The following is a 72,089-nucleotide window of genomic DNA, read 5'->3' on the forward strand; positions in this document are numbered from 1 at the left end:
AAAATCAAAGAATACTCTGAGTGGTCTGAGAATTGGACATTTTTATTGCTCGTAAAATAGAGGGAAAAATTGTCGATGCCAGTCTTAAATATGGAGAGACTAAGTTTCTTTTCTCTTCAAACCAGTAAATATTGTACATGTAACGATGTAGGAAGTGCATAAAATGTCAACAGCCATATGAATAAGAAAGAAAAATTGGATACGTTACCTGGAAATATATTTATTGTATATTTTTAGGAAAAACACATGAAATTTGCACGTATTAAGTGCGATATTAAGAATATAGATGATTGCAACACTTAAATTTTTATCACTGTTTTAATACCTGTTTACTAATATTCTAACACTTCGAGTCACTTCAATATACTAATATTTACTTTACAAGTGGGAGTGAGTATAATTTAAGAGGTCACTGGCGCAGGGGGAAATAGGTAATTAGCGAAGACTGTGATTAATTTCATTTCTTGCCATGATGATTCTACTAGGCCTCCAAGCGGCTTGAATATGGTTGGTTGGACTACCACAATTGTCTTAACAGCGATCTCACAGCCAGTGAACAACGCAGGAAACGTTCAACTTCCTCCCACAACGAAAAAGCAGTAACTCCCGCTTTAGGACGTTTTCACTATATTATCTGTATTGTGTTACAATACCTATTTGAAGAACGACTCAACGAGACATATACTGGAGTACACTGATGCACTCTTCTTGAGAAATATATGAATCCATGTATGAATGTGTATGACAATTGCCATTAGCTAGATATCCTTAGTTCGAGCAACACTGAAAGTCATTACGCGCTTTTACCTTCTTGATAGTGTCCAACAGATATTTCTTACGGTTCATAGTCTTCTATACTTGTTTCCAACTAATTTATGGAATTCATTAAGTGTTTAAAATTAACGCTACACACGCTACACCCCCATATATATATCTATATCTATATCTATCTATCTATCTATCTATCTATCTATCTATCTATCTATATATATATATATATATATATATATATATATATATATATATATATATATATATATATATATATATACAAAGGTTGAAAAATAATAATAAATTGGCAAAGCTAGTTACACTTTGGTATTTACAAAATATTTGTGTTCTTATGAGTTTTTGTTCTTATCAAAAGCTGTTAGCACTAAACATCTCAAACAACTTTAGAGGTTTCTTGAATAAAAGGCACATTGTTCGCTGCGAAAAGGAAAAAAAGAAAATTAATTATTTCAGAATATTTTATCTTTTCCATTTCTCACAGAAAACGAGAAATGTTACGAAGAAATAAATGCTGGTTAAACTCGACCTAGTAGTGTGCAGAGGTAGAAGAAACATGTCGGCCCAATATGTGGTACTGCCTCTGTAGGGTGAATTTTCTTAACTCCGTTTGCTGATTGAGAAGGTACATTAGTAGTAGAACAACGGCCATTTGAGGAGCAAGTTCTACACCAAACGGAAGTCATAGGAGGTCGGGTACTGACAGATGTAACTTAATTTTTTCAACTTTCTCGCTTTGAAGGTTTTTAATCAGGTATCTAGCAGGGGTACAAAGAATGTGAAATTGTTGATGATCCTCAGCAGTTGAATATCGATTTTTTTTTTAAGAAAAGAAAAGATCACAAGTGCGAGACAAGATACCATGACGGATTACTTAAGATTACCATGGAATTCATAGTCGTGGATCATCACCTCTGCATATTCTGCTATTGAAGTATCGTCAGCATCGATGACAATCTGCTCAAATGTCTACAACAGCACTCTTCATGTGAAAAGAAACACTACTCAGGGAGAGGTCAATGCACGAATAGGTACCGGGTTCAGTGGGGCAGTGAGAGGTACTGCTATCATTAAGGACGAGCATCCTACTCACATCAAGAAGTTTCGTTATCTGGAAGCCACGATCGTTACTTGTGATAGGTACCCATAGACTATACTGCGAATTTAGATCTTCAACAATTCAACAATGGTGGCTCCAATTGTTTGTAAAGCTGTCAGATCGACTGCCAAAAAAGTTTCAGTACAAAGAATGTATATACAACAAATAGATAGTTATCGAGGGAAGGAAACTCATACCGCAACTGCTTGTATATACATGGGAGTTTATTTTAATACACTGAATGAAACTTGCTGTTACATTTGTAATGGCGAAACTCAGTTGCGTATTTAGGGGGGTGGCTATCGGGCTCAAGCCCGTCCCGAAATAATTTTGGTATATGCACAACTTCATTACAATTTGTCGCCACCCAAAAGGAAGAATTTATGTGCTTATTCACGTTTTGTGCATAGCCACTCCCGAAACAAAATCCTAAATACGCTACTGGCGAGCCTTGTAATTTTTTGCCCTTTGGTTGAAAAGATATACGTATATAGATTATATTGAACTAGCAAACTCGCACGTCGTGCGCAAGCGTAGAACACTATTGTTGTCTGAATGATTGAATATGATACAAAATTTAAAATATTTATGGCTAGCAAAGTAGTTTTAATAACACGTTAATAATATCTTTGATTAAGAATTTCTTGATAATTACTCGAATTTAAGACGTCCTCGAATCTAAGACGCACCCCGACTTTGCTGGGTTAAGGAAAAATAGTAAAATGTTCCGTTTTTACTATTAGTAAAGTGCTCTTTGATATTGGTCATTTTCGGTGATATATATGCTCCCTTGTTGCGGGGCACGGCATGATAAAAATCCCAGGCTCGAATGTCATGTATGTTGAAAATTTAATAGAGATCGGTTGGGTGGTTCAAGAGTTAAGTTCTATTTATTTTTATATATTAATCTCCCCTTTCCCTCCCCAACCCCTAGGTTCTACCGTCAAAGTGAAAATATTAAAAAAAAAACTTTCCAGGCTCGAACGTAATCTATGTTGAAAATTTGATCGATATCGGTCAGGTGGTTCAAGAGTTATTGTTTTATTTATTTTTATATATCTCTCTCCGCCCCTCCTCCTACCTTAAGCTCTACCATCAAAAAGGATATGATAAAAACCACCCCAGGTCCGAACCTCATCTATGTTGATAATTTCATTAAGATCGGTTCGGTGGTTTAAGCGTGATGAAGTCACAAAGATAATCACTTTCATTTTTGTTTTTTTATTTTTACATAAATGCCGTCCTTTCCCTCCCTATATTGTACCGTCAAAGTAAAATGACGAAAACATCCCAGGTCCGAACCTTATCTATGTTGAAAGTTTGATCGAGATCGGTCGGTTGGTTCAAGAGTTAAGTTTTATTCATTTTCATATATTTATCCTCCTGCCCTCTCCACCCCTAAATTCTACCATCAAAATGAAATATTAAAAAAAAAAAACTTCCCAGGTTCGAACTTCATCTAGGTTGAAAATTATATTGAGATCGATTGGGTTCAAGAGTTACTAACTCACGAACATGGTCACTTTTATTTTAATATTTATTGATTTTTGTACATCTCCCCCTCCTCCCCAACCCCTACGTTGTTCCGTCAAAGTGAAATGGTAAAATCCATCCCAGGCACGAACGTCATCTATGTTGAAAATTTGATCGAAATTGGTCGTTTGGTTCAAGAGCTATTAAGTTTTATTTTTTATAATTCCCCCTCCTCCTCATCCCCTAAGTACTACCGTCAAAGTGAATAGCTAAAAACACTCCCATGCCAGAACTGCATCCCGTGAAAAATTTGATCGTGATTGGTCGGATGGTTTAAGAGATTAAGAGTCACAAACATAGTCACTTTCCATTTGGCTCTGAAATTTTTTGTTCACAGACACCGCTATTAATTAATATATAGATTATTTCTTTCTATTTAGTCCTGGATTTATATGGTAAGCTTGTGTTTATTATTATTATTGAAGTTAGCGTCTGTTTTCAGAAGCGAGGCTATGAAATTTGGACTTACAGTTTCAAGTGAAACCGAATCACTTCAAATTTTTCAAAGCTCTCCCACCCGGAATCTCATGCCTTATGGGGACAGGCTGGAAATAGCGAGATGAGCATGATGAACTTGAATATTTAAATGAATTGTATCTAAGAGATAATGGTTTTATAGATTACCGTTAGTAAAGGTTTGTGATAGCTGATAATTATGTTGTGTTAGAGAACCGGATTTGAGGAATATGTAAAATGAACCTCGTTAGTTCGAACATAATATTGAACTTCTTGCCATAATAATTATGTGAAAATAAATTTCGTACGTTCTTGTTAATAAAGCCGTAACTATATGGTCTAGCTGATCGATTATTAATGAAGAAAAATTTTAATTTTTAAGTAAAACTCGTATAAAAGCGCTCTCAAGAATTTTTCTCTCAACAAACAGACGAATATGCATATGTATGTGTGCGTCGCGTCTGCGACGGAGATCTCGGTATCCTCTCGTCTTCCCAAATAAGGTGCTAAAATTCAGCTCAGGAAGCAAACGTCGTCTCTAAAAATTCCTGCCTATGTGTTGTCATAGCTATTTTTAACTTTCACATCACCAAACTGCATCGCGAGCCGATCCGTTGCGTAGCAACGCGAGGAGACGGAGAGAAAAGTTAAGTTAGTCTGATTGGTGCAACGAATATGACAACAGCTAATAATTACGATGGAGGCTGTTCCAGACAAGTAAAGACACAATACTGCATATAGTACTACACATCTTGTACATTGTAAGTGCAATACCACAGTACATTTTAAAGGTGCGTCGAAAATATTAAAAATGTTGTTGTAAGAAGAAAACTCAAAGTCTCACATCACCTATGCATGATTGTTAAATTCAAAATCGTCCTAACGACGAGGATCGGCAAAGCAGTGAAAAGCAACCTGTTCATCGCAAAGAAGATGAAAGGAAAGCAACCCGCAACCTTCAGGATATCCCCCCTGGAATCACCAAAAATGATCTTTCTTCAGCATCAAATTGAGTGAACAGTGACAGTACGAGATAGTGGAAAATAACGATGTAACAAAACACAACCGGTAACTCGCGACAACCGCGTCTTCCGTGCTTACAACAATAATTAATGGGCTGAGCATTAAATCTAATTACTGTATTCAGTTATCCAAATCAAAGTGCCAAAATGTAAAGTAATATGTATTTGTGAAGTTTTAGTGTTGTTAATTAAAGTGAAAAGTGAAATCTTGAGTATCTTTTACCAAAATAACTATCATGGTATAAATTTGCATTTTTTAGTTTTAAGAAATAATCTAATTTACTTTTCATTTCAGCACACGTAATAATTTTCATATTATTAAATCGTTTCGGCATTGAGAATACAATTAGAGTCAACTTTTGTGTCGATTTCCAAGAACGTTCTGACCCGAACTCTAAACCGTGTTGTCCAGCGGCTATATGGTCAATTTTGATGGACGATCCAATCTGTTATCAAAGTCTAAAGGAGACACTCAAAGGATAAAGGATCGAATCCCGGACCATAGTAAATGCACAAACCCTCCTTAGGGAACCGTAGGACACGAACCTCTTACTGTAATAAATTGCTTTCCCGAACAGGGACGAGCAAGATTCGAACCCAATACTGTAATAAATGGCTTTCCCGAACAGGGACGAGCAAGGTTCGAACCCAATACTGTTATAAAGCAAACTGTAACTGTAATTGCATGTAGCTATGTGTAAGTGCTTTGGTAAAACTTGGCTAAGATTAATTTGAAAATTGAAGACTATAACATTGAACTCGAATATTGTAAGATAATTTATCCATGAATAAAAATAAGCTTCCATTTCATTTCAACTGGATATGTAAACGATACCTTTATTTATTATTGAAGTGTCTATGTATAATTATTAATGAATAATTTGTTATATGTATAATGTAATATAAGAAATAAATTAATGATTTTAAATTCTCTAAAGTGTTAGGGAAGTCTGCAAATAACTTTATTTAAACCTACTGTTACTAATTAACTATATTTCATTCTAATTATACAAATTATATTTTAACATTGTGATTTGTTTTATTGTTGAGAGAGCTGTCAGTCTTTAAGATGGATATGGATAATCATAAGAGTGTTACATGTTTTTAAAAGTCATTCTTTCCAACCCTATTCACCTTTTTGAAACTGTGCATTAGACTTCGGAGCTAGAAACCAGTTCCCTTTAAGTTGCGAATGAATTCAAGAATATTGTTCAGAACAGAGGGAGGGGAAATGACGTGAAAACGTAATATTATCCACCATGTGATTAATGTACACAAGTTTAAACCACGTGATTAATGTAGACAAGTTCAAAGAGAACTTATAGTATGAGTTTATTGTCACCTGCAGGGGACGAAATATATGTCTAAAACCCGTCCAAAATTGAATCATCCTATAAAATTCCATTTTACTCAATTCTGCTTGAGTAAGTCAATATTGTTTACACCTACTTGAAGGAATTAATTGGTGATTCCATTTTATGAGTATTTCAGATTACAGAATAGAGAATAAAATTAAACAGTTTAAAAATCTGTGTGATAGTATGTTATTTCTTAATTTTTTTAAGGAATGAACATTTGCTTTGGAAAACACTACAAACTTCTGCTTATAACTTTCGTGTTTTCCTTACGTTCAATAATACGCAACGAGGAATGTTCTACGACGGAAAATAAAGTATATTCCCTACAAAGGAAAGGAGCTAGAAATACTAGGAACATTACCGCAGTCTACAGTGTTTATTCTCTTGTGCAATGTGGGATGAGTGCTGCTGTTGCTTCAGGATTTGCCTTCAACTTTCAAGTGAACAATTACTCGAAAATACATTCATGTGAAGTAGTGGCCTGTCCGGTAGATCCAAATTTTGAAGACAACAATAGTTTTAACTACTACTCAAAATACAACGTCACAGGTAAGCAATAAAGAATTAAACTTACATATTTCCTCTTAATTGTTGTGTTCATAGAGAAACATTTTCTTAGAAGTTTCTTACCAGAAATGAATGTATGTGAGAAGGGGGCTTATGCAGGAAACAAACTGCATCTATCCTTATTGTAGATTGAACGAGGAAATACGCACACAGGGAAAAGGCATGACAGCTTCTAGAATATTTTTAAAATACTTAATTCACATTTCAAATTTATAATATTCCATGAAAATTCACATTTTAAATTTATATTTATAATATTCCATGAACCATGAGGAGTATTTGTATATTTAGGGAATATAAAAGCAACGTGTTGTACCGTGGTAAGTTGCATAAATACAATCATTTATCACATTTCATGCCTTTTCAATTGCAATTTATCTTTTACATTTATTTATTGTGCATGCACCAAAGAAAAACCATCAGTTATAGACAAGAATTACAAAATCAGATTCGAATCCAATGTTAATAAAATATATAATCATAAAGGACAACATGAAAACATTTTATGTTTCTGGTATATTCGTACAATTATTAAGTCTATGCAAAAGATATAGACAGAAAATTTATAACTAATTAACTCAGTAGTTTAAGATCCAAAGATTCATCACTGCAGAAATAAAAGCCCACAGATGGATGCTGTCCTGTGCTAATCAGATCAAATAAGAATTGTTAGGTACACATCTTCCTAAAATCCCGTTTTAAATTAACCAAATCCTTTCTTCTTGACCTAAACTAAATTTCCTTTACATTCTACTCGAATTTCCTATGCTGATGATATGTTCCGTCCATGTTTTCACTCCTTCATTTAATTGTTCAGCTTATGTTTTCGTGACGAGAAATTGTGAATTTCCATATTACCTGACTTTTTGCACTAATATGTGAATGTGTGTAGCTTATCCCATGGCTAATCCCATGAATGTGTGTAACTGACCCAGTGTGGCTGATCCCATATATTTTTTAAAGAGAAATGTAATAGTAAACAGTTATATCTTCAGCAAATAATATTATTCTGCTTAGATCTCTTTACCGATATAAACTTCGTAGTGTCTAGTGTGTAATTGTCATTTATAAACTTATCTGAATTTGGACCAAAATTTATTTATACCGTTGTATTTTTCACTCATTCATATTTACAATTTTTGGTTCATATTTGCTCCTAATAAGTTCCTTAAATTTTTCTTTTCCACACATACAAATGTTTAGTTGTATTTATGTTGTTGACACAATAGAAGAAAGGAGGTGCTTCGCTTCACGCAAATTGTAAAAAGTAAATTTTTATAGTACAAGCGTCAAACATATTATGAGCTGAGACGGAGATCTGCAAAAATAAGAATAGAAGAAACAGGGTCCCTCAGGAAAGCAGGAGATAAAAAAAAAGTTTTTAGAAATATACTCAAAGGGAGTTAATTTCACGTTCGAACTCTCAGACATATAGGCCTATATCGTATTCAGATTTATGTGAATTTTATGATTTAAATATACGTAGATCCGAAATGAGATCTACATGAGAAGTATCTAAATGTATGGCTTCTAATATGTTAAGTGCTTGTTTTCAGTGCTCACACTGTGATTTATTCAACTATCATGAAAGATGTGCTTTTGATGTTATGAGTGGAATGTGGGACTTACACTGTGGTCAGTATTTGCTTTCACTTCCTTCTTTCTTCTCTGTTGTCAGTGAAATTGCACTCGACGAATTATGAATATACGATTTTGGCATATTTACAAAGGTTTTTATTTATGAGAAGTGACATAGCACAAATGCCAAGAAGAAATGTACCCGGAACTCTGATTAGGACCCAGTTACTAGATCTGGATCCAGGTTCCAAGTCCGGATCCAAAACCTAGGTCTGCTTTATACCTTGGAAGCTGTTTTATAATGTAGTATTTCTTAGTTTAAATCGAGTATATTGGCTTGTATAAATAAGATTTCCTACAAAAATATAGAAACAAACAGAAGGAATCCTTCTCTTAGAGATCAATGCGACGCGCTATGGCTTGAAAACGTAAATGCATATTAAAAGTAAAAAGTTAATTCAGCGGAGGTAGTGTAGTGTAACTGATAACTGGTAGTGTTAATAGTCAAATTACAAATTAGGTCTTTATCTTAGATCAAGTCCCATTCCGTTTTCTATCTTTTCTTTTCTTTTTTGTAGAATACGTTTAACACTTTAAAATTAATAAGAGTTGAAACAAAGTGACACGAGAGGTAATGTTATTTTATTTTCTTCTTTAATGTGACAAGTTTGCTACTGTAAGACACTGTAATCATGGATTCCCCATCAATGTCCAATCCTATTTCATCTTTAGAATCGAGATTTACGACATGAACTATTATGGTCTGTGAACTGGAAATCGAGAATGAACCGCCGCTTTAAAAAAAAAATGAGATTCTATTAACATTTTATTAAACTAGCATTTTATTGAAATTTGACATTTATATCGCTTTTGGTTTATTAGTTGCAATTCAAACGAGTAGTAATTTTAACTCTAAGAAAAGACACTTATAGCTTGTGAAAAGAGGTGCAATAGCGTAGTCAGTAAGACGTCTGCCTAGCAAGTGGATGAGGCGGGTTCGATTTCTGGTGTAGATAGAAACCTTTTGTCCTTCCATCTTTGTCCCAATGGTACTCTGAGGCTCATCCAACTGCTTAAAAATGAATGGAGTAAAGTGACAATTATCCGAACTAATGTAGACCAGACTAACCTCGGATAATCAGGGCTCTTATAATACAGACTTTTTGCAAAATGGGAGATAGTAATCATCATCTCCCTTAGCCCAAAGGATACAAACGTAGGACGTTAACCTGAAAGATTTCATTTCATTTTCATTAGAGTTTAACGTTCCTTTCAATAGTGAACCTATATGAGACGTGAATCCACAGCTCTAACTGGAATCCGAACCAGATGAATTTCTAACGAGAATAGAATCCTTGTCTCTTACGCTCGAGGGGATAATAATAGAATAGTGAAGATTCTTAATACTCTGTTTTCAGCTATGGTTTTACATTTATAATTCGTATAATATTGTTTCTTAAAATCGCATTTGAAAAGAAAAGAATTGATAGAGAGTTATTCACAGAAAAGAACTTAGTCTCCAGATAAATTAGGATAGCTTACCCAGAGAAACCTGACCTACTCCAGCATTTGAACACCCGATTTATAAACTATTCACACGAACCATTCGACTATTTCGTACACTACCTTAAACCTATTTTGTGTAAAATGGTTTTTTGTTCCATACTAGATTTGGTTTACAGTCAGATACAACTTAGTTTGGGGTAACTAGTTGGAAACTGTATCTCTTGCAATATGTAAACTTATTTTTCGCACATGTCACATTTTCTTTTACATCACAATAAGTGATGTAAAAACAGATTGAATCTGTGAAATGATGGGGGGTGGGATTAATAATAATAAAGCAATAATAGAATTGCAATAAAAATTTCCTAAACAATAACATTTGATGAAGAAAGTTAATCAATTCAATTAATGATCGTCTGCTAATAAGGTCTTACATGGTTAGTGAAGTGTTAAGACTTACGTAGAAGCATTTAGACTAACAGTTTTTGTGCAAACTGAAGGAACTGATTAGCGTAGTTAAGTCGTTTAGCTCTTTGGATTTTCACATAACGACTCGGGTTCGATTCCCCCAGCAGGTCCAAAAATTTTTATATATGCTTCAATTCAATTTCAATCCATACTCAGAGTGATGAGCAAGATCCTCTCCTGTGGACAAGGAAATCGATATTGGAATGACAAGAATGACGTAAAGTTAGAGTAGGAACAAGAATGAAGACAAAGTTTTACACACTTATTTCTTTCAAATCTTCCAGATTTGGTATTTTCAGTTTATTTCAACCATTTTCTAACTTATATATGATCAGTGTTTTTCCTTTCTTCTCATAGGCAGTATGTAGTGAAATAATATATTGTATATACATACAACGAGATATTATGTCTTTGATATATGGCACTCATTTCACAAATCGCTGAAAATAATAGATATTAATTTCAAATGGAGAAATTTCTTTGTGCGTCAACTGCTCAGCAAAAACCTGATTTAATATTATGCTCTACAGGTTTACCAACTGTCGTCGCTTGATTGAAATGTTATTTTATAAGTTGGGTTGCATCTGTTAAGGCATTTGTGATACCACCAAAAGCACTGTATCGCCCTAATGAAGCTATAAGTCAGGGATCCAAATACTTATGTGACTGACTGTACAATTGTTAAGAACGTAATGTAAATAATAATAGTGTAAGACTTCGCAATAGTGTAAGACTTCGCAAAGAAAGAGAAAATTTTTCTGAAGTCGTTGATGTCTAGTTTAATGTGATAAAAAATACTCCGAAAACAAAAAGTTTCAAGTTTGCTTCCGAAAACAGAAAATGTCTAAGTCAATGTATAATGACAAAAAAGGACTATTTTTAAGGCAACAGTAACCAATAATATCAATGACAGCTCTTGAGGAAATTCACATAATTAAAAACTTAAATCTTACACTATCCATAAACATTTAAGTTTAAAGATTAAATTAAACATAGATCCATAAAGATTAAATTCACATAAAAACTTAAATCTTACACTATCCACTAATAATAATACAAGATAAGGAAAGAAATATTACCTAATGTACTAATTATTTTATATACTCGTAGGTTCCTAAACCTGAAGCTTGTATAATTGAAGCGGTTAGAGAATAAAGACATTATGTAACAAATTGCACATTTCGGTAAAATTGACTTTCACACACTATGTCTGTTATCATACATCCTTAATCGTTTCCAGATACCTTCAATGGGACGAGAACTCACTAGACAATGTGTTATGTAGCATGACTAACATATAATACATGCATGAGCCGCCAGAATTCAACGTTTCAAAAAATGTAACATAACACCTTTATCCTCTAAGAACTTCAATTCTTTCTTCCCTTAGCTTGAGCGGTACTGATGTCGCTTACTTTACTAATGTGACTTGCCTCAAGACCATTCACTGAATAATATATAATATATAATGTATGCTTAGTATATAGAGGTGCGTTTCAAAATTTGAAAATTTTTGAAGATCTTGTATTATTATTGTCATTATTATTTAATTTGGTTATTAATGATCAACCGCAGCTCGTTAAAAGACTCATTATACTTACACAACTTTTACATATTATCTTCCAGGTGTTCCATCAGACTATAATTGCTTCCCAGAGGTGGGGATCTTCAAACTATCCCCGAAAGCATTGTCTTTTAATGAAGCAGTAAAAACATGTAGAAATGATGGGGCAGACCTAGCGTTTCCAGATTCCCCCAAAGAATTACAGATATTGTTAAACATGTTAGCTCAAGCTATGAGAGCTCCCATAAAAGATGATAGAAAACGAAATATGATTTTGATAGGATTTAATGATACTGAGGAAGATGGAGCATTCAATACACTTGATGGTAAGTTAAAAATATTCCCCTCCCCCCAAAAAAAGAAGTCAAAGAAAAATTAAAAAGAAAGAAAGAGATAGGGTAGAAGGGGTGGATTAAGTAGAGGGGTGGTTGGGCAGAAAACTTTTTAAAAATGTATATTTTGCGTTTCAGTATATTTTTATGGAATTTAATTACACCTAAATTTCGGGTGTGTTGATGTTGATCAGAAAAAAAGCTTTGATGAATTTTGAGAGGGTGTAATAATGACAAAATAAAAAAAAGAACTGATTTGATTGAGAAATAATAAATTTGAAACAGAGTTTCTGGTGTGTTTTGATTTGAGTCGCAATAAATCGCGCATCTGTTAATGTTTCGATCCTGATTTTTTACTGCTGCTTTAAAACATAATAAGGATGGTGCCGTGAAGAGCAGCAATCTTGCATCCTCACTGTGAGACAGTTAAAATTTTATTTTTCAGGGGTAATTGGATGTGGGAGTTAATGGATGGAATGCCTTAAGTGAACATTTTTGGGTAGAATTCATTTAAATGCTGTGCTATCTTTGTCTTTTGTGGTGTACACTTTTGTTTTATAGTGCCTTGTGCTTATTAAGCTACTTTATTCAACTTAGGCCTCCAGTGGCCGTTGCGTATGCCAATAGTGCTGAGGGTGTAAATATGACCTGTTTATCAATCCAGCGTTCCAACATATGTTCTGTTGTAATCAGTGTTCGAAGTGGGAAAAAAAAGCAGAGAGGGGTATGTTTTATGACGATTTTGACTCGATATACCGGCTATCTAAATGTTGAAATACAGTGTGGGTATGTTGCCAAAAAAAAAATGCATTTCTATTTACATAGAGACTGAAAACCTTTGGAGAGGTCTTTAGTTACGAGGGAAAGGCTTGGAGAGACTTTGATTCTTCGCCAACAGCTTTCTGATTTTTTAAAAAATATATCCTCTTATGTTGTTATAGAGAATTTACACGAAAATGCTCAAAAACCGAGTTTTTATATTAACGCCTTTTTGCGGGAAAATTCCGAGACCCCCCACCTGACTGAGGTGTACTCCAAACCCCTGGAAGATCCATCCCCCACATCAGACAACTCCAAACTCCGCCCATGCTCAAAACATGACATTTATATTGCAATGATTTTATAGGTAGAGTCTAAATGATGGTCCGCGCGACTTTTCCCTTCACCAAATTTTATTACAAAATATAATGAATACAAATGTTTCTAATTCAATGTCTCTTCCTCAATGATCAGATGTTTTGCCGAGTGTCCCATCCACTCATGGCAGTTTCCAGAACACTTAGCAAGTTGTAGGTTAGATTAGGATTATAAGTTGAGGATGGAATCCCTAGTCTAGTGCGACATAGGGTAAGGAAGAGATGCTCCTAGTCCACAGCGACATAGGACGGTAATGGTAAGCGATCAGCTGGTCGACTGATACTAGGTCCCTCGGTGATTGAGCTTTTATATGTCCTCTTCGGGTCCTCTCATGAGGTCCGTCTTCTTTCGGCGTTCCTCGGTGTCTTCCGTGTCGGTTTCTCGTCTGCTAGGCTTGTTTACAAGCAATTACACCTGTTGTGTTGACACGTGATTTTGTCATGATGTGGGGATCCTTACAATATGCATTAAGACAAGAAGACACACATACACATAAAAAAGAAACAATTCAATATGGCACATCAAAATATAAACTAGATGACTTCTTTGAAGACACCTCATTTAAAAACAAAAGGTAGGAAAAGATAACAAAAAAGTCAGTGTTGTTAATAGAAATAACTTCTACATAAGAAATAAAATATTTTCATATGCACAGCTATTCGTCAATTATTGTGTATAAAATTGGATTTATTAAAGGAATTTAGTATCTATTCTCCAGTGATGGTATGCCTTCATCACAGTGTTCGGCAAATTTCAATTGAATTAACAATTAATCTGTAAATTTAATTGTTAATTCCAATTAACAATTAAAGTAAGTAATGGTTAATTGTTAATTACAGTTGGTCAGGAGTTTAATTTCGTTCTGTTCATTTCTAATTTTGTGTAAAGATTCTTAAGCACGAATTTCTCCAATATGCTCCACGTCCCTAGGTCTTCGTACCAGGTTATCATAAAATAAGTATCGCTGTTCAGAGCACTCTGGAGACGTAACCACTCGACAGAGTGGAACCAAACTTGGTAGGAAAATATTTGGGAATAAGCAGAAGCGATTGCTGTAGAAAAAATAGTTCCAATTTTCGCCACCAGAGGCAATTCTGGCGCTGTACATCGCCATGTAAGTGCAGCGTGGAAGAAAAACGACACAGTAGTGATGTTAAATAGTAAGAAAGACTGTAATTACCTCTCCAAGTGCTTAGTCACGCTTGCATGTGTTTCAATGATACGGGTTTGAGCGCTACTATGTACTAAAAGTGAATTGATGGTGATCCGATGATTGCTTCTTTTTTCTTCCCACACTCTTTGCCTTGCATTCAAGGGGTCCCGGATTCGATTTCCGATAAAGACACATGATTCCATGTTAACCTCTAGGTCATGAATGTCATCATCATCTCATAGGGTACTAGTAACAACGCGTTTTCCTTCCCCAGGGCCTTCACGTCAAAGAGCTGCCTATGGGCAGAACCCCACTTCATCATCGTCGTCCATAACACATCACTACACCACGGGGTTATTAATAGGAGTACAAATCAATGCCACGCGTCGCACGGAGAGCATAATTATGGCCTTTCTTCCGTTGAATATCAATTTGTCTTCCACACGACATTCACTGTACTTAACACTGAACAGAAACACAACAATTCTCTGGAGGCGAGATTTGACACTAATCTTTCCCCGGAATTTTAGAGGGAGCTTGCATTTTATGGGCACAGAAAAGACTAACATTTAACTTCCTTTTAGTAAGATATCCAAGAATTTTAAAGGAACGCTTTAGCTCAAAAGCCCCCTTCTCCGTAAATCCACCACTGACCACGGGGTATTAATAGAATTGGTAATCAATGTCACGAGACCCACAGGAGAGGTAATTACAGCCATTTACCATCACTAGTGTCGTTCTAGTTCCACGTTGCACTTACTTGGTGTTGTACAGCGCCACAATTACTTCTGGTGGCGAAAATTGGAACTAATTTTATTTTCTTCACCAATCACTTCTGCATGTTCCCAAATGTACTTCTACCAGGTTTGGTTGCATTATGTTAAGTGGTTATGTCTTGAGAATTCCCTGAACAGCGATACTTATTTTATGATAACCTGGTATAAGATTTAGTAATATAAGCCGATGAAAACTTTTTAACTGTTCTGCAATTTCAAGCACAGTCAATCCATGATCAGATCTGAAGAACGCACTGATTTGGGCAATTTTGTCATCATTTCGGCTCACAGACGGACGACCAGGATGAAGGTCATTCTCTACGGACATTCTTCCAGCTTGAAAGTGTGCAAACCACTAAAAGGTTGTTGCGCAAGTTATTGGTGTATTACCGAATGCTACTTGCAACATTTTATACATCTCTGTTAGCCAATTTTACAAGTTTAAAACAAAATTTAACTCAGATTCGTTCTTTCTTTGGATTACCCATTTCACAATCCGATATTGATCAGACAACACATTGCGTGTAATCACATCTTACTCAACTCTGGCTGAATTCAGGTGAATAATAATGTTATAACGTCTTCAAGAATGTTGTCACACGCATCTGTGGTGATGATTACAAGCTAAAATTAATACTTGAAAGATTTGGGAATTAAATAAACATCCCTTGTATAACGTATACGATTACTACATATATCTTTGTATAGAAATTTGTTTATTACGTGCAGTCATACAACGGGTTCGATGACAAATATCACACGAGGTTTTTTCTACCATAGTTCTACGACCCCAAAATCTCTTCAGTTATTTAGTTATGCATGAATTGAAGTGGTTAAAGAATAAAGGTGTTATGTAACAAATTGTACATTTCAGGAAAATTGACTTTCAAAACGATGTCTGTAAACATACACCCTTTATCATTTCTAAATTTCATAACTGGGACAAGGACTCACTGAACGATGTGTTATGTAGCATGACTAACATATAACACGTGCATGAACCACCAGAATCCAACGTTTCGAAAAATGTAACATAATACCTTTATCCAATAAGCGCTTCAATTGTATTTTACACCACACTCGCTTTGAGTTCTTTGGGCATAATTTGTTGTATGTTAAAAAAGAAGAAAAAACTAAGTTTAAGCTGAAAACTCAAGTCTGTTTTTCTTTCTCACAGAAGCAGTGAATCCTAACAAGTACACATTTTAAAAAAAAATCTTAACCGAGTTCTTAAAATATAATAGAGTATATAATGTACTATGCAAGTGTTCCGAAACTTTGAAACATAACCTTACGATATTATGCAACCACAATCACGCAAAAGAATGTATTGTTTCCTATAAGCATACTACTATCTCGTAATTATCCCAGCATCCATTGAAGTGTTTCACTGTCCAGCTTCAAAAATTATCACCAGATCTTACACAAAGTTATATGGGACCACCGAGAAGGTATATTTTTTAAAGAAAAATAATCAAAGTCGTGCACGCAATCATACCAAAAATACATATTTATATAAACGGGTTGAATTTAGAACTTTCTCCTTTTTTTTAAAGTTGGTTAAAAATATGACGCAAAATGCAAGTTACGCGTGATTTGCAATTGACTGTTGCAAGAGTTTGGGTCTTACGATTGAAACTTGCTGATCGGATATTCTAAAGTTGTCAATTAATAAAGATTAATTTGCAAGTACATAGCTTTAAAAAAAGCTATATTAAGCCATCACTTAGTAAATGGACAAATTACTTTAGAAAGTTCATTACCTTACATAAACTTCAAACTACTAATATTTTCCAATGAAATTCTCGTTTATTTTTAGGAAAGCCACTGGAATGTTTTTCGTTTCTTCGTTGGCTCCAAGGGCAGCCAGATAACATGTTTGGAAATGAAAGATGTGGTACCCTTAGTTACGGTGCTCTCAATGACGCATGCTGCGATTGCAAAAATTTTACTTTCGTTTGTGAAGTACCTTCCATCAACTAAAGTATTATTGTTTTTCTATCATACTATCTATAATTGTATGAAGATCTACCACAGTATTAAGATCTCTTAATTTTTGAAATCTACCACTATAATGAGATCTATAAACAGATCTATTTACCATTGTAATAAGATCATTTATGGAATAAAGTACATAATTTGTATTCAACATTTTTTGAGTATTTTATTAATCTTTATTACAATCCTTCCTCTTATAATTTTTAAACATGATTTAAATACACAATTACAAATTGTTTCTTAATGTCCAAACTATCTGAAAGGAACTCTTTTAACTTAATGTTCCTCTCAATTTACTACTAATTCATTTACTATATAATAGAAAACGTTCAATGTTGATGTTGAAAGTTCGAACGTTGATCTTAAATGTTGGATGTTCATACGTTGAGAGTTGAACGTTGACTTTGAATGTTGGATGTTCGTACGTTAAGAGTCTTCATCCCGGCGAAATTAAAATACCGCTAATTTTACAGTAATTATGTGATATCTTCAAATAGATAAAAGATAATTGAAATATGGAACAAGAGCGCCCTAGACAATATTATTTTGCGTGAAGTACCGTTATCACAAGTCACCTAGTGGCTTTCCGTTTCCAGCTGTTTAGAAACGCGAAAATAAATGCCGATTTTCAAAATGGTTCGAAATCGAAAGCAGATGTCTTGATAATATTGTCTAGGGCGCTCTTGTTCCACATTTCGATTATCTTTTATCTATTTGAAGATATCACATAATTACTGTAAAATTAGCGATATTTTAATTTCGCCGGGATGAAGACTTAAATGTTTGTAAAGTTCATAATCTTGTTCCTGTACTTTCATTCTTCATTTTCCTTGTCATATTAATTGCTATAAAGTCATAATTATCTTTCCAAACACGTAGACTATTTCTCTTCAAATTATCATAAGACATATCTCCACCAACAATCTGATTATACACATGCTTAAGGTTCGTATCATCTTGGCGAAATATATATAAGAAATTGATGTTATCCCTTACTAATTACTTTGGCAATTTTTGAGTATGTTTGTGGAATATAAAAACAATCTAAATGTTTGTCTTCCTCTTGTGAAATAATTTCTAATCTTGTTTTGATTTTCTAATATAAAAATTATTAAACACAACAATTGAGTAATTTTCACACTCGTCAATAGGAAATTGAATCACTACTGGTTAAGAATGTTGCTATTTGTTTACTCAACCTCAATTCCGCTCCTTCAAATCCTTTATTGTTGTAGTTTTTGATAGTTTGGTTGATTCATGGTTTTGAAATTTATAAAAGAAGTAATTGTGTGTAAACCAGCCTGGTTGAATAGAAAATTAAGTAAACAATAAATTCTACGACATCCACAAGGGTATGTAATAAGACAACAAGTTCTATAAGCTATTAATACTCCTTTTCTATTTTTGGTTGATTTTTTCCTTTATTATGTCCTCCACATCCCAGTTAAGAGTCTTTTAAAGTTTATTCCTTGATCATAGACAAAATGTTTAATTGTATTCACAGTATTTTTACTTTACTTTTCATACATATTTTCATTTCATTTAGGATTTAGGATTTAGATTTCTGGGCTTTCTGCATCTATGGTCATTTAGCCCGTCATTTTTGAGGGAAGATGTCCCTCGGCGAGAGTACACTATCCGGAGAAAGGGAAGGAAGGAAGCAGCCTGGGACCTACCACCCCGGCATTTGCCATGCTGTGAATGAAAAAAATCCAGGAAAACCTCATTCAGGATGGCTGGTCTTTTACACTTTTTCGACCGAGTGCCCGCATTGGGAATCGAACCGGGGCCGCTCGGACCGAAGGCGAGAGCGTTAGCGAGTACGCTACGCGGGGCTGCTTCTTCATTTCATGTTATTAATGTTTTCAATTTTCTTTCAAGGAGTTAACACAATTAACAATGGTTTTACATACATCCTTGGGGTCCCTGGTTCGATCCCAGCTCGCGCCGTGTGAACTTTATGGTGGACAAACACCGTGCTCGTGAGTTTTCTCGGAGTTCTCCCGTTTCCTCCCACTTTCTTCATTCCACTGTTTCATTCATTTCTCATCTTCACCGTCTCCTTTAGCCTCACCGGCATAACCGTGGGACGTAAAACTCAAAGATTTCATTTTGTTTTCTTCTTGCTAATGTTAAATTGAGATGATCAACCAATTATTATCCAATTTTCAGTGGCCAAAGACGTTGTTACAATTGAATAAACAATGACATGAATAAATATAATAATTAAACCAGTTATTGCACATAATAATACTGATAAACTTATTAAACTATAATACGCGTATTTAACAGGTCTTAATTTCTTCTTAAAGTTATAATTATTCTAATTTTAGAATTATGTCTTCTATTAACTAAATTACTTTCTCTCCGAATTAAACCAAAGACTTCACTTTGAATTAGGCAATAGGAATAAAGATTTAAGTGTAGGTTTGGTTGTTTTTCTAGTACATACTTAACTCTAAACATCTTTCTTCTTAGAGAAAGAAGAAATCGATTTAAATATGTTGATAAATAAGTTATTGTTTCAGAAGAGCAATATACCGTAACGTAAAGAGTGTTAGTGAATATTTATAATCTCAAGTGATTTATATAACACTGTCAGAAGATCGTTTGAGAAACAGAATAGAAATACACAAATGGCAATAATGAAGATATAACGATAGGAAAAATATGTAATTACTGTTTTAAGTTTTGAACAAAGTCAAGTATTAAGAATGGAACATATATCTCTATTCGGAGTAAGTTACCAAAATTTCACCCTTTTGACACAATTAATACTCACTTTAATGTGGGTAATCATATATATTTGAAGGGTGTGAGGCAAGAAGATGGTAACCCACAATGTTGCTATTTTAAGAAATCAGAGGTTTTCTGCTGCACCATTCATTTTCGAAGTCAGAAAGCTGATTTTTCACATAAAACTATACATGAAGGATTAAACAGACAAGATTAAACGAAGTGGTATGTTTTGCTCTCTGTCGGGTGCTGCATAACCCATCAATTGAAAATTTGTTGGTTACCATGTTCTTGCCTCACACCCTTCATTTATTACAAGAAATAAATACGATCGTTAAGGAACAAAAATTATTGATTCTTTATAACCATCAATATTTGTTATAAATATATAAGAGGAATATATAAATAAGAATATATAAGAGGAAATTATGATAGTTGCAGTGATTTTCTGATCCGGTGGAGGAGGACAGGGATTACCTCTTTTCCCGCATAGTGACGGAGGATGAAACCTGGATATCGCAAGCCACTGGGGATTCGAAGCAGCAGTCAATGGAATAGCGGCACTATGGTTCTCTTAAAGCAAGGAAATTCAAACAAGCACCATCAGTTCATAAAATCATAAGAACCGTGTTTTGAGAACAAAAGGATATGATTTTTGTGGAATTTTTGAAACCAGAATTTTTTCTCTTGTAGTTTTCTTGTTTTTTTTTTTTTAATATATCCTTTTTCGATATATGTACCTCATAAATGCAGAAGGTCATTTCAGATTTATGGTAAAGAGTTGGATCGCTAGGCAGGATCACGCGAGATCACGCCCGAGTAGTTATTATAGGTAGTTTAAAAAGACATTTTCCACATTCTTGCCGTTCCTGGACTCTTCAATATTAGGCATCGAAAATTACGAAGGCCCGAGTATATCCCAGATGTTATAGAAAATATGCATTTCTTTGTACGAATTGTTTCAAATAATAATAGCAATGGCACACAATGAGTTCCACTATGACCATAAATTGGATAACACTGTAAGCTTTTTATCTGGAAAAGAATCATAGGGTTCGAGTTCATATGCTACGTTCCTCATATATCATGGAGAAGAAGATAAACAATCGAAAACTGTACGAACATCATCTATCAAGGGACAGAAATTTGTAGTGACTCGAGGACACTCTTCTAAAGTCTCCATGGTCCCAGAAGTCGTTCTGACTAAGTGCGTGAAGTGCGGAAAATGTTGTATGCCGTTTTATGGTTAGTAGTGGTTACTGTTGTAACAGCAAACTTACGCTGCACTCCACTGCTTTCAATAATTAACTTTATCAAAGAAAATCAATACAGCTTTTTGCCAGACGAACCTTCTCAAATCATTGTACTACCATAATAGTATTAAATCCTTATATGGCGGCACATCTCGCTTTGTCTTTAACACAAGAGAGGAAGAAAATACACTGATTTTTAATCCAGAAACAGCGAGGCGAAATTTAGAAAGATCACAGACAAGACTTTCTGTACAAAGCTACGAACAGGTTTGTTTAGCCAGGAGCAATCTGTACAACAGCAAATAGACGGAAATCATGTTTGCCCTCCATCTGCATGTGCAGGATACAGAAAATCACATTTATTTTGTAAAACGTTATCTGGTTGTGTACGAACACTACACTATAACATTATTGTGTACGATCTAATGTTCCTTTTGGTTGGAAATAAACATACGGGTAAAAGAAAAGAGTATGTAGCAGCAACTAGAAAATCTGCACGGAACATACGTTAAAAAGATAAGGAGTACGTAAGAATCATCTAGGCTGATCTGACTCCAACGCAGTGCAGAAAATCTGCAGCATAACACATTGCAGTTCTCTTGATTTGTCAGGAATAGCAGTAGGAAAGTCGACTGTAGCTGGAATCTACTGATTTTCTTTCCAAATGCCATCTATTTTTCTCTCCGTGCACCAGGACACGGGATTTTGTCATACGGCTAAGTTAACGGTGATGTGTATGGAGAGGAAATTCATGAAAATACTTTTACAGACATTCCTGTGAAATCTTATTCACTCCCATGGATTTGCGGTTTCTATTCCCGCGCGCACTCGATAGTCTATGAAAATTTATCAAGAACGGAACAGATTTGATTATACTGTGATTCAACTAGGCCCGCAGCTAGTGGATAGCCCGGAATTTGAGCCGCCTGTAAACCACATTCAGTTCCGCTGAAACCTTTAGTGATTTGTTGCTATGTATGTGTGTATGTATGTATGTAGTTATAAAGTAAACTCAAGTCAGCTCCCATCTCGGTCCCCGCATCTCATAATGTTCCATCCCCGGGTATGGATTCAACGCAGTATCATTCAGTAGAACTGTGATGGAGGGAGATAGCTAAAAGACAGCGCTTGCACATCGAGCAGAACCGCTAGTGGCGTTGTTGTATTTCTAAAGTTGGTAAGGATATCAAATTCGTTACTATAAACCTACACCGACCTTCTGTATGTCAATGAAAAGGGAAATAAATTTGTTGAGAATTATATGTTGCACAAAAATCAACCTAGAGAGTATTGTTTGAAACGTTTCCAATGACTATTAGCAGGTTTATCAACGCTGTTACACACTTCACATGAAAAGCAGTTAATATTTCATTATTGTTTTCCAATTACCCATCAGGCTAACAAGTTTCACATTTGCAACTGCCATACAAATGAGAATACTTTTAATTCTACATATATTGTGTATGCCAGCTCTATAATTAAATGTCAAGTAATAATAACATTTACGATTTTACGCTATTTAAAATGGAACCAATCACGAATGAAAGAAGTCACATTTGTAATTATTGGTTCAATTATAAGGTAATAAGTATTTTTGAAATCATCAACAATGATTGTTAAAATGGAATGGTTGATTGACAGAATTCTAAGCAAGCTCATTAATTACATTAAAAAAAATAAGTTCATAGTAATTCACATTGGATTGAATATCATTCTTGGAAACTTTAAGTTCCTAGTTACATGAAAAGTTGAAAACAAAATTGTAGTCAAACATTGAAAGTAATAGTAAGTTACTGTAGAAGAGTTTGAGCATTAGTCAAATTCAGAAACTGTAATTCGAATATTTTGGGAAAAGGTAGGAAATATAACAATAGTGTAATACTTGTAACTTATTGAGACATTTATTATGGATTATAAATTGTAATACTAAACATTGTTGAAGCGAGCAATCCTCCGTCTTAGTAATTTCAACCTCAAACCAGGGGTAAAAGTGAGGGAGAACGAAAGAGGACGCCATTCCCCTACTTCCAGAAAATATATATGGCATCCTTCCACTTTCTAAAAAATTACAATGGGAAAAGATATTCACGGGGATGGCGTGACGTCATGACTCTTCCTGTGACGTCATGCATTCCCCTACATTTTCATATCCACTTTTATCCCTGCCTCAAACTATAGGCGCAAGCCTCTAATCTTCGACAAAATATACACAATATTCTATAAAAATCTTAGTTTTTTTTAAAAAATATATACTCAGGAGAATATGTTATATGATATAATAAAACAATCTTTGCAGCTATTAATGTATTACCAGATTACAAACCATATATTCTGAGATCTTTGTTTATTTTTCCACATAATAATTTCATGTGTTGAGGCAGTTGCTTCACCGTGCCCGAAATTTCTCGATGCCTGCTGCAAGGAAGGCGACCAGATGATCACGGAATCATAACAAACAACGTTCTGCGCTTCGTCAATATCCGGAATATCCTGAACACTCATTTTCAAACTCCTGGCACCATCACTGAGGACTTCACACTGCTAAAGACTTTTACCCACACACCAGCTCCCTTTCCCTATGGACATCTGTGGCTGTGTCCCTTGTACTATTGTAAAAGAATAACATTTCATTCAGGGCCGACCCTAAGCCGATTGGACCGATTGCTCCCAATCGGGCTCCGCGCCTAAGGGCACCCCGCGCTAGTGCTGTCTACTCTCTAGTGCCGTTTTAACAACATAGTAGGCCCCAGAGCAAACAAGTGTGTTGTGGTCCCTATGACTAAATTTTGCTTCTAATACATGTAATTAATACATGCCATTCTGATCGCGGGGTCCCCAGCCAAGTGGCTATGCTACCGTTAAGATGGTTCTGCTACTCTCGGTTGTCAAGTATACACAACAACAAGGTACATCGATGAACTCCATCCAGAAGGGAGGGTATGGCCTCTTTCTAACAAGTAAATGAATAGTTTGTATTGTTTCCGAGCATAAGCAAATATTTTCTGAATTTAACGCTGCAGTAATTTCTTTGAGCCTTATGTAGAGTCGTTGTGACGAATGATTAGCGTCGTACTAAAGGCCTGACTACTGCAGGAAACATATGTTAATCGAACTCTTTAGTATGGCACTAATTACGCGTCAGAATTACTCTGCATAAGGCCCTTTATTTGTTTTACGTTTACAACTTCTGTTGTAAAAATAAATATTATGTCCAGGGTATATTCTGCAGACCCCAACACTCCTAACACTAGCGCAAGTTTCCTTACACACACCCCTGGACGTAAAAACATTGTTTTCTTTGAGTTTGGTAAAAATGTATATCATTATTCTGGGTGCACACCCTCCTTTTATTTTGAACACTCAAAGTTCATGGCGTTCTTACTGATTATGTCATGTGATACTAACGTGAATACAGAGATGGTATCAAATAAATCAACCTTAGTGCGACTTCTTTCCATATCCTTTATCTTATTATAGCTATATTAAAAATACAAAACCAGAGGAATCCTACGAAAAATCCCGTGGATATATTTTATTTATTTATTTATTTTAAAGTCGTCAGGAAAACCGAATATATACTAGTGCGTACTGAATATGTGGCTGCTTATGAAGGTTTGTCTTCTACCTCGCATAATCCGATGGAAAATATGACATACATCTTCCATCAGTTCCTTAAGGTTTGTGCTCATCACCATTTTATTTTGTCTGCAGTCTGCAGTGATTATACCTTTCATAAGTAACTACCACGATGTTCTCACTAGGGTACATTAGGTTTCCCTGATTTGAATTATTTTCAAAACGATACAGCTATTAAGAAATCTTTGAACTAACGAATTCATATCAATGTAAATTTCATTATGTCGTACAAATATAAACTTATGGTGTAGCGCCCCAGAGGGCCCAATCCCTGGCCGGCTACAGCTAAGCTTGATTGCCCAGTGCCGGAGCACTATGATAAATATATGGTAAGGGTCGCCACCTGTGAGCATGCTATGACACAGGAGAAGAATAGCAACAGATGCTAACACTGAATAAGATTGCGCTAAATCAATGCGTTAATAAAAGAAAAACAAGAAAGAAGAAAAAAAAAACTTTTAGTACAACGGCAAAACGAATCCAACATGTGCGAGACTGCCCCCTGTACACTCTACGAGTGCACAGAACACAGCCCTTCCCTTGTGCTGTGACTTCCTTAACTATTTGAATCTTATGAGAATGCCAAAGCTGAAATACAAGGCTGTAGAGTTAATTTCGCAAAACATAACACTTATGGTAGGGTGTTGCAACATTTTATTTGACTTCTTCTTGCAACAGTTTATTCTGAGATAACCCCGCAATGTTATACTTAGCGACTTGCTTAGTTACTTAATTGAATAAACTCACACCCATCATATTGCTATACTGTAATTGACAATAATGATATGGGATTCAACACTCACATGAAACAAAATATTGGAACATGTACCTATATATATATATAGTTTTATAAAATTGCATAAAGAGTAATATGACACTAACAAATAATAGGATAAATGGCTCGAGCAAACGTAGTTTTACTTACCACGACTAGTCGGGTTTACACTAATTATGTAATACTCAGAAGTATAATATGATGCACTTACTAGTAACCATCATAGCAGTAAGGAACCCCAAAGAAACATCATGCTAGATAGGTTCTCGCTACATAGTATGTAAACATAAGACAAGTGACTCGTCCCAAATGAATGAGGACATGAATGTAAATAAAAGGTGGACAAATTAGACAAGTGTAAATATTAGACATTAGGAGTAAAGCAGACAATGTATTACTGAACGCCAGTGCTGATCAGGATGTTAGGTACAAGTGAGCATCATGATTATACAGACGTAATGCTCTGACTAACAAAACCCCTGTAATCGTCAAGTAGTGGCGTATTTGGACAGAACTTAAAAGGAAACGACGGTAACGTGACCCATATAGACTGACAACAGTAAAAGTCACACCAGCTTTAAGTGTAGAAACAAAAGGACAACATATTGAATCAACTTGTGCTAGACGGCCAGGTGTCTCCTAAATACTGAAAGCACACTCCTGCTTCTGACAGTGATAAACTCGATACACAGCAGTTAACTAGACAATCATATGGGTAGTGGTGTTCCTATGGCTTACTTCAGCATTGATAAGTGCAAACAGACAATCGTCGAGATTACATTCTTAAGATTGGCATCAGCGAATCCACTTACGGGCGCTATGCAATATGATTCCAATTGATCAACAGCAGAAAAGATAATTCTGTACAAAGCAGAATTATGGTCGGCCTGCTACGAAGGCAGGCACACACAACACAGGGTACTTACCCTTCTGACAGGTGTAAACAAGCAGAGACTGCTATACCTTTCATAAATGCACTTGCACTATTAACGGAACACATTTCCAACTGGACACCAAGAAATACACACTAACTGCTATTCAAAACGCATACGATGCACAGAAACTGAGACAGAATAACTGATCACTGTAGTGGAGAACTTCCCTTAAGCTACGACGTCTAGAGGATAGGACATGAGGAGAATTCTTCATCTTGCACACAACTCGATCTGGGCAGGTGAAAGCTGGGGGCACCGTTGCCAAAAGTAAACACACCAATCCTGATGCTAAAAATCCATGAAGTTCACTGGACAGTTTAACAGACAATGAAGATAAAGTATTTACTATGATTATCAATGGAGATTTGAATGATAAGTAGCACTATTATAACATCGTACTGAGAACATATTAATTGAACGCTTCGTAAAAGACACAAATAGTGTATTGATGAAACTTAAACGTGTAGATATTAACTCTTATGGATAGACACTTCAAACTGTAAGCCTATGTACAAAGTTCCATTCCAACCTCTTGGGGGAACACTGAATTCTTGACTTCTTAAATTGTCACTCGGGAGAACTGGATCACATAAGTCACCAGGTTACGTACGATTAAATGGCTAAACAACACAAGCAAAATTAGCAGGAACAAGTGATAAACCTGTATCCGTACTTGCCACTTGAATAAATCACAATGATGACAATGTTCTGGATTCCACTTCCGGAATGTCATAGTTTCACTGGCAAATTTACCATAAGCTCCTGATGCTTCCATATTACATGAAGGCATGGATATTCCTGAATAGGACTTATAGGGAAGGTACTTACTTCTGATGCGCTTCACGGACATGGCGAATGAGTTGGGGGCCCCGCTGCTAAAGATTTAGTTGTACATTGGATACATCATTTCTGACTGCAAGTAAAAATATGGCTCACTGGAAAACATGATGAGCAGTCTGCTCTGAGAAAGTTATTCACTAGATATTTGAGTATGCAGAAGTAACTGAACAGAGCCAACTTAAAACAATACACCTTCACAAAGATGGTTCACGTGGCAGCCTGGGCTAATAAGTGAATCCCAACTAATTTCATATTATATTAAATAGTGGTACACTTGCCAAAACCTGTGTAAATGTTCCTTGAAGCATAAAGTGAAGCAAACAGCCTGTCAACCTTGACGATGGTGGCTGTAGATTAGAGATTTGACATAGTTCTTCAACGCGCACCAACTTAATCATGCCATGATGCCTTCTTCTTCGAATTCCAGTACCCAGAATCCCTTGCGCGAACCCGCGAACATGATGCTTCGGCAGGGTTGCCAAATACAAGAGGATTACAAGAGGTAAGTAATAACTTGTACTAATAATACAACTGTAGAATCGTTTACAATGGGGCGTTACAATGGAAAGATAGACTTCACCATGGTATTTCTCGTAAAATTCTAGCCCAATTTAACATATTACATGATCTCCTTTCTATTTAAAAAGGTCGAGCGAGATACAAGATGGCCGACTTCAAGATGGCGGCCATTATAAGCATACCTTCAAATAGATGTCTACTTCTTCCTGGTGCCGGTTAATGTGTTTTTGTTATTAATCCCTTTACCCGTTTTAGAAATAAAATGAAATGTTCAAACTTGAAACACATTTTTATCGCTTATTATGATCAATCAGGTTTTTAGCCACTGAGGCCGTCTTTATGGACGGAAGCACTTTAAATTTTGCTTACACTTGTTTTTTGATATTCCACACTTCTCTGCCAAGTTTGGTTAAGAAACTAGATTTCGACATCGATAGGTTTACTTGTAAGAGAAGAAAACTATGAAATAATGGTACACAACCTTCTTGAAAAATTGCGAGGCATAATATAAGGGTGAAATGTGTATTGTAAAATTCATTCACTCTCTGCATTTCCATTTCAGATATTTCTCTGAAAAAAATTGTCTTTTGGACGAAATGTCATTTGGACGAATTGTCCTTTGGACCAAACATCCCTGGACCAAATGTGTTTGGACTAAATGTCTCTCGACGTAATGTCTTTTGGACGGAATATCTTTGGACAAAAAACCCCCAACCGCAAAATGCACTTGATACCTTCTTTGCTTTACGACCCACATTTGATTTAGTAAGGATTGCACTGTTTTATCTCGGCACATTTTTGAAAGCTGAAATTTACAGATGTGTGCTATCTATCAGTGCTACAAAGTTTATTACTGAAACTATATATATTACTTGTGGCATCGATATTTTTAAGGGGGATGTCCGTGTTTGGGGTCGAAATTTTCGATTTTTGGAAAGTAGCATTTTCAGAATCTACATTCTGTGAAGTTTTATCGCTGGAATTTTCATGTTCGTACGACATGAGATTCCCTTCGAGAAATGCCAATTATTGTGTGCTTCCGTTGTATTTTCAGGTTTAAAAATATCTATTTTCCGTTTCGACGTTCATTCCAGGTTGTTTGATCATCCTAATCTTCTGTATTAATGTAGTAAATAGATTTTTGCTTTATCGTTCCGAAAAGAATACACAGATCATTTGGCTTACTGTTGTTTACTGTTCTGAGTTCACAGTTCTTAGTTTTCCTTATTAGACTGTGTTAGTAAACGTAGTGACAAAGAAATTGATTATTTTCATCTCTAAGTTATCAGGGAAGACGTTGGCAACCTGCAGGAGATGTAGAAAACAGTGTGGGCAACTTACTTTCATAAATGTTCAACTGACGAGAAACCAACGCATGAGCTTTGTCCAAAAGGAGAATATTATGGTGTGGGTATAACAGATCTCAAGCAACTGAAGAACATTATGAACGTAAACATTCATTGCGTGCTGCAGTGATGGATACTATCAAATCTATCTACAGAGCTCTTGCGGATCCCGCCCTTTTGGGAAAATGTTTGTATGGGAAAACACAGAACCCCAATGAAAGTTTGGATGCTCTGATTTGTCTAACTACTCTATGGCCTATGGAACCCGGAAGTTCAGTGCCGCGTTCACAAAAGCTCTCCACTGACTTCTATCCTTAGCTAATTGCATTCAGTTTCTACTTTGTATTCCTATCTCTGCGAGATCCATCTTAATATTGTCCTCCCATCTGCGCCTAGGTCTTCCTAATGGTCGTTTTCCTATGGGTCTACCAGTGAAGACTTTGAAAGCGTTTCTACTTTCTTCCATTCTAGCTACATGACCTGCCCACCTAAGCCTCCTAGACTTAACGACCCTAACAATGTTGGGTAAACCGTATAAACTATGTAGTTCCTCGTTATGAAGCTTCCGCCATTCCCCATTCTCGTTCCTCTTGGGTCCGATTATTCTTCTCAGGATCCTGTTCTCAAATACTTTCAGTCTATGTTCTTCCCTCAGAGTAAGCGACCATGTTTCACAACCATACAGAACAACAGGCATGATTATCGTTTTATACATTTTAAGCTTCAAATTCCTCGACAGAATTCGCGACAAGAGATTTTGAACCGAATAGTAACACGAATTCCCTGCTTTTAGTCGACATTTAATTTCTTCGTGAATATGATCTCTTCAGTAGTTTCCAAGAAAAAGATAAAAACATTTTTACGGCTGTGCTAAAAATTTAAGCCCATGCCATATGCGTAAACGGAAGATTCAGGGGGGTAAATTTGACACAGAGACGTAGAGCTACTATACACATCTATGGCCAAAAATTAAACTTCTGCAAGCAATAGCAAATCGTTGGTTGGCAAATTTCTGGTAAGCATCCAAAACACGGACATCTCCCCTTAAATTAAGGTGCAATAGATCCTTCATTTCTTGCTCCTTCACTAACCTTACAAGGGACATCACCCAATTGTCCGGCTCCGATTTCAATGAAATTTTTATTGCTGATAGAGGACATGTATTCATTACTTGTGATGACAGAAATTTTTGCCATGGTGCATGTTTTCTATTTTTTAATAATTTTTAAAGGTTGTGATGTGGTTGATAGAGATTACTGCAGAAGTCCCTTACTACCCTTTGTAAACGGAGTGTTAATGAAAGAACAACAATGTAAATACGTATAGGATCTAGAGGGAAGTCGTATGGTACGTATAACCTTGACGTCAGCCACCTTGAAATTCGCCATTTTGAATTAATGTCAAGTTTTTTAAATGGGAATAGGGTAATATGATACATAATTTTGGGCTAGAATTTAATCAGGAAGACAATGGTGAAGTTAGTTTTAAGATGCGCTCATTTGGTGAAAAGTTACAGGCATATTAATTGTTTATACTTACTATGTGTGTAAGTCCCTTACCTCCGCTTCTAACTCGCGTATTGATGATAATAGGTGGATAAAGGTTTCGGTAATACATATTATGCCTAGAGGGAAGTGATACGATAAGGGTATCATTGATGGCAGCCTTCTTGAAATCCGACATTTTGAATTAAAGTGAACTTTGAAAACTGAATACCATAGCATGTGGCACCAAATTTTAATAGTAAATTTTCCCCAAAAGCCAATGGTATGCTTATTTTTGTTCTATAGTTAACCAATATGAATTTATGACTCTTCTAATGTGCACGAAACGTCCATTATTCGATCTTTCAAATTGGCAACACTCCTAATTTTCACCGCATGTTTTAAGATTCCAACTGGCACTTTGCAATTGTTTCCATGGCTCATGTTTTCTAAATTTATTACAATTTTTTAAGAGTTACGATTTGTCAGTTCATGAATAGTGTTAGGATAAGCATCCAGCAATCTTTCTGAATTTTGAAGACTTGCTATGTAACTATTAATTTCATAGGCAATGTAATTACTTATTTCCTATACTTGCCCTTCAAAAACTCGTTTACTGACATGAATCATCGCAGAACGAAAGAACTCCAACTTTGCATTCAGGCAATACCGGAGACGTAGCTTGTAATGGATAGTAGATGAGACGAGAAATAAGTTGAAAATTCACTTCAAAAAAGGAAACGAAATATGATTGTTGTGTAAATCAATGGTATTTTGTTTTGTTTTATATTTATTTGTTTATTGTGTATTTATTTATTTATTTTCTATGGCAATATTTAAGCTAGTCAGACAAAAAACTGATTCGTTTTCTAGCGATTGTTGTCGATGGTTCATGTTTGTAAGATTTATAATCAGTATTGATCGGGAACTCGATTAAGTTACACCTCTTTATAAACAAGTTACCTGTTTTCATATTTTGTTCACGGTACAAACAGTGTGTTGGGAACAGTCATATTATGTCTCTTGATATTTTCTATCATTGCTGCTGTTTTTTTAAAGTTGTAAAGTTGTATTTATTTAAAAAAAAATACTGTTTGTCGTTTGTGCAACATGTAGGCTACATTTCATGATAATTTTGAGTTCGTGTTACACCAATTTCTTAAAATTTCATTTGTATTTCTTTACATCACATAGGTCCATAGGTTCCTCATGTACTCTGGGTTAAAATAAATAATTATACTGCCTAGGAAATTAATAATTACATGGCAAGTCTTCAAAATTCAGAAAGATTGCTGGATGCTTATCCTAACACTATTCATGAACTGACAAATCGTAACTCTTAAAAAAATGTAATAAATTTAGAAAACATTAGCCATGGAAACAATTCCAAAGTGCCAGTTGGAATCTTAAAACATTTTGTGAAAATTAGGAGTGTTCCCAATTTGAAAGATCGAATAATGAACGTTGCGTGCACATTAGAAGAGTCATAATTTCATACTGGTTAAATATAGAACAAAAATAAGCATACCATTGGCTTTTGGGGAAAATTTACTATTAAAATTTGGTGCCACATGCAATGGTTTTCAGTTTTCAAAACTTCATTTTAATTCAAAATGGCGGATTTCAAGATGGCTGACGTCAAGGTCATACGTATCATACGACTTCCCCCTAGGCCCTATACGTATCTACATGGTTGTTCTTTCATTAACACTCCGTTTACAAAGGGTAGTAATGGACTTCTGCAGTAATCTCTATTAACCACATCACAACCTTTAAAAATTATTAAAAAATAGAAAACATGCACCATGGCAAAAATTTCTGTCATCACAAGTAATGAATACATGTCCTCTATCAGCAACAAAAATTTCATTGAAATCGGAGCCGGACAATTGGGTGATGTCCCTTGTTAGGTTATACTAACCAACAAAATAATCGAAAGAGGGTGCTAGTGTAACCTATGTGCGGAAGAATACTGAAGTGCACCCGTCGCGTCGACACATTTACGTTTGTTTGTTTCCCAGAATAAAAGAGAGTGTGACTCGTGGTCGTTTTCGTTGAACACAGTTGATTGGAATTTACGATTATAATATCATTGAAATATAATTGAGGTAAGTTTTAGTTATTAATATATAAACAATGTATCTCAAATATGAAGTCAATGATTTTTGAAAGAATAGCTTAAAGAGCAGTAGGAAATGCCAATATAACATCAGGTAAAATATTATCGTGTATGACTAAGTGTGACAAAGAATGAAGATCAATTCGTTTTCTCATTCATTCATTCATTTTCAAGTAGGTCTTTAGTAACGGAACGACTTTTCATGAGAAATTATACGCAGGTGTTATGTTTTATTCAGTCATATGAACACACAGTGCAAGTGGGACCTATTACTTTAAGCTTAAATTGCAAAATAACTTCAGAAAATCAGTTCATGTAAGGCTAAATTGACACAGAAACTATGGTATTTACAGGGACGGATCCATGGGGGGGCGATCGGGGCGATCGCCCCCTCCAGAAGAGAAAACTTTCTTATTTTATATATATATAAATAAAACCCATCCCAAAGTTTGGAGCCCTTAAAAGTAGCAGTATGACAACCCACCGCCCCCCTCCCCCAGAAATCGGTCCTGGATCCGCCCCTGGGTATTTAAAGTTGTTATGACGCATTTAAGATGTCATTCTCTTATATTTTCCACAACATAAGATTGTTGGTACCTTTAGCTAAATTTCTAAAACACGTCTTAAAGTAGAATTACTGTTGTATGCGTGTCCGCGCACAGGGTGGGGCAAAGGGATCAGTTACATCACCTATATTTTCGAAAAGTGTTCAGTTCTTTGAAATACATGTCAAAACTTGTTAGATTGGGTTGCTGATACACTGTTGTATTTAATAGATTACTATGAAATTCTATAGTACTATAGATATTTATTATATTTAATATATGCACAGTGGCGTAGCCAGGATATCATTTCGGGATGTATCCGAGGGTCTTCAGCAATGGGGAAACTAAAACGTAATTTTAGGGTTTCTTTTAACAACTTTAAAGTTTTCGGGGGCCCTTAGTGTTTGGTAATGTGGAGACTGAAAACGTATTTTTAGGTTTTATTTTAACAACTTTTCAAAATTTCGGGGGTCACTAAAAACAAGTAGCATTATGACTATGTCCTTTTCAGATATGAAATACTAATATTGCTAGTTGTAGATTTACATATACATAATTTTATATTGAAATGTACCTTATATATGTTTAGTCTATTGATTTTTACGCATTATTTAAGCGCACATTTTGATTGCCATCCACTGTGACTGCAAAATCTCTATTGATCATTTGAAATTAAATATATTTTTTTTATTATTTGACGTCCCAGGATTTGTTCTTAGGAGATGGATGATTAATAAAGGGAAATGAATATAAAATTAAATTTTGTGTGCTCTCCCACTGGGAATTGGGCTCGAGACTATGTACACCGTACACCACAGGCGCACGCGCTAAACACTGAACCAGCAAGGAGAGCATATATATATAGTTCTACAGACCTTGATGCAAGATAGTTCTAAACCTGAGGCCCCGCAAAATGTTCCCAACGCACCACCTAAGGCCGGCCCTAACTTCATTGGTCATATAGACATAGAAAAGAAAAGCGCAACAACATGATAAGATTTATGATTGAAATTTCTGTGGAGAGATAGAGGAAACAGGAAACAATGGAGAATAATCAGAATCAAAAGAAAGAAATGAAGACACAAGAATATAATCAAAACGAAAGTGGAGAATTGGGTTGGAAGAAAACAAGACACAATATTATGCAAACCAACCAATGACTACTATGGCTCTGTTATATTTTCTTGTTTAATTACTCAAGTATTGCTGGTGTTTTGTGTCCCAACATATGGCTGTTCTATATCATAAGGAAGCAAATGACATTGTTAGGTTTATTATTTCGTTGCTTTTTTATTGTTAGTGTCACTTGTTAATCTGTGTGTTGAATTATAAACCTTGAATTTGCAACTTAATAGTTTGGTCCATATTTAATCAACAAAATCTAGAGAACTTGTGCTCCTTTGGAGATACTATACAGAAAGTTGATTTTAAACCAAAACTCTCGAAATTTGAATCGTTACATATTTGTAGAAACAGAAAAGTAAAGGTCAGTGGGAAAGTAACTAACTGAAGTTCTTGAAACTGGATACTTTTATCCTACTATTAAAATTTTACATGCAGCAGAGAAATTGTATTGCATAACTTCGTACTTCGTTAGAAAAGGCTGCCATTCCTATACTTTGTTTCTGTTAATTCGACATTTTCTGTAAATGTGATTTCTATATTGTTAATATGTAAAATTAGTAATACCAATAATGCATCTAAAGTAGTCTGAGCCATATCTAAAGTAGTCATACGGAGAGAAGACGAAAAATTATTAAATAAAATATACAAATGTACACATGACAATAGACTTAATATACAATTGAATATATACAAAATAAGAAAATCGCGGTACATTAAAGTTATAGTACATGAGAACAACATATTGAATTAATAATAATAATAATAATAATAATAATAATAATAATAATAATAATAATAATAATAATCACTGGCATGATAACTTTTATGGACCTGAGCCGGTCCAACGCCATCTGTTAGCTACCGGCTGAAATAAGTCCAGCCTAGCGACGAACACGTGCTCAGCGCGCTGCGTCTCTCCATCTCTAACAGGCGTATCAGTACCTTTCTGGACTTAGTGGCCGTCACGTCTTTTATTGACGTGGCTCTCCAGTTTGCCTCACGACGCTGGGTGGACGCCCAAAATTGGGAATCACCGGTCGGGAATTAAAAGCGGGATCACACTTTTGAAGTGAGTACAACACTTTAACCGCTAGACTACGGTGTCCCCGCAACATATTGGAAAACAATAATTGAAGAAATATAAAGGTAATATACTGCGGTAAGAAAAAAATACTTACCATAAGTTAATTAAGGCGTGTTGTTAATTGAAGTCCTTGATAATGTATAACTTTAATTGTATGTAATGGTTTAATGGCAGTTAATAACATGTAATTTTAAAGGGTTTCGGATCCTCAGGGTTCCCATATTGATATCTTCCCTTCCGACATTATGGAGCCTTAGATACATGATGGAGACATGTGAATGGTACCGCCTGAAAGGCAGTTCTATTCAGAAGAGAATATGGGCGACACATGACCCTAGAGTAATTAGGGATGTCTCTGGAATTTTTTCCCTGAGATCATAGTGTTTTGTGGTAATTTGGGGCATTGTGGGAAATTTTGATAAAATTTCTCCCTCCCTTACTATTCAAGATAGAAACTTAAAATTTGGCACACACGTTCAGTATACCAAGTACTATTTCTCAGATTTTTTTAGATGGCTACGTTCACACAGGGGGGGGGTCCAGGGGGGCCAAAGTTCGAGAAAAAAATTTCCCTCCGAAACTTTCACTTTGACATTTTTTCCCGCTTCTGGTATATGGTATGAGCATGCAAGTGGTACCATTTGAAAGCCAGCTCTATTCTGAAGAGAATGAGGTATGAACCATGATCCTAGGATAAATAGTGACGATACAGTAGCTGCTTGACTGAAAGTCTAAAAAATAGCCCAAAAAGCCAGGATCCGGAAAGGGTTAAAGATACTCAAATCACAATATATTCCAATAATAAATATGGTTTAAATGTTCTTAGATGTTCTTATGGTGTAAATGTTTTTACACCTCTCGTGACGCAAAAGGATTCTGAGAACTTCTAGATAAGGAAATATATTTTGTACGTAAATTTACAGAACGAGACGAGAAGTGAGACGTCGACAATCGAGACAATAAAGAAATTTCCGAAAATTGAGATGAGGCGAGACTTCTATAAAATTTACGACACGATATGATAAACCTTATTTCTCGTCTCGTTTCGTTTCATGGGCAACACTAGTTTGCACCGAAAGATGTAAAGGAAACTTTTCAAATTTCATCTGAACATATTCATGGTAATATTAAGCGTGGAGTAGTCATTGATTTGTTCCATTTTAGGTAATCTGGAGTAAGTTATACGATGGTATTTGTAGTTTTCTTTGTTTAGGACGTATGTTAAGGAAAACAATTCAGCAAATAGGCCAGAAAATTGAGGATCTGATCATCGCGAGGGCTTCCTCACCCTCAAATAACCTCGCCTTCAATGATATTAGAGCGAAGGCAATGGACAACTCCCTTCACGAGAGTGAGGGTGAACGAGGGCCAACTGCCACTGCCAGGGCGAGGAGAATTTTCTAGTACGAGAGCGAGGGCGTGCGAGGGCGATGTACAACCATCCTCGCGAGGGCGAGTGTGAACGAGGGCGAGGGCTAACTTCCACTATGAGGCCCAAGGTGGGCGAGGGTGATGGACAACTCACTTCGCGAGGGGAGGAAAGTTTCCAGCACGAGGGCGAAGGCTAACTGTCACTGCGAGGGCGAGGGTGCGCGAGGGCAATGTACAATTCCCTTCGTGAGGGCGAGGGTAAATGAGGGCGAGGGCCATCTGCCACTGTGAGGGCGAGGGTGAGTGAGGTCAGAGCAAAATGAACATTTATGGTGGGGATTATGTGAAAACCTCAATAAACGCATACATCATAATGTATTAAAATTGAAGAATAATTACAAAGTTTATCATATTTTTCAAATTTGGAGAAGGGCAGAAGTTCACTCTTTAGTTCCCGATTGATTTTAAATCCAATTAGTGGGAATGACTGTTTAGCCTCAAAAAGAATACGTCATATTCCCTAAAAATCTAATACTTTTACGAAAAGAATATTGGATCATATTTTTTAATCTGACGAGTTGGGGAGAGTAATTTATACCATATTTGGGGTAGATTCACCGCTCATACTTGATTGATTTTGATCCCAAGCACAAGGAATCACAGAAAATTGTCAAAGAAAATGTACATACTAATGTACTGAAACCGAATGTTTTTCTGTAAGTTATCGTGAAAATAAAAACATAGAAGGGACTATTACCATTACTTTATTCTGATTCTTTATTCATTCTAATTTATTCCATTATTTATTCCTTATTTATTCCATTACTGATTTCAGATCATGAAGAGCAAATGATTCGGAAGCCTTAATGAAATTATTTGACACATTACACTAAAAACGAACAGCTATAACGGAAATTATCGTGAAACTTGTTTTTATAAATTGAGGGAGGGGAGTAATCCAAACTATTACGGGGTTGAATTCACCCCTCGTTGTTGACTGATTCTAATCCCAAGCATTGGGAATTACCGAAAAGAATCAAACAAAATAAACCTACATTATATTGTATTAAAACTGAATATATTTTAGAAAATGTATAGTACAACTCTAAAAGAAAACGCGGAGGGAGGGGAATAGAAAGATAAATCTACTACTCTATTCTTTAATGACGTGATTGAAAAGCCTCAAAGAAAATTACAGAAATTTACTCCAAAATTGAATATCTTTTTCTAACGAAAATTATTGTGGTATATAATTTTGAAATTGGGGTGTTGGGATAGATTCACACTTCCGTTGTTGGGAGATTTTAGCCATAACCTGTGAGGATATTCAAAATATCCCAAAGAAAATACACACCAAGTTTTGCCATACTTCGAAAAATATAGGCTGGTTTATATTAGAAAATGGTCATGCATGTATAGGCTATGGTACACTTGCAACCTCCCTCATACTTAATCGATTGCAACCCCAAACAATAGGATTATATCTGCAAGTAGAAGGAAGGCACATGCCAAGTTTAATCAAAATCGGATAAGTTTTATGAGAGTTAATCATGGAACAGATGCCACTTGAATCAAATAATAGAAGCTTCGCTAACGCACGCTTCAATTACTAGCGGTGCTCTGCATAGTTAAAGCGAGGGATCCTCCCCCTTTCCTCCCACTAACTCCAAACTATATGAGTATGTCTGTAAATTCCAATAAAATACATACCACGTACTATGAAAATAGATTTCTATTCTTTAAAAAAAAATCACTGAAAATATTGATTTAAAATCGGAGCATATGATTCTCCAGACATACTAGGCATATCTCTAAGCATTTTTTTTTTCACATACACCAAAAGAGAAATAATCTAGAATTTATTATCGCACCGTCTTGAAAGCTGTGAAAGGTTTTTATAAAGTGCTCTCATATTGTCTTTCTGTCCAGAAATTTACATTACATTTAAGACTTTCCACAAACATAAATTGATTTCTACGGCTCACCTTTCAACGGAATGCAATATTATCCACAACTTCCAAATGTATGTGTACTTTCAATATTCACAAACATAACCATTATATTCATCAAACTTTTGGGTTAAATACCGCAGACAGTGGCATAAAAATACAAAATTTACGGAAAATGAATTTAAATCAGACGAAATATCAGCATGAGAGAAACAAAAAAGGTAATGCACGTCAGTAGATTGAGAAATTAAGAAGAAAAACGAAGTTAAATTGTGGACTATATGAATTCACCTATTGATGAGATATTAGGTAGACAGGCAATAAATTATAATGTATCAGTGTTTCAAACTCACTGTCTTATTAACTAACCTAGGATGTGCTACTGTAATATATAAATTCGCCAAAACTGGAAATGTTTTTGGCATTGACCCCTGCATGGTATCCCTACCCACGCTATCATGCGATCTCTAACCTGTAGGGTCGAGATAGTACTCTATTCCATGATACCCTGGTAATGTCGTGGGGATTTTGTGATTTTTGACGTCCTAAGGATCACAGTGGCAATGTAAGGATTTATTTGTTTCGTTATTCCTGAATAGTGGGAGTTCCCAACTCTAAACAGTTTAATGGTACTAATTTTGTGCAGTAATACAATATAGATGTGTGGAAGATAAGCCAAACATTTTAATTCACGTCTACTGTTAGTTTCATTTTAACAAAAATATATGGGCCTTATGCAGTGCCATACTAAAGAGTTCGACTAACATATGTTTCCTGCAGTAGTCAGGCCTTTAGTATGACGCTAATCATACGTCAAAACGACTCTGCATAAGGCGCTATATGTTTAATTTCCTGTCTAAAGTTCTCTATTTCTTTATTATTGAAATTTTGTATTATAAATGCCATAAAAATCTCCTAATTTTATGAAATGGATAACTAAAATGCATTTATTTATTACCAAAATAAATTTACAGTTGTATATTATTATTTATTATATCATTTTAAAGAAAATTTTCAAGATTCGTTTCATATATTCGAAATGTCTCTTGTCCAGCATTATTTTTCAAGTGTTCACTGAAATTGAGTTGATTTTGAGTTTAACGTCCCGTTCAGCAGCGAGGCTATATGAGACGTGGACCTACTGATTAACGTGGAATCCGAACCACATGAGCTCCCGCCGGGAATCGAACCCGGGTCTCCCACGCCAAAGGCGCGTACGCTAACCGCTTAGCCACGAGGGAGCTCATGTTCACTGAAATATCTTGCTTTATTCTACGTCTTCTCGTCGATATTACATTATGTCATTTTGCAGTAATCGAAGATGTGGGCTGTTCAAACTCGATTAATTTCAGTCCATGTAACGTTGCCAGGCTCACAAACGCAAAACTCACAGAATAGCGGAAAAAATACTTTTCATCACAACTGATGTTGTTATCTGGATCTTCTAGAAAGATATCGTCACTCTTTGCTAAAGACGAATTCTGCTTTTTACTATAAACAATGCAACTTGCTATGTAGTGTGTATATGTTCTGTAATACATATTTCGCGTTTTTCGCAAGAGAGAGTATTTAAGCTTTCTCTGGTTCTTAGTGAGGAACCAATTAGGTTGTCGCCTATATAAGGAAGAATTGGCTCGTTTTTCCTCTCTTATTGGATCTATATAAAGATCCTTAGGATATAAAACAATGCCTTTTACCTGACCAAACCTATCTTGTGTAAAGGTTAGATAAATTTCCTTTTATAAAGTGCTTCTCCCACTATAAGGGAGACAGTGAGCAGGTCTAGGCCAGGAAGAAGGGAAGAGGAAGAACCTAATGAAAGATACCTCTGTCTAGTTCCTATATTTAGAGAAATTTAGATAAACTATATAGAGAACAAAAATATAGAGGAAACTTTAGAAAATTTAGAGATAAGAGTACCTCTTAAATAATTGATTTAGAGAATCATTTCAAATACGGACTTAAATTTATTAAACAAATTGGTATTAAGAAAGAATTATTGTTGTTATGATTTTATATCTTTGATATGAACCCGTAGTTTAAGGAGAACCCATAGAATTAGGTATATGTTTACGTATTTATAGTAAATTAAGAATTACCCTAGACATAACTTATCTGAGGCGAATGAATAATTGAACTATTTATTACAAGCAGGCCTGTAGCCAGCCCAAAAATGTAGAGGGGGCCGGCTGAAGTTAGGGGGGTGATGCAACTATATTATAGTTCATCACCATATTATAGTTCATTTGCCAATCTACCGTGAAAATTACAGGGGGCGGCGGACCCCTAGACACCCCTGGATACGGGCCTGATTACGAGTCTACATTTTATTTTATTAGATGCAAGCCGCCCTTTTTGCAGTTTATGCGACAGGAAGTGTTATACGCACAGACTGAGAGATCTCTTTATTACCAGGACAACTTAAGCACTTGCCGTAGTTTAACTTACTTAAGAAAATTGTGAAACTGTCACATATCATAGCGCGTCCGAATGGAATAAACTTAATAGGGAATTTAAAAAAAAATCGATAAGGGAGTTAAATTTAGGGCCTACCTTTTATTTTTCACTTATCCTTGTAAACTTTTTTATTTATAAGCGAACATGCGTAGCTCAAAGAAACGTATTCCTTACAAGTCAAACATTTTTTTTTTCACGAAATTATCGTGAAACGTTTTTTAATTGGGCGAGGGAGGTAATCCATACTACATTAGAAGACTAAATTTACCTCTCAGTCTTAATTGATTTAAATCTCGAGCATAAGGGTTTACAGAAAAGAGACAAAGAAAATACACATTATACGGTATTGTATGAAAACCGAATGAAATTTAGAACTTTAAAAGGAATAGAGGTGAAGGGCCAGGAGAGTTTAACTCATTACTTTATTCTCCACTGATTTTAAGTCTCTGTAGTGGGGATGATTGGGAAGCCTTAAATAAAATGTACGACATATTACGCCAAAACCGAATACATTTTTAAAGAAAATGATCGTGGAACATACTTCTGCTGAAATTCGGAGTTAGAGGGTGTGAACTTTAATTCACACTTTCATTCAGATTTTAAACCCAAGTTGGAGGAATATTCCCAATGTCGTAAAGAAAATATACACTAGGTTTTCTCATAATCGAAATTTTTTAAACGTTATTTATATTGGGAAATTGTGTTTCGTAAACTTGCAGCAGGGGATTGATTTTGCCCTCTTTTACCCACCTTATACTTGATGAATTGCAACTCCAAACAATAGGGTTAATTCTAGTCTACAACTGGAAGGAAAGCAAATACCAAGATTAATGAAAATCAGATAAGTTTCACGAGAGTTAGTGTGAAATAGACGCATCATCATGCACACAAATGCAAATCGAGTCACTAACGTTCGCTTCAATAACAAACAAAAGGAACTGCCAGTTAGTCTATCGAAATGAAATTAAGATTTAAGTTTAAAATTTCAGCTTAAATTAATGGAAATAATTGAACAACTATTGATATTACGGCTTGAGTTGATCAATCTATTTGATTATTTTAAAAGCTTAATAATGTACATTTTAAATTCCGTCTTGCTTCACACTGTTTTAGCATGTATTCTATAGGAACTGCGTGAATGCTATAGAACTCTCCACAAAATTTCTGACTCGACTCTGAAACATTAGTTTGTCTCACCATTCTACCATCTTCAAATGTTTATTCTACTCTCATGTCCCCTTCCCTTCGGTTGTAGTCAAGGCTTACGATAGTCATTCCGATTCCTTGTGCTTTCCTCACTCTCTTATACGTGACAACCTGAGGTGTATCTGTATTCCCATAGAATGTTGTTATTAGGTGCGTACTACGTAGTGTCTAGCTTGTGTAAATAAAATCTTAAATATTGCACCCGGAATCCTAACACTCAAAACTCGAAACACTTGGAATACGAAATTTTGCATGGGAATACAAACGTTGCTTCGGAATCCGAACAGCATACTTTCCCCCTGCGCACCTATGCGTTTTGTCGTTCAGATCGTTGTTGGAAGCTGGAGTTGTTGGAAACTATCTCAAATGATTTATAGCGGTTAATTTTATGATTTTGTACTTGTTTTGTGTTATTTTCTTGTATAGTGTATTCGCCATGATCCTATTTATTTATTTATTGTTAAAATTGTTAGAGTTCGTAGGATCCAGGAACGTATTATTCTAATTTCTATTATTAGAAGTTAAAAAGGGTAAACTTATCTTGAAAATTAAACAGAGTTCTGGGACAGGTTATGTTCGTATTTCAAGGTGTATCACTGTACTGTCTGTTTGTCTCTTTTCGTAATTCCCTCCTTTTTCTTAACATGAGTTTGAGACAGAAGAAATACTAATGAAAGCTTCAACATACACTGTATATTAAACTATAGTTTAAAATACAATGCATGCTGGAGCTTTAGTCAGTATTTCTTTTGTTGCAATATCTTACCCAAAGTCATGGATAGTTCGAAACCGGTTATGGAGGATTTTGTGCCTTCTTCCTCCGGATCTCAGCTTTTATACGTAGAGTGCGGTGAGGATGGGCTGCATTTGGTGATTTTATAAATTGTCCTACATAAATTTTAGGACACGGGATTAATATAATATTATTTTTATTATATTTTCAGATATGAATTATAGCTTCGGGAGACAATGGCAGGGTCTGCTACTAACACTTCAATTTCTTCTTCGTTTGTTTTTATGTGATAAAGATGAGTGTCATCAGGCGGAACAACAAATGTATTTTCTACAAAGGAAAGGAACTAGAAATACCAGGAACATTACTGCAATCTACAGAGTTTATTCTCTGACGCAATGTGCGATGAGTGCCGCTGCTGCTTCAGGGTTTGCCTTCAACTTTCAAGTGAACAACAATTCTAAAATACATTCATGTGAAGTAGTGGCTTGTCCGACAGATCCAAACTTTGAAGATGATCCTAGTTTTAATTATTATTCCCAATACAATATTACAGGTCAGTTACTGATGATGGATATAAATGCTATATAATTATTTATATTTGAAATTTTGACAACGGTACTATTTGTCTCAAAAGTCTATACAAAAAAATAAAGATATAAAATATGGTATAGTCAAAGTTAGCACATGTCCTGTTGTAACCCTCAAACAAACAATAAGGCCTTGAGAGACTCCAATATGTGATAATTCTTATTTCTAGAAATTAAATATTTTTCTTTAGCCTCAAGATATTACATCTCACATTACATCTTTAGCCGTCACATTTAAGCATTTAATAAATTTCAAACTTGCTCGTTACTAAAATATAACAAATAATTTAAAATTTTCTGTATTTGCACTTTGGGGTCTCGCAAGCCCTTATTCGTATTAATTGTTTTAATGTATTTTCACAATTTTTAAATTGAATTGTTTTTAAATGCATGTCTCAATGACAGCACATCTTTTGTATGAACCAATATCTCACAATTTCACTAAAGGATGGAGCTTTTACATCAATTTTAGTGATTGTTCTATCTCGAGTGTGAGTAGTACTTTGTATGAAAGCTGGTTGCCAAGAAAAAGATAAAAATAATTGTTCTGATGACCGTGAGGATTCCATAGCTTCTGACATTGCAGAAGATAATAGACCTCCAACAGTAAAAATGAAAACCTCTTGCTTTAAAGATGGTTGTGAGTGATCACACACTACTCCAACCAGTGGCGGCGGTTGGACGTTGAAAGTGGGGGGGCAAGACATGATCTGAATATTTGCATATAAATGTTAGTTTTCCTGCTTGTTTCTAATATTTTGTTTGACGAAAGGTTGTATAACTAATAGGATACTATCTTTTTCAGTTAAAATACCGTAGGGCCTATATAATATTTCATATTTTATTAAGGAAATTGACAAGAGCAACGCCAGTAGGTAGTATCCCTTTGTACTCTTAAACAACGAAAGTGTAAGAAGAGATTTAATTCCTTGCACATGAACATCTTAAAATTCTGTCTGGAAAATTGTGTGATCAGATTATTGAATAACAAATTTGCAAAACAAATAAATGGAAAGGATAATATTAATCATAGTAATAAATAATGATTAGGGGCACGAGTTTTTCACACTAAGAAAATTTCGCGTTTCGTTTTTCATATTTCGCGTTTTGTCGCATTTTCCAAATAACTTCTGCATTTTTTAGCTCTTGTAAAAAAGATATTCCCTGACATTTTTATAATTGTTCCTTCTATTCATAGATCACTACAAAAATAAACCATTAATAACCTAAAAACAAAATACAGTGAATATTGCACTTGACATTGTAAATTTCACTTATAGAAAATTATATTTTATAAAAACAAATCAAAGAAAATGAGTAACTAAACTTACTATGAGTAGGAATAGTTTTGCTGTTTTATGAAACACGTAAGGACAAATTACATTTAAGCATTAAACATAAGCATGTTACACTTATCACCAGTCCATACTTAAGGAAAGAAAACTCTCACAATTGGCATTGCTTGTTGGAAGCCACACATATGTAAGTGAGTTTACAACAAACTTCAAACAATCATCACTTCAGAACTTTCGTCCATTCAAAATATTCATTACACTGTACTTTCCAGACGAATCACTTGTCAAGAGTTCATAGGGTACTTTGTAAAACTCCAAATGCAAAACTCCAATACTTCATAATCAGATGCTTTCATTTTTTTAAATGAAGGCCAAGCTTTAAAAAACTTCCTTAACGCAACAACGTTTGGTTCACTACCACATGCAATTACAGAAGGATCAGCTTTCCCAAAGCATCAAATATTTCTGTAGTTTGGGAGTCTTCTCTTTCCGAAGAAAGTTTCAAGGATGATCTTTATGCACATTTTTTAAGTCACATACAACACTAGCCCCTTTTCACTTCGTAACAAATGTAAGTGTGCTTTAGTTTTTCCACCAAAGAGGCCCTGCAACATGTTCTCTACCCGAATTACCCAAAATGCACATGCCACGTTCTACCGTTCCGACAGCGGAAAAGTGGCGTTTCCAAATTAATGAAAACGTATGTTTAAAATTTCGCATTATATCGCGAATTGTTAGAAATTTCGCTTTTTATCGCGCAACAGAAAACAATGAAAATAGACATAGAATATCACAAAACGTCAAGAAACTGAAAATTACTTAATTCTGACGCATTTCATTTTGTCGCGCAATGCGAAAAACTCGTGCCTCTAATAATGATGTTTGATTTGCAAAAGTAATATTGAAACAGGGATTAATGAACAACTTAATTTTTAATTCCACACATGCTATTAAATGTATATTATTACTCTTAGAAAATGAAAGACAGTAAATACTACAAGCATATGCTACGACATTTAAAGAAATATTTGCTTTTGCAACTTCCCGAAACATGTTCTTCGCCATTAGGTGCAGTTTTAACTTTCTTGGAGCACATCAAAACACAACAATACTCAGAATCACTCCATACTCCAGTTATACAAAATAATACTAAAACCTAGAATTATGTTGAATTTACTAAATTTTATTGTATATACACTCGTACACCTCTAACACACCACTTCATTCATACATTACACTACAAAACAATGGAAAAGGTAGTAGTTGTTTCTTATTACGCTTTTTCCCCCTTACTTTAGAAAGAAAAGAAATTTTAGGAAATGTCAATTTTTGTGCAATTAAAAAGTAACTTGTGAAAGACTTTTTTCTTTTGCGAAATGCTCTCTGAATTAGTTTCAAAGCGGCTGACTAATATATTGAGCCCTTGTAAGAAGTGAAAGTATGCTGAAATTGTGCTCCAATAGGTTAATTTTGGGGTTATTTTCTGTGGCAATTAAAACGCAATTCCTGTAGTTTTCTTTACTCCACGGGAAGACAACCAATACCTACTCACGGAACGGCAAATATATGGCCCCATTTTTTCTCTGAACCAGTAAAACATACAAAAACTTTACATTTCTAAATGAAACTATATACATTCATTGATGGGTTACTTCAAAAAAGTGGGGGGGCAACTGCCCCCCTTTGCCCCCCCTAATCGCCGCCCATGACTCCAACCATTTCCCAAACAGCCTAATTCCGTACCAGTCTTCGCAAAAATTGCGGAATGTAACGCAATGCAAAACATAAAAAAAGCTCATTATTGCAAACTGGAACTCAAAGTTTGCGTTCCGTTAACGCAAACCGCTACTGAATGTGCTAGCCCTCAGCCTACATTGTAGCCTAAATGCTATTTGAATATACCATTGTAGCTCTTTTGGTCTATAAATATCCTATAAGCTATGAGTTCGTGTTATTATATTTCATAACATATTCGTAAACTTGCTGGTTAAATGATTTTTGGCTTATCCACTCGTTATCCACCAATCACATCAACATAGGCTACATCTAGGCGCCCTCATTTATCTCAATTAATTGTGAATATTGAATTATTTTATAGGCTGTTCAAATTAACCATTCCATTCTACTTGTAATTATTTATAAATCTCGATATTCGTTCATTGAATGACGACATTGAAAGAAGACCGAGACCCCTTTTCCTCCTATAAGAGAGATAAGAATGAAGAGATAGAGTACCATGATATACCGTAAAGTTACGTTGCACTTCAGCGGTAACTTTGCATAAAATATGAAAAGAATTGAACAGTCTTCTGTCGGTAAAGAGAAAGATGGACTGTAAAGAGAAAATTTCAACTGCTACCGTAAGATAGAACATTAACTATATTTTGGCTATAATGTTGGCAGTTGTAGAGGTATGGAAGGCAGCCACTGTAAAGGCCGACAAAATTTGAAAGATATCATCAACAAGAATTTCCGCCAAAGTTAAGTCAGTTTCGCAGAATACTACTGTGTGTAATAGAACTTTGAAGCAATAGTTGAAATTGAAGTGTGAAACGTTTTAAAGTCATAAAAAAATAAAACTGGGGGAAGGCAATTTCAGCCTCTAATCGGGGTTACTTTACACCGGTTCAAAGTAACCCCTTAGATAGGAAATTACTACTGCTGGTACCTTCTGCCTTTTAATTTTAGGTAAATTTCCTATTTAGATAGATGCCAAAATGGATTTCTTGTTGGAAAATAAATTAAATCCAGAAAAGTAGTTTGAAACGAGCTTCACTCAGAAAAGCCCCCCCCCCCACACACACACACTTTTTTTTTTTTTTTTTTGTTTAGAAATCACTATACTTTTACTTTTGGGGGAGGGGGCTTGAAGCTTATACGGATAGGAATGATTAACATTAGATTTTTTAAAAAGAAATCCTGCTTGAGTGTGCTTCAGCCTGAAAGCCCCAAACCCCATAAATCTTCCACTGATTATGCTTGGGATGATATTCTTGGACATAAAGACCAGCCAAGGCAAACCAGTTCACGGGGATCTTTTTTCTGTTCCTGAGTTGGCATTTTTGTGGGACGTATGCTAAACTATCAGAAGCTATTATGTGTGGTTCCTGTGCCGGTACCAGGAAATACATAATTCTCTTTACAAATATCGATAATTCATATTAATTACTGATACAGGTACCTCATTCTAATATCAATGTTTGTAGACTGCATTCAGTTTTGTGTAGGAAGTGAAATGTATACATACTGAAGGGAAAACATTGCACAGAAACATTATGTTCGTATGTTGAATATATTTTTTTTGTATGTGGTGAAAGTATCCTCACCCATCGAGTTACTTTGAACCACAGGCGTGCGCAGAGCCTTGGATTAGGGGGGGGGGGAATCAATAGCGGTACTCCAGAAGATATTCAACCACCTTGTAATCATTACTTTCTTTATAATTTAATTTTTATTTTCATTTGCTCCTCTGCTTTTGGATTGGAGAGAGAGAACAGAAAAGCTTCGATCCCCCTTTTAAAGTCGGCGCCTACAGATAGTGTGTTAGGTGTGTGTGTGTGTGTGTGTGTGTGTGTGTGTGTGTGTGTGTGTGTGTGATAATATACTGCTGGGAGGAAACAAACGGAAGAAAGATTGAAATATAATTAAATCGGGAAATTTTGGTCAAGTATTGCAAAGTTCATAGTGTTACTTTGTATAGCGATGATTACAGACGTCTTTCAGGGTCCGTTTTAGTGAAATATGTATAATCCTTATTAGCTGAGAAAATTATTTTTAAAAATCGAAAAAAAAACCGCAATGATAAAACATTAGTGGGGCGAGCGCCCCCACTTGCCCCCACGTGCGCACGCCTATGCTTTGCACCAAAGTTTATATTTCAATAACTACGGTCATACTGAATGTTTACTAATGCACTTGCACGAATGTTTTCCTTATATATCTAGCTATTATATGTTTAAAATACAATGTTCTAAATCATTAGCTACTTTCGTAAGTTACATGCGATTTTCTTTAAAATTCCTTATATTCCAAGGATGTTATAAATAGAGGATCTGCCCATACTTATCTTCATCCTATTAAATCGATGAAGCCGAAAAACAACCGAGCATCGGCACGTCTGATTGGCTACTCTCGTATCTGTCATCGTATGATTGGCTACTTTCGTTTCCGCCATGATTGTTGGCTCAAAACATTGCGATCTTATTGGGCGGAGTGGGCAGAGTAGGGGTGGAGAAACTATGACGTATGGCTTCAAGATTTTGTTGTAAGGGCAGATCCTCTATTTTATAAGATCTTGTTATATTTGGTGCAAAGTCTTACGGTAGTAGCAAAATGGATGTTCAATAAGATTTTCTTTGCAAAATAAGATTGCCAATGTAAAGCTTAAGAAGATCATTGTGTTGATTGATTTTTCAAGATCACTGTTAGCTGATGAAAAAAAGTAGAAAGTACATAGAAAAGTATTACTATCTGTATAGATAATTCCAAAACAGTTTACACAAAAATGGCGCATCAGAAGGTTAGTTGAACCTAGACAATACACATTTTTACCTTCAAATAATATAGATAAATACTCACTAATATTTATTTGTTCACACATATTTACTCTAATCATTGGTATGTTTTTTATAATAAAGGGATTATCTCTTAATGAAATGTTTCATTTTACATCTAGGGTAGAGCTCCCATATTTCCAGACTAAACAATTCTGACACACTATGAACATTTACAGCATATTCATAGTTATGCACTAGCTTCTTATTGAAACATCAGAATTAAATAATAGATTAAAATTAACAAAGTAAGTGACAGAGAGTATATTATTCCTATCGCTTTAGTATCGATGACTAATAAAAGCGACATTTTAAAAATATCACATCAATAATATTAAATTATGTTTTAGTGCGAAACTGGACACTTTCCGCCTTATGCAGAGTCGTTTTGACATAAGACTAGCGTCATACTAAAGGTTTGACTACTGCAGCAAACATATGTTAGTAGGACTCTTTAGTATGGCCCTAATCACACTTCAGAACATGTCTGCATAAGGCCCTTTGAGTCCCGAACAAACTTCCGGGGGGAAAAATTATGTAAAACACAATACTAAACTGGGACGTCTGGGAAACCTACTCTAGGGGGAAGCCACGCACTAAAACATATACTAATAATTAGAGACGCATATTACATTGCTAACTACATAAATGTTCAGAAAATAGACTGGAATTCCCAGTCAGCCAGAAGGGTCAAGAGCAAGATATCTTGTTGAACAGGGTCAAGTGGCAGTACAACATGGAAAACACACAATAGCGAGTGATCTTCCTTCACGAGTTCAAACTGGAGCATTCTACACATTAGCCGCGGAATATATCAACAGTGCATTTTGCTCACGAGTAATAAATGAACACACCATCGCTTGAGTCTTTGAGGTACCACTTATGCCAACAGTTAAAGGACCCACTTTTCCATACATTTCTAATTGCATTTTTTACTCTATAAGAATGAGTCATAAACGTTGCAACATTCTGATACACAATATAACTGTATTTACTACAGTACAATGAAAACAGGTTAACATTCAACGTATCTCGCCTCGTTTTAGACTGTCTGAAGCCACCTTCTTGCTACTTTCTCCATTCCGTCGATACCACGTCTTTTCTTTAGAGACAAAAAATCAATCATTGCTGTCTCCACCTCCTGCTGATTGGTGAAACATCGTGATTTCAGAAATTGAATCATGGACTGAAACAGATCAGAAGGGACAAGGTCAGGACTGTATGCGTTTTTCGAACCGAGTGTGGTTTTGCGTCATGCTATTGCAGTAGGGCGCGCTTTCGGCGCACAAATGCAGGGCATATGTGGCATAGGTGCAGCATACATCCGCTGCAACTGTTCAATGTAAAGTTCACCATTGATGGTACGACGGTTAGAAATGAATTCGAAGTGATACACCCTCGTAGTTCCACCAAACACAGAGCAGGTGTTATGTTCGAAACGGCCCTGTTTGATGACCGGCCTTGTTTGATGACACTTGCTCAACCATTGTTTTTGCACCTTCGGATTTCGGTAAAACACCTACTTTTTGTAGCACGTGACAGTCTGTTTCAGGGAACGCGTATCGCACGGATTTGGAAGCAGTTGTTGGCTCACAGCCACTCTCATCTGAGCCTGAGCTAGGATCACAGGTTCGTGAAAGTGATGCACTACAGTAGACTCTTACTTGGTGAGTTGGTTTAACAATCATTGTGTGCTGGTGGAAGGATTTTCCTTAAGGGCTTATCGTATGACTTCAGAATCTGTTATCCTGGGCGGTCAGACCTTGGTTAATCGTCGACATTTGTACAACCTGTACGAAATTTCTGAAACCAGCGAGTTGCTGTGCTGTGGTTCATGTACTTCCCCTTAGATGCTGCAACAGTAAATTATTTCTGAATTCAATCTCATACAGTAACAGTTCACATATTAGACGTTGTTTACCATTCATCGTAACTTTACTAAGACCTGACAGAGTGGGGCGTCCGTGTTAAATACTCTGTTTACCACACTGCCTCTTGGATTCAGCGCCCTTAAATTAGAAAATATATTGCAATTAGGGGTGTATCCAAATGTGAGCACTTTTACCATTGACATAACCTGTACTATAAAGATCCCAACTTTAAGGTCATTTTTCTCGTGACTTGATGGATGTTTATCTTCGAAACAAGTTGCACTGGATTCAATATCCTCAAATTCGTATAAAAAGCGCAATTTGAAATGTATCCAAACAGGGCACTTTTACCATTGGTATGAGCAGTACTTCAAAGAACCCAAATTTGAGGTCCCTTTTCTCATGACTATATGGAGAGATATTTCTATAATAGTTTCATTGGCTTCATCATTCTCAAATTATTATAAAAAGAGCGATTTCAAATTTACCTAAGCGTAGGCACTTTTTACTAGTGACATTATTGTTAGTTCATTCGTGCCGGCCAATCAACAATAAAAACTGAACCCCGCGTTAACAGTATGCCACTATGAGTTTCTCAGGAACATCGTGGATGCAGATCCTCGGATAAGTGTTCATGTAAGTGCTGACGAATTAGGCATACATCATACCGCTGTCGTTCGGCGAATCCTCGCGTTCGGTAAGAGGGAAAAGCTAGCCATAAGTGTTGCATGAGTTAACACTGAACTATAAGGACTGCAATTTGGAGTTGTGCTCTTCTCTGAGTGTACAGCATAACCGGAAAGATTTTCTGTATTGGTTTATTACTTCTGTTAACAAATGATATTTCTATGACAATCATAAATGATCACTATAGTGGTTGAATTGTGATCAACTTCCAAGAGGGTTTCCAATTCCCCCTCTACCCACAGAAGACGATGTTGCTGTAGTGCTCTGTGGTGGGGTTGATTCATCATGTCTTTCCTCCATCGAGACAAATCATCACTCGGATAGCTTTAGTGCTGAAGTCCATGAAATGCACCCCCACACTTGTCCGCAATCATTCAACAATGATCAACAGACATGGTCTCTTCATGTTGCAGAACAATATATGACAACTTGTCGCTCAAAGGGTGGTGTAGACTGTTGACGAGTTGCAGTGTGAAACCTTCCTTACCCACCGTATTCTCCTAGCATTTCTGGCACCAACCATTATCTGGTTCCAGCACTTCAATAACTTCTTCGCAGGGAAAACATCCCTTATGCCCGGTGGTGCAAACTTCTCTCCTTATGAAATCCAATGCCATGCTGAGTGATGACAAGAGTGTCTGACTGCAGTCAGAGTCAGAGACTACTTTGAGTAATGAGGCATTGTAGTTTTCAGTTTTTAGTCTTTGAAAGTAACATACGTCAGTCGAACATATCATGTTAATCGGGACTAGACCTGGTGCCCTCAAATTCGCGACTCGCATCTCAGTCGATTAGGCTTTTTTTCAAAGACCATCAACTGTCAGGTGGATGAATCACATTCGGTCATATTAGCCGAATTTAGATTATATACATCCTCTTTGTGTATTCGGGCTTCTTAGGCGATATGTTAGTGAAACTAACTTTCTATCGCGAATGTGCTTTTAATCTTGTGTGTCATGCATGAATACTGATTTAAGTGTAAGTGTACCGATCAGTGATGAGTCATAAAAGACTGTGTATACCTGATTTAAAACTGCCTTAATCGAATTAAAAGTCATTGATGAATTTTGTTGTTCAATAGAACTCGAAATCCATTATCTCACACTGATCTTCAGCCAAGGTTCTTCTTCGCTATTTAAAATTCATTTGTTTCTGAGCCCTTAGTTCAAACCTCTGTACAGGTGTCACTAGCAAACTTTTGACAGCTGGTAGGATATGTGCTACATGTGGCATGTACCTTCACGACAAGCATGTCACATAACGACAGCGTAAAAATATAGGTTAATTTATGCAAGGAAAAATACAGTAGGCTAAGCGATGATGGCTAAGAATTTTTATTATTAATTACTATGTTTCTTGCACTGTAATAAAATTCTATACTTTTTCCCTCAGATTTTCCCTCGGGATATGAGTGCGTCCCTGGTGCAGGTATTTTCAAAGTATCTCCTAAAGCATATTATTTCACGAAAGCTGTTGAAGTATGCAAAAAAGAGGGTGCAGAGCTATCTTTTCCGTATACTCCACAAAAATTACAGGCTTTGGTAAATATTAATTCCAATATAGACTACAATCTCATAAAAGACGGCAGACTACCATACTATTTGCTAGTAAGTTTCAATGACACGCATGAAGATCGGGTATTTAAAACACTGAATGGTAAGTGATGTGCTTCTTGTATTTTGCCTCTTTTTTCGATATCGACTTGAATGTTACTAATCAAATATTTAGTTCAGTTGGCTGACATATATAGACATTTTGTAACATTAAAACTTCGCACGAATTTCTTGCTTTTGACTTGCATATAATACTAGCTTCTTTACTGAAATGTTTCTGTTATGCACACACCAAATGTAGAGGAAAATGTAATTTGGAGTTGCAGTTTGAGAATTTAATTGTATCAAATTCTGGTAGTTCCGATGCATGTTAAATGCGCTATTTTATTTAGTTGTCAACCGTTGTAAGGAATAATACTACTTACTGTTACTAGAAGTAATATCATCTAAGAAATATTAGGCATAAGAAAAGACAGTGGTGAATTCCGAAGATTTCCCCTCAGGGGACTTTCAACACGCGGTAGGTGGAAAATACTACTTACTGCGAAAATATTGATAATCCACATCCGTGGCGAACTTCGCTCCGAGGGTGAAATTCTCCCGAGCCACCTCCTGAAATCATCAATGAACAATTGCTGTTGTTGTTGTTCTACGCTTTCTGATTTTCTGTTCATCATACAATAATATAATAATAATATGTGACGCATCCAGAAAGTAAGTTCTGAAAGCGTTCCAAGATGGCATAATGGTAAGATTGAGATGCGCTTGCACAGGAGTGGAATCAGGGTAGCTGTATACTAAACATGGCCGTGCGTATAGTACAGTTTCCACGTGCATACAATGCAAGGTACACGAGGCAATCAAGTTTCTCTACACTAAAAAGTTGGTGATATTAGAGATCAGACATATTAGAGATCAGATGGCAATTGTGTGAAGCCTGCGACCGGATGTCATGATTATAGATATGGTCAAAAGATGATGTAACAATTCACAGTAGGACGCATCTATGTCCACAACGAACACCGTACAGCAAGAAATTAATCAGAATCAACATTTTACAATGTTCGAATTCTCACGTCATATTTTCGTAGCTCTCCCGTTCCCTGCTGCATGAGGTCGTCACCCAGTAACTTATGTTTCGCAAGCTAAGTGCACAATGAGTACCAAAACAATTGACAGCGGAGTACAAGAAGAATATTCTAGGTCCACTTTGATCTTCCTGTTGTATTGCTGATAGGAAGGTGTCCAGTTCTTGATCGCAATCGCATCGTCATCGAGAACAATATGTGTATGTGTCCTACGTGACGTCGCACTAAACTCCCGACCTTGTGCCCAGCGATTTCTACCTGTTCTATTACCTAAAATGTTTTAACAGTTCAACTGAGTTGCAGATGATTGTGTCATTCTGGTTTCAGTCATTGGCGGTGAATTCTTTGATACAGGCATATAAATGCGAGTATCGCGTTACAACAAACACCCCAACAAGAATGGTACACACTCTTATGTTGAAAAGTAGGGTTAATATCACTAACTTCACCGTAATAAAACAATTTTCTTCTGTTCCTCTATCATTCAGAATGCACGTTGTAATAATAATAGTAACAATACTATTATATTTTGAATTGATTTGATTCTAGCGTCCCTTTCAGCAGCTATGTGGAATTGCACATACAGCTTAACGTGGGACCCGAGCCACATGAACTCTGCCTGGAATCGTACCTGGGTCTCCTTCACGTACGTTTGTACATAACTACGAGGAAGTTTATTAATGGTATCAGAAAGCAATGTTACATGTTACAATGGGTTATTGTGAAATTCATTGCTCAATATTAAAAGTGCAACAGCAAGGTTTCGATGCAACTTTTTCCAATTATAATTGTTTGCGTGAAAGGCAAAATATTTCCCTAAAGGTAGTTTTATTTTGTTTTCCATTTCTAGTCCATACATTTTTCAAATATACAGGGTGCCTATTAAATCTGAAAACAGGGAAATAATTATTGTTTTCCGTTGCAGATAACTAAGCAAGGAGTAACTTATCCAGGTCACTTTGCTCTATGGTGGATCAAGTCGGTGAGAAGTGGCTGCTGAATTCAATATACTGCACCCCCAACGTGCACTGTCTGCGAGAAATGAACGCTGGATTCAATAGACTGCATCCCTACATAACATTCTCATGTATTGGTGGAAAATTGGTGGATAAATTTGTGGATGAATTTTAAGAAATTGTTAAGTCAACGATATTCAACAGAGACACATCGTTAAAATGTGTTCATAAATTACATCGAAGATGATTTGACGTGTTCTCCAGGAGGAAGTGATTAGACTCCCCCAATGTGCGCAACAGAAATGTCAACATGTAAAGCACATTGCTTTAGACGCTCATTTTCCCAATGCTTCCTGACTTACGGGACATATTGTATATGGTTAAATGCTATGCTCATGTCACTGAATCTTCAGTTGTTCAAAAATTAAAAAAAAAAAAAAAAAAACTAAAACCATGTAAAAACAAAGAAGAAAGAAAAGAAAGAGAACTAATATATGTTATCACTATACTACTGACTATTTCAGAAAATGTTAGGTATGGATTAATCCTTCGAGAACTACACTTTGGTAGTCGTTATAATTCCATCAATACCAATGATCACCAGTAGTCTTGACACCCAAGTTATTCCAAGATCAGAACCTTACCCCTGACAAGACAGGCGGAAGTGCACTGAGAAGAAAAAAAAGTAGGTGGCGTACTTAAAAAGATAGGTTACATGCGTAATTCCTGTAGTTTTTGGACTTAACGTACAGCAGACGTATAACTGAAAACGCATGTTTTATAATACTTTCTGTATAAGTGTTCCATCTATACGTACTTTCCGTATGAAATAATGTAGGCGGTCAGGATCTCACATACAAATGGACGTATATAACATATAGCTGACGAAAGTAACATAAGTATATGCATGTGGTATACGGAAAACTGTTAGATGTCAGACATCCTGCAACGGCATGATGTAACATCTAAGAGCAGTGCCTGTGTAGCATACGGATAACGCATGTTCCGTACTGATTTCTATAGTAAGCAAGAGGATACCGTATAATTATGCAATATACCGCTGTCCGGAGATCGGATTTTTCTCTGTGTGTACACTTGATCATGGAAGCGAATAACCTACCTAAGTGGTAAAGTTCCCTATGTATTCACTTGACTAGAATGATTGAAATACTGTAGAACTGCATGGCCCAAAGTCCGGAATGGATCTGCAACTTAACCTAGAGGATGAGGTAGCAAAATTATGAAATGCGAAATTACACGAACCTGCTTTCGCACATACATCCTATCTACTCAATACTACGGATACGTGAAATTGTCTAACGAGGAAGGTCCATAAACCGTGAGAGTTGAATTTTGATTAAAATTTGTGACAAGCTTCAGTTCGAGTTGCTAAGTAATGTAGTAATAGTCACTCGATGCGCAAATGCTTCGTTGAGCTGCTATACCGACGCCATCTTGAAATCCAGTAGGCAATGTCCAAGAATACCCTTTTGACAATAAAAATGAAAAAGCTTTTGATAGTATTGTAAAGCATTGACTTCAGTATTGTAAACCAAGGTAGAGCATCTATATGTGGCAGTACTTCCATTGCATAATCACCATTTTGAAAGGCGCCATATTAAATCGCGGTCAAATATGATAAATGGTAAGGGGGTCATGTGGGGTATCAAATAACACTGGAATTTACTCCTGAATCCATTTCCGTAACCAAAGTTTAGATATCTGTTTTCACTTCAGAGTTAGGAGCTCTCTCGCTCACAGGAACATATAAAAACTGTGCAATTAAAATGCAGTCGTGTGAGCACTTGCAGGATTTTAACTAATGCAGTAGTAGTTACTTGATATACAATAGCCACTATACCAATCAGATCTTGAGACTAGTGAGAGAAATCGTTAATTAAATTGAAATGCCTGTAGTGAAAAATGGAATAGCAGCATGCTACAAGTTATACCTATTTCAAAGTGCGATGGAATAGACTGCTCGTCGATGAAACACATTACTAATAGTACTGACGAGCAGAGAATACCAAAGGGATTGTTCGGATATATATTAGAAAAATGATATAAACTGGTGAATATTAGTTGAACGACCAAAATGGTTCGGATTCCACTATAATTGGTAGGTCCACGTCTCCTTTAGCGTAGCAGGCATAAGTGTGGGACGTTGGACTGAATCAAACCAAAAATCTATTTTAGGCAATTTTACGTGGTCCGTTATAGTGTGTTAAGTTTTCTTCTCCAATCTTGAAACCTTAGGCAAAGACCATCATTGTTGCAGAATATTGCGTTCTTTTCCAGTACTCATACTTGACAACCTATAATTTACCGTGCATATTACGAAGTTAAAATACTTTAATGTATTTATTGCCAGTTTGTCTAAATACAATCGATTTATTGCTGACGCATTGAACAATTAAGGGGATTTAAATTATCAGTTCACAGCCCATTCTTAGAAAAAGATACACCTGGAAACTTAAAATTCAGTTCTATTGTGTCTTCTGCTATTAGTGATAGGGGAATGTATACACACCTGCTAAGAATAGATGGCAATAAAGATTATTACAAGATTCAATACCAAGTTGCAATCCATAAAACAAGCCTCTTTCTTGCTTTTTCCTTCAATATTAAATAATTAAAATAAATATCTGCAACTTTCCACCTTTAACGATAAAACACTTGCTTATAATAAGGGCAAGACTAGTTTTCATATCAAAACCAGTGTTGCCAGACACGGGAAGCAAAATTACACACACCTTCCGTCCAAATTGCACAATTTTACACACAAGCTGGAAGACAGTGCACACAACATTACACAATACATAACTAAGGTAAACGCACCAGATTTCGACAGGTTAAGGACCTTTTTCAAAATCAATTGCCTATTGTGGCCATAATATTGGTCGGTGTTGGCCCATTTTTTTCCTTGAAATGTACAGTCTTTACTAATACTGAAAGTCACTTCAAGGCTCAAATGCTAATGTTGAATTTTTTTATGAAACTGGAACTCGCCAATGGAACCCGAATTCGACACACACCACCTGGTTTCGACAGTTGCGGTATCTGAATTCGACACCTTCAATTATATCCATGTAAAACATTAAGTCGGCATTATTATTAGTAGTAATCTCTTCTCAGCTTCAAATATTGTTTTATTATTATGCAGAAATTATCAGACGGGCAAAAGAACACAACTTAAATTTTCTGAACATAGTAGTTACTTCGATGATCCTCAATTCGACATGCTGGAACCTGATTTCGACATTCCATATCGAACTGAGGTTACAACTATCGGAAAATTATGCAACAAATACCTTTATGAAAGACTTTGAACTTACTTGTACGTTTAGATATTCAGTTAAAATTATATTTGCACTACTGAGCATGAATTCGACAACCTTGTCGAAATCCGGTTCACGATACAAATAAAGGGTCGTGTTTTCGACAACCCCCCGTTCATGTTACATCACAACCTTTGTCCTCACAGAAGAAAACAAAACGCACTGATTGAAACTCCTTTACAACATTAAAGTACCACTATTTGCTTGAAGCAAACCTAACTTTAATAAAAGTCTTACGAAAATAACCTGCCGTCTTATGATTTCCTTAAGATTATGTGTTTTTTCTCGAAGAGTGTGTCACACACACAACAATGTACTTCTTTTCTCCATGCGTATGACTCATCTACTGTAACCGCACTTTTGACACAAGAAAAGACACTCCCATAATGTTGCCACTTTTATTCACGATCGCAGGGATGACACCTTACGCTTATTTCACAACATTTAAGCACAGGCATGTCGAATTCGGGTGCCTGTCGAATTCAGGCGCGTTTACCTTACCTAACTATATGTATATTATGTCTAATGACGTACATACCTATATGTACACTCATGTCCAAAATGATTCTCGCATATCTAAAACAGGCTTGTTGCGCGAATATATTTGGATAATGATATCGCAGGGTACATTTAACACTCTTACTATGTGTATAATCGACAGAGACATGTATGTGGTAAATTTTATGTCAAAAGATCTGTAAATAAGAACAATATAACGAAAACACTTTTCTTGTCCATTTAGCAACATTTTGATATACTCATTCTAATTTTCGTATTTATACTTTCAACCATGCGCGCCAACTACGTGGGTGCTCCAGGGCTCCGGGACCCCGCACCCACAAGATTTTTAGCTTGAACCCGGGTTTGAACCAGTTTCTCTTGCGTTTAAATCAGTCGTGTTACCGACTGAGCTAGGCATCCACAACTTATCCTTATAGTACCGGAATATTTTACTTTCTCACAGCACAGGCCTTTATGACAATGTTCATAAAATATTTTAACTAAAAGTAAATCAATCAAACATCGAGACTTCCCTGAAAACATATAGGCTAATATGACCCGCCATTGATATGCACCCACATAAATCTTGGAAAGTCTGCGCCATTGCTTTCGACGTACTTAATGTTTTTAATTGGACATTGGCCACTCTGTCGTTCATCTGTTTGCAAAATGGCATTTTCTTCACAAGTGGTGAGAAGACAAAAGACTTCTTACCCCCTCCGCCTCATGTTTGGCCAACATCAAGGGTCAACATTCATTCACATTGCTTGCTTGAACAAAGCGTCTTTGCTTGGGGATGTCATAACACCCGCCTCTGAAAAACAAGAAGTGAGGTACCAAGGAAGCAAGATAGGTTTTATCATACTGTAGAGAAAATAACAAGAGATTAACGATAATAACAAATAACTTGTTATTTTCTCTGTGGTTTTATTGCGCTGGCCTGGAGTCAGGCGTTGGAGCTCGTAGTTTTTAGAAGGCAATTTTCAGAAAAAAAAAAATGGTGGAAACAATGAATATTTGAATGAAAGGAACTTCGTAAAAATCATCAATGATCAAAATTTTTAATTGTGCCAAATTACACACAAAATGCACACAGATTGGCATTACACACAAAATGCACAAACAGGCCAAAATTGCACACATTTTGTGCAATTACACACACATTGGTAACGCTGATCAAAACTGTGATAAATAACTAATTGTAGCATGTGTTCACTTGTTCGGTGTACAAGTTATATGGCAGAATTTTCATAATGGAAATGCATTCTGTTGTGTATCATCAATTTTGTGCGTCAGTCCTAAAGGACATGCTTGCATATGCATGGCAGAAATGTGGGTACGTCACAGGAGCAATAGTTGGTTCATTTACAAATGTTCTGCAGCAGTGTCGGATTTACGTATAAGCTAAACAAGCTATAGCTTAGGGCCCCATACTCATGGTGGCCCAAAAAATTCAAGGAAAAAAATTGAATGTACATTTTCAAAATATAAGAAAAACAATAAATGAAGTAACATCTACATATAGCAGCAGTGCTTCGTTTGTGTAGGCCGCTATGATGTAAGTAATGGGGCCCCTTCTGCTAGTCTGCTTCGTAAAATATCTCTAGTTTCTTCATTTCTGTATATAGGGTCCTACGTTCATCTGGACACATAAAGGGACCCATTATCTTCAGTAGCTTAGGGCCCCACCAAATCTAAATCCAGCTCTGTTCTGGAGACTAGTAGAAAATAGTGTCTGTTGTCATGAAGATTGTGACGAAAGTACATTTATTAAGTGTTCGTACTGCTCCACGATACTGTGCTAATCACTTCGTTTTGGATCTCCATCATCAGAACTGAAGAGCAAAAGGTTAGTAGGTTAATATTTGCTTATGTGCATCAGTTTATATTATTTTTCTATTAATTTTCTAATAACTTCAAGATATATTCTTGTAAAGTCATATGTGCCGTTGCACCTAACTTATATTACAGCATTTAAATGCTATGCATAATCGCAACACACATAGACTCATATATATGGCACACTTTGAAATAGGTATAATTTGTTACAGTGCTGCTATTCTATTTTTCACTACAGGCATTTCAATTTAATTAACGATTTCTCTCACTAGTCTCAAGATTTGATTGGTATAGTGGCTATTGTATATCAAGTAACTACTACTGCATTAGTTAAAATCCTGCAAGTGCTCACACGACTGCATTTTAATTGCACAGTTTTTATATGTTCCTGTGAGCGAGAGAGCTTCTAACTCTGAAGTGAAAACAGATGTCTAAACTTTGGTTACGGAAATGGATTCAGGAGTAAATTCCAGTGTTATTTGATACCCCACATGACCCCCTTACCATTTATCATATTTGACCGCGATTTAATATGGCGCCTTTCAAAATGGCGATCATGCACTGGAAGTACTCCCACATACAGATGCTCTACTTTGGTTTACAATACTGAAGTCAGATCTATCAAAAGTTTCTTCATTTTTGTGTCAAAAGGGTATTCTTGGACATTGCCTACTGGATTTCAAGATGGCGTCGGTGTAGCAGCTCAACGAAGCATTTGCGCATCGAGTGACTATTACTACGTTACTTAGCAACTCGAACTGAAGCTTGTCACAAATTTTCATCAAAATTCAATTCTCACGGTTTATGGACCTTCCTCGTAAGTTGTTGTATGAGACTAACACACGAAAAAACACAATTATTCACAATCACTAATTATCAATATGTTATATGATAATAAAACTTTCAAACTTGTCACAGCTCACAGTTATTGTTCATTGCCTCTCATCGGAAATCCGACGAGTGATTGTATTACGAAACTCGGATATTCGATATGAAGTACGAATAAGAGTTTATCTTTTCACTATTGATACTTTATTTGACGTCTCACTACATTTTCGAACAACTGGCGCAGTTCTATGCACTAATGATTAATTTTTGACATAATTTCAATGTTATCGCATATTTCTTACTGCACTCTTTAACAATCAGGAGTGCACATCCCACAGTTCCCGCTTTGTTCCTTGGGGGTTAAGTTCCAGTAAGTTTTGCCGAGCCAAACCAATATATATACGTATTAAGGTAAATGAATGAAACCATACCTAGCCTAATCTATTAGAGGAAATCTCCGTCCCATGGAAAGCACTAACAGACGTTAGTATTTTTCATGGGACGGAGATTTCACTCCAATAGCATTTTGTAGAAAGTAAAGACAAATTAGAGAGGGCTTATGTCGTGTTTAAAAAACAATCAACTTCTAGGAAAGTCCCAAATCTTCCTGAAAACTATATAATGATCACACTAGTCTTTCAAACGTTATGGATTGAGGATTGTGGTCCATGTTATCAATATTAACTGCGGTAAATATTTCTTTCTGAAGTTGAGGGGGACATACAACTCCTGCTTTTTTAAAAATGACATGCACTTTGACTGACATCAGAAATTTGCAACATCCTATCGTACGATATACCTATTTGAAATCACTCCCAGAAAGCAAAAAGATGCTAAGCGCCATTTTCCTTGATTTCCAACTAAGTGCATATCCTGACTACCCATTTCATGTTTAATGTTTGCAGAAAGGAGGCAAGTTGCAGGAGACAATATGAAAGGTCTGCAGTGAAAATTGAATTCTAGAGAAAGAAAGAAACGGAATTAATTAGTGTTTCATTCGTTTTTATGCTCTCCTGAGAAATTTGCATTTTGGTGCTTAGCACCTTTCTGCTTTCTTGGGTTCGAAATGTATGAAGCTTGTCACCTAGATCCATCTTTCTTCTTTTAGAGTGTATCATCGTAGATACGTTTATAGAAATGCTTTTTCCCTACAACGTTCGTGATGCAATTAATCACTTGAAGGGGATTTTTTTTTTCATGTTGCAGCTGATGAGTTGACGAACTGCTAACACTTGTTGCTGGGACATACAAAAGCATCGTCACCAAGGAGAGTAAAATAAGGGAGATACTTTTTACTTGGAACGTCTCACCCAGTGGAAAAACTGTCTGCATATCAAAAGTTTGTGATCTTATTTTGCTAATAAGTTTGGTAACATAGGTGATGCCATATTCAGCACCAAATTTGCAAACTTTATGCACTGCTTCACCCATTCCCTCATTCAAAGTGATAAAAACATCTCTGCCATTGTTGGTAGCAGTCAGATCAGGAATTTCTTCAAGGAGTTTGTCCTTGATACGAGCTGCGTGTGCTCTTATCTTTTTGTGGTCGTGTTGGCTAAATGTGTGTATGCTAACTTGACACACGTGGTTGCGGGCTAGTTTAACCGTATGGGAGAACTCTGCAACGCAAATTATCAAGTGTCTCATACGTGGTCCTTAAGTAGCCCGCAGAAAAACTATGCATATGGTCCTAAAATCTTCTGGCGTTGAAGAGCAGTAGCAAGTGAAGAAATTTTGTACATGAAGCACCCCACTTTCATCCTCACAGAAGTATTGCTTGATGTAATTTTTAGTCTCACTTTTAGACCTAGTAAAATGGATTGACACACATGCTACTTTGTTATTTGTTTGTCGCTTGTGACAGTTGATTGAGTTTATATTGAAATGATTTTGGTAGAGTCAATAATGGACCGAGATTTATCCCTTTCACCAATTTATTATAAAATTTGATAAATACAAAACGTCTTTGATTACAAAGAGTACAATACTGTTTTCTCGTTAATGTCCAAGTAGAGGAGTGGAGTAGATAGGTGTTCTGCACGGTGCCCCTTCTCTCAAGGCAGTCTCCAAGGTACCTGCCGGTTCGATTAGACTGGAAGGATAGCCCCCTCAGCTCAAGGCAGCTTCGCAAGGCTTGGTTGTAGGAAGGACCCCTAGTCCAGTGTGACCTCGGGAAGGATAGGTGTACCCTTAGTCCAGTGCGACCTCAGGGCGGTGTAGGTGATTTGATCAGTTGGACGGCTGATGCTGGGACCCTCGGTGGTCCTCTTTTTATTTGCCCTCCTCGGGTCCTTCCGTGAGGTCCGTCTGCTTTCGGCGTTCCTCGGTGTCCTTCGTGTCGGCTTCTTGTCTGCTAGGTTGTTTATAATCATTAGCACGTGTTGAGCTGACACGCGCGTCTGTTGTGATGTGGGGATCCTTGCAATATATTAGTAAATTTCGCACGGCAGTTCTTATGAAATTTCGCATATTTTTTTGAGAGGTTATCTAGTAATGACCCATCATTTAGAACCTTGAGTGCTATTTCACTAGCAATAATTCCGCTTTTTGGAACTTTTCTAGGTATATTTTGAAAACAGAAATTCGAAAATCTTTTTTTTTTTTAAATCAAATGTCGATTTTCGGTTTCCGAAAAATCTATTTGTACAGCACCAGTCTGTATCCAAAGAGATCTGTAGGTATGGTATTCGAGGGTATGCCACTTGCAATTGTTTTGTGGTTTGTAGTTTCTTTCCGTAATAAGCTATGGATGTTAACGTTGTATTATGGATTCGAAATTCACTCAACTAAATTTAAATGTTATTATATACAGAAGGTAAACAATGGAAAACACGAGATTGCATACTACCAAGATACAGGAAAGCTCTCGCCAGATATTTTCACTTCACTACAATGTCTTGGATTTTAGTGAATCCCCCGCAGTATTTTGTCACTTAGTGAAACCACTTTGATTTTGTCACTATGTCTCTATACCTGTAAGAACCACATTTCCAGTAAATTGTACTGTGTAATAAGTCTTACATGTTCATCTATTACTTTAAATGAATAACTTCTCTATAATTCTTCATAGTATTTCCCACTGCGTAGTTCCCATGCCATGTTCAGCCCTATTTCCTCCCTGATCGGAGCTTGTTCTAGATACACATTACCTCGCTATTCACTTGTCATGTATTCCAGACTGAAGCCTCTGGATGAAGTTAATGCTAACGAAAGAAAGAATACACATACTGTGAGTCTTACATCGATGGGAAAACATAACTATTTTCTGTGAAGATGTCGCTATTTTTAGGGGAAAATTTTTGTGACTAAAATAACACAGACACAAACAATGAAGTGTAAGTTCATTCACTTTATTCACTTTGTATTTTTAATTTCAAGGTGCAAAAAGAAGATTATATATATATATAGGGTGATAATGAACTATACCGACAAACTGCAAGAGGTGATTTCTTACATCAAAATAAGAAAAAAAGGTTCATATGGATCTATGGCGAAAAGTGCATGGTTTCAGAGCTAGGGCTGTCCAAAATAGCGAAAAAAGGCGAATTTCAAGAGGCCCTAATTCGAATTCGAGAGACTGTAGATGGTGGTCGTTATCAGCGTAAAGGAAGTCACGCAAACGCAATCCAAAAATGCATATTTCGTTAATGTTCAATAGGTGTACAGAGTATTCCATGCAGGGTGAAATTCCCAGACATGCCATCAACCGAATTTTGAGATATGTTCTGACTTTATGATTTGTCCAAGGTAGGCAAAGAATAAGCCTTGACAGCAGTTAAAACGGAATCCTTTGCATGATGTCGGAAGTGTTAATGATCATCAGCAGTACAGTCTCTCGTACTCGGGAAAACGCATGCTTCTGTGATGTTTTCTTTCACGCTTATAATTGAAGATAATGTGAAATATACCGTGACAAAATACATCGCACCACACGTTATTCTGAACACAAAAATACATGGAGCTGCCGGTTCCTAACACTTCTGACTTCCCTCCGAAGCACTGGATATCCATTGTTGTCAAGGCTTACCTCCTGCCTACTTTGGACCCTTCTTGAAACCAAGGTATATCTGAAAACTCTATTGAGAGCATATCTGAGAATTACACCCTGTACGGTAGGAAATACCCTCTACACCTATTGACAATTGATGAAATATGCACATTTGGATTGTGTATGCGTGCCTTTCTTTACACTGATAAGAACTACCATCCCAGTTTCTGGAATTCAAAATAGGGCCTATTGGAATTTAGTTTTTTCGCGATTTTGGACAGCCCTAGCTCTGAAACTATGAGTTTTTCGCCATAGGTTCCATATGAACTTTTTCTCTTATTTTAATGTGAGGAATCACCTCTTGCAGTTTGTCGGTATAGTTCATTAACACCCTGTATATACAGATGGTGATCAGAAAAATAGAAACACCTGAACGAAATTGCAACTTACCAGTTTAATATGGTGTCGGGCTACATTTCGCCTTCAGAACAGCCTTGATGCGACGTGGGATGGAGACATAGAGGTCGTGAATGGTAGCAAGTGCAATTTTACACCATTCCTCGTGCAGGGCACCGGCCAGTTCTGTGAGAGAGGATGGAGGTGGAAATCGTCGCCGGAGTCGTGTTTCCAGGACGAACCACAGATGTTCAATTATGTTGAGATCTGGGGATTGGGCGGGCCACGGAAGGTCTTGAACTTTATCCCGATGTTCCTCAAACCACGCTGCAACAACGCCAGCTGTGTGAATGGGTGCATTATCATCCTGGAAGATGGCGTCATTGTCCGGGAACAACATCCGGACCATAGGATGCAAGTGGTCTCCTAAAATTGCGACATAATTGTTGGCAGTGATTCGTCCGCTAAGTTTGACCACAGTACCCAATGAAAACCATGATATGGCGGCCCACAGCATCACCGAGCCGCCGCCAAGTTTCACAGTTGGGCGGAGGCACTGTAGATCATAAGCTTCTTTGGGCGTTCTCCACACATAAACACGGCCCGTGGTTGGGAATAGGGTGAAGGATGACTCATCCGACCATATCACACGTTTCCAGTCCTCAACGGTCCAAGTTGCATGGTCGAGGCACCATTTGCGGCGTGCGAAAGCGTTATGGTCCCTGATGAGCGGTTTGGCCCGTGCAACACGACCCCGTAAGTTCATGTCATGTAATTCGCGGCGGACTGTGATTGTCGAAACAGGGTGGGGGAGGTGCTGATTGAGTTCCTCCGTCGCTTGCTCCGCAGTGGCACGACGGTTCTGCGTGACAATGCGCTTTAATACCCGGCGTGACCTGTCACTCATGATTTTCTTCCGCCCACTGTTCCGCTTCCCCGATGTGGTTTTCTCGTGTGTTGTGTACGCCGTCATCACCTTCGACACTGTCGCACGCGATACACCTAACACAGTAGCCACTGCGGTCACACTCACTCCACGTAACCGCGCACCAACAATTTGCCCTCTTTGAAACTCTGAGAGGTCTCCCATTTTACACTACCTCCGTCTGCTACAGCCACTGGACATTGCTGTTCCACTGCGCCTGACGTAGTATGGAGACCGACCTAACACACTACCACCAGCGGTCCGGCGCTGCGGGCGCCATGACACCACTGCCAACCCATACATCTGACGTGTTGCCAACTACAGGTGTTTCCATTTTTCTGATCACCATCTGTATATATTTGTCAAACTTGCCTATTAGTATTTAGACACCATGATACCAGAAACATTTAAGACTTTGTCTTATGAACACAAACGTTACATAGTACGTAGCCTATTCAAATTTCTAGATCCTTCAACTAAAATACTGTTTCTTATTTTTCAGGGGAACCAATAGAATGTTTCTCATTTCTTCGTTGGTCACACGGACAGCCAGATAACAGGAGTGGTAAAGAATATTGTGGTAGCGTAACAAAAAATGGTTACTTAAATGATATATGTTGCACTTGTCATACTCTTACTTTTATTTGTGAAATACTTCCAATAAATTATCTTTAAAAATCTTACTATGACTTGTGCAATACATAAAAGGAAAAATACACCAAGTAAAAAAAAGACTTGATCCTATTTGACAGTCAATCAGAGCCATAGCTAGAGATTTCAACGCTCGGGAGGAAGTAGAATTCGGCGCCACCTACACTCACCTTACCAAGCTTTTAGTTTTTTTTTTTTTTTGTTTTTTTTTTAACATATACGAGAAGCAGCGTTTGTTATTATGCTACGCTGAGTTTTTATCAAGCTGCTTGGATAGACCATTGCAACAGCCAAAAGCAATAATTATGCATTCCTTTACAAACAAGAGCTGTTTTCAGAAGGCTTGTTTTCGACTTTTTGTTAAACTTGGCAAAACCACCTTTTGCTGGTGTCAGATCCATTTGGAGAACAGTTATGAAAATTTACAGTACAACTATTTACAACGTTTCATACTATCGATAGGAAATGAAATTTCAATACATTAGAAACTATGTGCTTTTAAAATGTTCGAAATGGATAATAACATTAATTTCCAGTAATAATTGCAAATTTTTGAAATTTTATTCTGTAGGTGACAACACAAATTGCATTTTAATTTTGATTCTTTTACGGTAAAAATATTTTGTGAAATGTAACGGAAATTAAGAAGGAGTCTTTGCGAATTTCCTAAAGCTTTCATTCTTACCGCCATGATTAATCCGATTGAGTAGTAAAGCGTGATTATCTAAGCAAACTCATCACTATCAAAACACCAAACAGGACTTTGACCGTTTCTGATTTTGAAAACGCTCCTGCGTAGACTATGTCATTACTCGGTACCTTGTATATCACATTGTCATTAACAAAATAATAATTATACAATAACTTTTTTAAAGTAATAACTAAAAACTTGTTGTGACTCTTATTGAAATATTTGCGTTGCGAGCGGAACGAGCAAGACAATTCTTAACAAATCTATTTATTTGTAAACCGACAACAGTATTGGATTAATAGGGAGCCAATACGTTTTGAGAGCGATGTGTCGTTTAGTTATTTCCAACACTATTCTTTCTTCTTGCTCATTCGGCGCCCTCTTGCTATTAGCGCCCGGAGCAATCGTCCCGCTCGCCCCCTTCCCCCTGTAGCTACGGCTCTGCATTCAATTTCAAATCCTCACAATTTTCAACTGCATATTCCCATAACCTCTCAATCTCATGGCTTCCACAGTCCTTAACATTTCATGTCCTTCAGCTTGCGAGCCTCATATTTGCCACAATTTCTCAACTCGCGTCATACACAATCTCGTTTCTTCACAGCCTCTCAAGTGCATATCTCCCACAGGGAGCTTCATATCTCTCACAGTCTCTCAATCTCCACATTATCTTCCAGTCCCTTAGCCTTATATCTTTTACAGCATCTCAACTCCATATCTCTCATAGAATCTCACCTACATATTCCCCAAATCCTTCATTACCATAACCTACATCTTCTCACCATCTAACCCAGTAACTCATGTCACTTTGCGCTTTCTGAACTTACACATCTGGTTACCATTAACCTGTCATCCTCATGTATTCATTATAAAAATGAGAAAGGTTGAAGTCAAGATTCATGAGACTGCATATTTTTCATACATACGGTATGTAAATGCAGTAAAATTAACCATCTTTGTAACTTGGCCAGGTCCTAAGTTGAAGAATTGTATAAGCATGAGTTTTCTTGAGAAATGACAGTGGCCAACGAAGGCAGGATTCACTGCAGATAGAATATCTACAAAATGCTTATTATTATTATTATTATTATTATTATTATTATTATTATTATTATTATTATTATTATTATTATTATTATTATTATTATAACCAAAAACTAACCCAACTCCCTTCTATTATATCAAGAATACGTAGTGTGTAAAATGGGGCAGGGTATACGTGATCCCCTCCAAAACAGGACTACCCTTTCCAAACTTAATGCAACAGGGGTCAATAATTGTCAAAAATTAACCCTAATCCCTTCTATTATCACAAAAGGTACTTAGGACCCCAAAAACAAAAGGTCAGGGTTCGTGCACACCCGAAAAAGGGGCTATCTTTCACAAACTCAAAGCGACTTCAACAAGGGTTAATGGTTGCCAAAAAATAACCCTACTCTCTTCAATTATATCATAAGAGGTATGTTGTGGGCCAAAAAAGGTGCTATCCTCCTTAAAATAAAGGAGGGCCACTAGATGAGCACGAACACCCTTGAAAAAAGGTTCAACGACCCTCAAAATAGTTTTTAGACATCCAAGATCATAACACATCTCACTTAGTAACGTCACGTCACGTGACAGGAAGAAAAGACAATTATGCTGCTATTGCTGAAGAAGAAGAAGAAGAAGATGATGATGATGATGTTGAAGAAGAAAAGCTACAATCAAAAAGACGCTGAATCAGCGGCTTCAAGTTCAAATGTATCATCTTCTTAGGGAAACTAACATCTGACGCGAGCGGGAAAGAGGCCACAATTATTTTGTGCATAAATGCGTAAGGTGATTAATTTCTTCCCTCAGTGTTTGTGTTCTCAAAAATAAGAATGGACAAGGCATTTATAAAAGATGCCCCCAAAGGTAGCGTATTTGACTCTCAACCGAGCGACTGGAACACCAAGGACAGTTGTTTTTAAATAGATGTCATCTTTCGTTGAAAGAGTGAACCCAACTGAGCGAATCCTGGTTTGCTCATAGTTGATGGGCGCTCTTCTCAGAAAGATTTGGATATAGCCCTAATTATTTTCGCTCGTTCTCAACTTCGCATGCTATATCTCTCACCTCACATAAAACACCGACTTCAACCTCTAGACAATGATCATGAATTCTTTCAAAACCATCTACAATGAAACTTTTTTCTTTTACGGATGACGAAATACAACAGTTTGAAAATAACGCCGAAGGACATTTCAAGACTTGTAGCTATCCAACTTTTGAAAGCATTGCATTTTGGAACTTGCATTTTTGTGTATAGCATTTGAAAGTCAGGATTTGAGTGTACCAGGCATCTACCCATTTAACACGAACATTTTCAGTTATTTGGATTTTCTCACATTGTCTCCTGAAATGATGGCAATTTCTACTGAAGTTATCCCTCCAATTAAATGTCTCTCGAAGGAAATATCATCAGAACCTATTTCGTTAAACATGCAAACACATCGTATCATCGATTATCTCATTTCGTACTTCAAACTCTGGAGCTTCAGACTCTAAAAATCGACCAAAATGAAATACTTAGTTCCTCTGTGGAAGTACTCGCAACGTATGTTCCAAGTGGTACTGTTGTGAAGTTAAATATTCGAAAATAACTTGAAGAACAAAGTGAAATTCTAACTTCGATTCCTTCCAAACTTTGGCTTGAAGAGAAACAACAAAAGAGACTAACGAAACAGTTTCGAAAGGAACAAAGGAACAGAATAAAAAGACCAAGATACCTCAGAGCTTCGACGGTGAAGCAAAGATTAATTGTATAATTTGTGATAATTTTCTAAATTTTGCACCTTTTTAACCAAGCTTTTCCCCCTTTCTTGCACCTATTTTACCAAACTTTTGCACCTAAAATTCCTAACTCTAT

At 36.3% G+C, this 72,089-nt stretch overlaps 1 protein-coding gene across 1 annotated transcript; it reads left to right on the forward strand.

Annotated features, from left to right (window-relative positions):
• The first annotated feature begins 6,434 nt into the window (after positions 1 to 6,434).
• Positions 6,435 to 17,398, forward strand: LOC145688903 (hemolymph lipopolysaccharide-binding protein-like). Its single transcript, XM_081763073.1, has 3 exons — positions 6,435 to 6,806; positions 12,003 to 12,266; positions 17,158 to 17,398. The coding sequence occupies exons 1-3, from the start codon at positions 6,467 to 6,469 to the stop codon at positions 17,319 to 17,321; spliced, it is 768 nt and encodes a 255-aa protein (XP_081619199.1). The 5' UTR covers positions 6,435 to 6,466; the 3' UTR covers positions 17,322 to 17,398.
• The last annotated feature ends 54,691 nt before the right edge of the window (positions 17,399 to 72,089 follow it).

Source organism: Thermobia domestica, chromosome 7 (assembly GCF_964235325.1).
Source record: "Thermobia domestica chromosome 7, izTheDome1.hap1.1, whole genome shotgun sequence".
Lineage (NCBI taxonomy): Eukaryota > Metazoa > Arthropoda > Insecta > Zygentoma > Lepismatidae > Thermobia > Thermobia domestica.

Coding starts and splice junctions, on each gene's coding strand:
- LOC145688903 (XM_081763073.1), top strand. CDS start 6,467: ATGAACATTTGCTTTGGAAAACACTACAAACTTCTGCTTATAACTTTC. Junction 6,807..12,002: donor CTCAAAATACAACGTCACAG/GTAAGCAATAAA, acceptor ATTATCTTCCAG/GTGTTCCATCAGACTATAAT. Junction 12,267..17,157: donor AGCATTCAATACACTTGATG/GTAAGTTAAAAA, acceptor GTTTATTTTTAG/GAAAGCCACTGGAATGTTTT.